This window comes from Simochromis diagramma, unplaced genomic scaffold (genome assembly GCF_900408965.1).
Source record: "Simochromis diagramma unplaced genomic scaffold, fSimDia1.1 OVJJ01000553.1, whole genome shotgun sequence".
Classification (NCBI taxonomy): domain Eukaryota; kingdom Metazoa; phylum Chordata; class Actinopteri; order Cichliformes; family Cichlidae; genus Simochromis; species Simochromis diagramma.
In genome coordinates, this window is record NW_024387095.1 from 1861559 (window position 1) to 1931550 (window position 69992).

Consider the following 69992-nt stretch of genomic DNA (forward strand, 5'->3'; position numbering starts at 1 on the left):
TGAATAGAGTTGGACGGACATTCCTGCTCAATTGCAGCTGCCTGGACGTTTCTGAACACAGAATGCCAAGTTTCTCCTTGGTGAGCATTCTCAAGTTCTCAGATTACCGACTCCCCACTTCCAGGTTCTTACAGTTCCAGAAACAAGAACACCACGTGTTGTGTATGGACGCACAGTGTGAGCACTGAGATCACATCAGAGTATAGTGTGAGAACATGCAACGTGAGCTACAAACTTCTAACCCCTGCAATTCAGTCGTACAGTTTAAGCAGGAGCTGAATAACGCAACTGAAGAAATCCCAGCTTTATGCCCAGCTTTACACAACTAGTGGGATCCTTAAGCGTGGAATATTATTGTATTACAGGGCAGAATAATGGCATGTATTGGAGGTATTATGTGCTCATGTAAAGTTTAGTGTGGAGCTCATTGTTGAGGTAGGGACTGAAGAATTGCTTCAGATTCTTCTATGGGAGGCAGAGAATCCAGCATTTCTGGTACATGATCCATAGCTTCTAAAGACAGAATAGCATCTGCAACTATTTTTGCAACTCTGTCGTAACACAGAATAAAATTTATGGAGTTCCCCTCATGCATAAAAATGCAATCAAACAGATGGATCACAGACTCAAAGGAACAGTATCAAAGGTGTAGCCCTCTGGCCCTAGACAGTCATTACTGTAATGATGGTTATTGCACCAACATGAAGCTGTGGCTGGCTGGGTGAAACTCATTACTACTTTTCTTACTATTTTATTTAGCTGTACTTCATTGTAATATTGATCAGTATGCCTTAAACTCTAATTGGATGGTGAAGTTCCATTGACTGTGTGCATACTTTAGATATCAGAACAATTTTTCCTGAAGAATTAATCTTTTCCAGCCTGTTTCCAGCACATTGTGCAACACATGTGATTTGGGGTTTTAACAGTAATGAGGTGTCTGCAGCTGACTATTATTTTCCCCCTACCATTGATTACCGAATTCAGCAGCCATCTACTTGCTTTAACACTAATGAGAACTACATGAGTTATCAGTTCCTAAGCTCACTTATTAATGTGACATACAGTGAATCTGAAACAGAGAACAAAATGGCGACCAGAATTTTACTTTCCATCCATTCATCCATTATTTACAGTGCACCCCTTTTACTCAGCCTCTGCACAGCAAAATCTCCAGTGTTAAATTAACACTGGAGAGTGTTTATATGGGTCCACACCTCTGAGTGTTAAATACAACACTGTTGAGTGTTAAATTAACACTTTTGACAGTGTTATATGTTTAAAAGTAACTTAGTCAGTTTTGAAGATTAACAAAGACTAACACTGAGCAGTGCTGATTTTCTAACACTGGAATATTTCTAACATTTTGAGTTATTTTCCAAATAACGAATCTGGGGCATTCATAAAAAGAAGGAACGCATGGGGCTGCTCAGCAACACCAAAAGTAAAGATCAAAGAAGACAACAAAACTGGAAAAACCACATCCCAACAACTAGTCAAGAACTTTCTCCAGGAGTTAGGAGTCTTATTGACAAAGTCTATGAATAAAAGACACCTTCATGAATGTAAATACAGAGTGATTGTGCACTACTAATTACACACAAGAATAAAAAAGAATAAAAAGGACTGCACAGTTCTGGGGGGAAAAACAGAGGACACCAAGATGAACTCGTACCAGAATCATGGCAAGAGAAAAGTATGGAGAAGGAAAGGCTAATGAAACAGCTAATGAGCTGAAGCAAACAATAATACTATCTGTCAAATATAGTGGAAGCAGTGTTAATGCGTGGGCCTGTAATGCTGCCATGTGGAACCAGGTTACTATTTGGGATCAACTCCAGATCTTTTATCTTTTATCTATTTTCTTATTTCTTCATGAAATGATGCGGAAACCAGCCTCTATTGATCTATCGATTAGTTCATTTAAAATCCACTGTGGTGATGGTGTAGAAAGGCACATGTGTGAAAGACGTGATATTCCAAAAACCCTAAGGACCTGACTGTAACACTGACCTTTATTGGTTAACTACTTGGCATTTAGATTTGATGATTTTTGAATGAAAACGCGAGCAGCTCTGGTGCCGTCTAAAAACAGTCATATCAGGTAGACTCACAAACAAAAGATGATTTTTTTTTTTTTTTTTTTTTTGAAAAAGTTTCTCTTGATGGTCCAATTGAATGGTTGACTGATTATTTCAACAGAAAAATGCTAGCTCACCCAGAGTCGTATTCTGTGACAGACTCTGCGTGCCCTCACAGCCCTGCAACAACAGATATGTCCCCCCTGAGAAGTTAAAAAAAAATCACACACACACTTTAATGCAGTATGGATACTGTGACTGAAATAGCAGGAGAGAACAACAAAAAAAACATAGCCTGCAGATAAGAGACGTATCAGCCACAGAGAAGAAAGCGATAGTGGATTTGTTTTTCCTGTAGGGACCAGGAGAGAGGACAGAACATCTCAATATCAAGGAATGCAAAATCTGTCACACATCAGTTTGTGTAGCGATATCCAATCACTCTGATGATGTAGACAGTCAGCTTCATATGAAAAATAACACTGAGGCAACATCAAAGAATTTTCCTGTCAAGTCACGCTTTCTCTTTTGAGAAGGAATAAATAATGTGTAGAATCAGAACTGAACCCTTTATTATCTACTACCTGAATTCTCGCACTTTAATTATTAATGTTTTTTCCCCCTTTCTAACCAGTTAAGCTGGCTGCTGCAGTCAGTACGTTTTCAGCTTTCTTATGTCGAGGACAATGAGTCTCAGCATGTAAGAAGCCTTGCTGTCTCCGACTTCAAGCCAGCCTTTGGGTTTTGGCTCTGTGAGCAACCCCCTCCCACGGAGAGCCAAAACCCAAAGACTGGCTGTAGCCCCGCAACCCGCTTATTTTTCTTCTGCCGATGCGCCTTCCCACGAAGAAGATTATTGCGTTTCTGATAAAGTGTTTTAGTTGCCGCAAGGTCAACGCTATTCCTGCTCCAGATAAAGCAACACATAGAAACCTGGAGCTCCGCTTGGGGGCTCTGAAACCAGCTGATAAAACTGCACTGGGTGTGGAAGGGGAGGGTGTGTGTGTTTGTGTGGGTGTGTGTGGTGGTGGGGGGTCCTGAAAAAAGATAAGCGTGAAAGGAGAAAGAAGGGGAAAAAGAAGAGGAAGAAGAAGATGGGAAAGGTTGGTGGGAGATGGATCGCCAGCTTCCATAGCCAACAGGATGTCATCTGTGAATGCTGCAGGCCACCCACACAGGAACAGCAGCAGCGACAGGCCGTTTACTTATCTACCTTGGCCTACTGAGCCTCGGGGGTCGGGGATTATTAGAGATAAATGCTGCATTTTCCCCTCTGATGTGCGGTAACGCTGCACACTCTGAAGCTTTGTTAGTAATCATCCCTTTTATGCTTGCTTGCTTCGTACAAAGTCTGCTCTTAAACAGGTGATATTAAACCAAAGGAGACTGTTCTTGGCCGAGCACGCTGCACCAGCAGCAGGCAAATTCAATAACAGCGCGAGAGGTGGTTGGCTGTCTCTTCTGCAAATAAAGTTTTTCACCTCTCTTGATTAGACTGTTGGAAAGGTAAATATTCAGCTCGAGTTTCGGTGCCTGTCAGACAACAAAGCAACTCTGCCCTCCGCAGGATGACATCGAAACTGCGTGAAACACACCTCGTCTGGCACTGATGAGGCAAAATGGTCACACCTTGTGAAATGAAATGTCAGCTCTATCCTGTTTTCCCCCCTGAAGTGAACTTAAAAGAACAAATTAATCTGTCAAGCATTCATCAAGAGTATTTGCATTTTTATTATTCATTTATATCTTTTAATAATCGGTATCATCAGTCAAGAGATTTTAAAAAAAGAAAAACATATATTATTCTTATACATTTTAATGGTTTGACTCACTTTAAATTTATTATATATGGCTTTGAAATAAAGACCATTAGTGCAGTGCAATGGTGCAAATTTTGGTATACCCTACAATAATATATACAGAGAAAACCCCAACAATCATATGGCTCCCTTTGAGCAAGCACTTTGGCCACAGTGGGAAGAAAAAACTCCCCTTTAACAGGAAGAAACCTCTGGCAGAACCAGGCTCAGTGTGATTCAATGCAGAGAGGTCTATTAACACATGTTGAGTGAGAAAGGTGACGGAAAAGGAAATACTTAGTGCCTCATAGGAATCCCCCAGCAGCCACGCCTATTGCAGCATAACTAAGGGAGGATTCAGGGTCACCTGGTCCAGCCCTAACTATATGCTTTAGCAAAAAGGAAAGTTTGAAGCCTAATCTTAAAAGTAGAGATAGTGTCTGTCTCCTGAATCCAAACTGGAAGCTGGTTCCACAGAAGAGGGGCCTGAAAACTGAAGGCTCTCCCTCCCATTCTACTTTTAAATACTCTAGGAACAACAAGTAGGCCTGCAGTGCAAGAGCGAAGTGCTCTAATGGGGTGATATGGTACTACAAAGTCATTAAGATAAAATGGGGCCTGATTATTTAAGACCTTGTATGTGAGGAGCAGGAATTTGAACTCAATTCTGGATTTAACAGGAAGCCAATGAAGGGAAGCCAAAACAGGAGAAATATGCTCTCTCTTTCAGTATCAATCAGATCCTACTGCGCTTGTGTCAATCCGATACCAATACTAGTGTTGGTGTTGAAACTATCGATATTTGGATCCATCTGTACAGCTCATGAGAGTTCCACTTTCGACATTCCGCTCTGCCCTGGCTTTAAACTCAAACATAAAGGTAACAAAATGACGAAGAGCATCAACATCTCGTGCTCTTAACTGATGCGTGAAGGCGTTGCTGTATCACCGTGGAGCTGCCGTGACTGTCCGGTAAAAGTGTTTAATCAATTCAGAGAAAATAACACACTACAGCAAGGTGCTGCTGACCTTATTTGTGGGGGACAAGAGCACTTCACAGTGTGGTGCGATACAGATCAGGGGAAGCAGGGTTCAGTAAGTGTTTCAGCATCTTCCAAGGGGGTCGTTTTATTTGCCATCTTGTATCAAGAGCTCCAGGATTACTGTGCTCAAGGAGCTGTGAAATCTCTTCCGACACCTCAAGCCACTGAAACAACTGGTGTCCGCCTCCCCTATCACAGAAACACACACTGGTCAGCATCTAACCTGAATAACAAGGAACAAAAAATATAAATAAATAACCCATACACACACGCACACACACACACACACACACACACACACACACACACACACACACACACACACACACCAACAGTCAAAAGAATTGGGACCTGTCTTTTTTAGACTTTTAAACACTAACCTGACATGCCACCAATCCAATTTGTGTCAACTGCGGTCCCTCCACCGAGCCCCCCCTTGACAACAACAACAAAGACAGCAATTGGTGCTGACAGCAGTCAGGAGAATACTTACTTGACACATTGTCGTAACCTTCCCTAAAACAAATGTCACCGTCGATGGCGGGGCTCATCTCGGCTGACACAAGCCATGTCCGGTCTTTCAGCAGAGGCATTTAAAAAGCAAAGATGACACACAAGCAGGAAACAGGGCAGCAGAATTCATTTAAAGCCTGCAAATAGAATTGTGAAATTGTGTTTCTGATTTCCTTCAGCTTGATCTTTCATGCCGTGATTTCCTTTTTTTACTTTTTTTTTGGGGGGGGGGGGAGTGTGCGCTCCTGCTGAAACATGTTTGTCCAAAATAAGGCCTAACAAGAAAAAAGGCATATATTTGGGAGAGACTTTTGATAATGTATAATTGAGAAAATGATATATTTGGACAAACCTTTGAAAATGTTTCTCATAAATAAAGGAAAACATTATGCTATTAAGTGCAGCATCAGTGAGAGGCCAAAAATAAAATAAATATATTTTCAACTGTATGCGATGGACATGTATGTGCTTTAACTGGAAAATAATATAGTACAGTCTGACATACAATGCTGCACAAAACTCCTGAGCCATGCTTCATTTCTTTAAAATTATCTTTAAAAATTTACTAGAGAGTCTGGATTCGTAGAAGAAAAACAAAAAGTGGTCGTGAGCAATAGTTCTCCAGGTTTTTCTGAACATCTTTCAAAGTGTTCTCTCATTTTTAGTCCAGTCCTTGAACCTGAGTATTTTCAGATCAGTGTTTTTTGGATGTCATGTCATTTAACACTAACCTATAAATCATTCAAGCATAAAAAAAGGCATAATTCGAGGGATGAACAAGTATTGTCCATCCATCCATCTGTTTCCGCTTATCTTCCAGATAAGCCAGATCGCAGGGGCAGCAGCCTGAGCAGGGAAGCCCAGACTGTCTCTCCCCATCCACCTCCTCCAACTTGTCCAGTGCAGGCATTCCCAGGGCAGCCGAGAGATATAATCTCTCCTGCGTGTCCTGGGTCTGCCCCGGGGCCTCCTCCCGGTGGGACATGCCCGGAAAGCCTCACCCAGGAGGCACCCAGGAGGCATCCTTGTCAGATGTCCGAACCACCTCAACCGGCTCCTTTCGATGTGGAGGAGCAGCAGCTCTGAGCCACTCCCGAATGGGCAAACCTCTCACCCTATCTCTAAGGGAGAGGCCAGCCACCCTTCAGAGGAAGCCCATTTCTGCCGCTTGTATTCACAATCTCGTTCTTTTGATCACTACCCTCAGCTTGTGACCATAGGTGAGGGTAGGGACGTAGATCGACCAATAAATTGAGAGCTTTACTTTTACACTAAGCTCTCTTTCACCCCAAAAGACTGGTCAGTGCAGCCGCAGCACGAATCCGTCTGTCGATCTCCTGCTCTCACATCACTCATGAACAAGACCATGAAATCTTCCACTGGGGGCAGGAACTCGTCCCTGGCCCAGAGTGGGCACTCCACCCTTTCCGGCTGAGAACCATGGCCTCAGATTTGGAGGCGCTGATTCTAGCTTTTGTTTTTGGCTCAGTCCAGTGTTTGAAAGGTTTATGGTCACAGCTTTCAAAAAAGGGCTTTCTCAGAAGCAGCATTAGATTTCTTGCACATGCCAAACCGAAACAGACAGAATAGAAGAGGGACAGATGAGAACAGGTGTAGTTGACATGTAAATGAAATCAAACCACAACAATATAGATGCATATTTGTACACATATCTTTAACTATATGTAGTGGCAATACCTGGACCCTACAGAGGTTGCACAGTTCAACTCCTCCACATTAATAATGTAGAGGAGCTAAACAGGGCTGTAGAAGATCCTTAACCCATCATATGCTCCTGTGTGCAAGGAGGAACAGGATGATCACTGCCAGAGATACCTCAAGCAGGTCACTGATGTGAGTGTCTCTGACCAAACAATCAGAAACAGACTTCATGAGGGTGACCTGAAGGCCCGACATTCTCTAGTAGACCCAGTGCTCACAGCCCAGCACAATGGAGTCCAACAGGCATTTCCCACAGAATACCAGAATTGGCAGGTGACCCACTGGTGCCCTTGCTTTTCATAGATGGGAGCAGGTTCACCCTGAGCACATGTGACAGATGTGAAAGGGTCTGGAAAAGCTGCGGAAAATGTTATGCTGACTGTAACTTTGTTCAGCGTTACCAGTTTGGTGGTGGGTCAGTGATGGTCTGGAGAGGCATTTCCTTGGAGGGATATGCAGATGTCTCCAGGCTAGGCCACTGCACCCTGACTGCCATTAGGAATCAGGATGAAGTCCTTGGGCCCGCTGTCAGACCCAACACTGGTGCAGTAGGTCCTGGGTTCCTTTTTGTGTATGATAATGCCCAGCCTCATGTGACAAGAGTATGCAAGCAGTTCTTAGAGAAGGGAGGAAATGATACCATTTCCCCACTCAACCCTGATCTAAATCCATTAGAACACCTCTGGTCCATATGATGCATCTACATATATATATATATATATATATATATATATATATATATATATATATATATATATCTACAAATATATAGATAAATATCTGCACATGGATCAAGGTAATTTTGGACCCTCCTCAGCAATTTAGTGCTGCATCTTGAAACAGTGTAAAGTACAGTAATTTAGGAGAAGATATGTAGGCCAAATTACACAAAGAGATGATAGTATTGCTGGTTGGAGGTTCTAATCCTCATTGTAAAGGAAACTATTTGGTTAAAAACAAAGACTCTAAAAAGTTCACAAAAAGCCAAAGATGTGCATAAAATTCTAACCGATGCAGCAGCTGCCCAGATGTTTTTGTCTGAACCACATAGACTATCCTGCTGGTAGCACTAGAGGCAAGACCAGAGATTCATGAAAGTTATTGGCTGGAAACAGTGAAAGAGTCTGTTCCAGTACTTTATCTACATCTCTCAGTGAGTATAGCAATGGTTACACCAACAAAAGTTCTATGTTAAAAAGAAAAAAGAATGATGTGGAAACACTTAAACTAAAATGAAAAATATTAGCAAGTATTATATTCAGCCTTTGGAGTCTTTACTGTCAGCAGGATCTCACAATTTGTTTGGCTTCCACCAACTAAACACAAAAGCGCTTCATTATTCCATTATTCAGTGTCAAACCCCCGCCTGCCTTCCTTCCTTCCTTCCTTTTAATAATTTTTTTTCTTGTGAGGTAATTTGCATTTCAAAACAGTCTCACTAAATTTCCAGAGACAAAGCTGCGCCAAAGAAAACCAAAAAAAGAAAGAAGGCAAGAAAGAAAGAAAAGACGACGCTGTGCGTGATTGCACCCTGACAGCCAATCAGCAACCTGACTCATGAGTGTAATCAGGAAGGGCTGCTGGATCTGCTGCGTCCTGCTGGCGAGCCAGTGATTGTCCACTGTAGGCGAGGTGGGAGGAAGTTTGGGATGGTGGGGGTGACTTTGTGGCTGGCGAGATTCATGTCAGCCTCCTGCAGAACCTTGTGGACTGATTACACGTCCAGGAAAATGCATGCGGCAAATGGATATTAAATCAGCACAGCTTATTGCCATGCCAGTATAGGACCGACCCTGAGCATGGGCAAAATGCATCTGCAGCCAGCCCCTATAAACAGGCAGTGGGAAGAATTACATTACTATGGGGGCTCCAGATGAGTTAGACGATCTTTCTTTCAAAGGCAATGATTAATAGTGATGGTACCATAAATTGCTTCGTATGAGAATCGGTTGTTTTGCACTTGGAAGCCATTCTGTTCTGTTTGAGGTCAGCAGTTTGATAAGCCTTCCACAGTAATAGCACAGATCCAGTGAAATCCACTCATCCTTCAGGAGAGCTGGTGCCTGATCCATCGAAACTTATTGCCACATGCCGTGCACTGATTTTTAAGCCCTTTGGTATAAAATTAAGCTCCCAGAGACCAAACAATACAAAGAGAAATCTGGCAGAAATATCTCATTTTATCTCTAACCCAGCATGCTCTTACAGACTATCTGCTGTCATCTGTACAGAGAAGTTTATTTTTGGACGTGTGCAGGGCTATAGTTGAGTCTGGTCCCCAGACCATTTTCTGACGTCTTTCACTTCTTACAGTGTTTATTTAAGAAGTGCATGTGCCAGTCTGAATTATTAGAGTCATATAAAGCACTCCATTGTATTAAGAAATCTACTATCACAAAAGAAAATCTAACAGCATTAACTGAGAAGAAAGCCAGTCTTCCCTTGAAATCTAGCCAATTTCCTTATTAGGGCCTTTTGTCAAAAGTTGTGTTTTATGTTTAGTATTTCAAAAATTCATGAAGTCATGGAGATGTCTGTTTCTACTCTATTTGTTAACAAATGGCCATCTACTTCAAAGTTGTTGTTTTGTGCTTTTTTAAAGTAACGGATAAATTAGCTGATTTTTTAATTAGGCCTTTTTTACTTAAGGGTTTTTTCTAACTACAAACATTTTGTGTTATTCAAGTTTTAAAAAAAAGTTTATAAATTTCTGCAAATCTGAATGACCGTGGCCGTGTTGGTGTAGGAAGTCAGTGAGGGAACTGTTCTCTGTGTAATTAGGAACCTTTCTGCATCAGGAAGGTTCCTGGTTTAGACTCCAGCCCATGCCTTTCTGTGTGACTTTACATGTTCTCCCTGGACCAATGTGCATTTCCTCAGGCATTACTCCAACTTCCAGGCACAGTCCAAAGACATGCAAGTTCCAAAAAAAAAAAAAATGCAGATGCATCATCACTGAACAAAAATACAAACGCAAACTTCTGTTTTTGCTCCCATTTTTCATGAGCTGAACTTAAAGTTCTGAAACATTTTCTACATACACAAAGGACCCATTACTATCAAATATTGTTCACAAATCTGTCTAAATCTGTGTAAGTGAGAACTTCTCGTTTGCCGAAATAATCCATCCCACCTCACAGGTGTGGCATGTCAAGGTGCTGTTTAGAAAGCATGAATATTACACAGGTTTGCCTTAGACTGCCCACAATAAAAGGCCACTCTGAAATATGCAGTTTGATCGCACAGCACAATGCTACAGATGTCGCAGCTTTTGAGGGAGTGTGCAATTGGCATGCTGACTGCAGGAATGTCTACCAGAACTGTTGTTTGTGAAATGAATGTTCATTTCTCTGCCATAAGCCATCTTCAAAGGTGTTTCAGAGAATTTGGCAGTATATCCAACCGGCCTCACAATCGCAGACCACATGTAACCACACCAGTCCAGGACCTCCACATCCAGCATGCTCACCTCCAGGATGGTCGACCAGGTGAAGACCAGCCACCCAGACAGCTGCAGCAACAATCAACCAAACCACCAAAGAATTTCTGCAAAAATTGTCAGAAACCGTCTCAGGAAAGTTCATCTGCATGATCGTGCGCCTCATTGGGGTCTGGACCTGACTGCAGTTCGTCACTTTAACAAACTTGAGTGTGCAAATGCTCACATTCGATGGCGTCAGGTCAAGATAGCTTGTGTTGCGTCGTGTGGATGAGCAGTTTGTTGACGTCAACGTTGTGGATTGAGTGACCCATGGTGGCAGTGGGGTTATGGACAGTGAACACGAGTGCATTTTATTGTTGGCATTTTGAATGCACAGAGATACCGTGTTGAGATCCTGAGGACCATTGTTGTGCCATTTATCCATGACCATTACCTTATGTTGCAGCATATTGCAAGGATCTGTACACAATTCCTTGAAAGGTTTGGGACGCTCGGCTCGGCGTATATGACAGCGTGTTCCAGTTCCTGCCAATATTCAGCAACTTTGCACAAGTATTGAAGAGGAGTGGCCAACATTCCACAGCCCACAATCAACAACCTGATCAACTCTATGCCCATTGCACACCATTTGCCTCACACAGTGCAACACATCTGTGTTGCACTGTGTGATCTGGCCACACCAGATACTGACTGTTTTGCGACATCTGTAGCATTGTGCTGTGTGATCAAACTGCATATTTCAGAGTGACCTTTTATTGTGGGCAGTCTAAGGCACACCTGTGCAATATTCATGCTACCTAATCAGCACCTTGACATGCCACACATGTAAGGTGGGATGGATTATCTCGGCAAACGAGAAGTTCTCACTAACACAGATTTAGACAGATTTGTGAACAATATTTGATAGTAATGGGTCCTTTGTATATGTAGAAAATGTTTCAGAACTTTAAGTTCAGCTCATGAAAAATGGGAGCAAAAACAAAAGTGTTGCATTTATATTTTTCTTCAGTGTAGTGCAGTTCGTTGATTTAGTCATTTTGTGTCTACGTAGATGAGAACAGATACAGGAACTGTTTCCTCCCACAACACCTGTGTTTATTTTGTTTAGATTTATTTTATCTATTTTTTTTATCTATTCTACCCCTTTACTTTCTACTTGTGTTTTTTTAACCTTATTCTGCTAGTTTGTTTTGTCACTGTAACTCTACGTAATTTAAGTGTATGTCCTGCATTGCCTTTTGTTTTGACTGCTGTAACTCATTCATTTCATTCCCCAGTTGTGGGAATAAATAAAATATTTATAATCTTAAAACCATTCTAACCTCTTTCAGTTGCATAACGTGCTTTTTTGCCACTATGGGGCCGAAAAACATCAAGCTGGAAGGAGAGACGACATATACAGTATATCCACCCATCCATCCATCCTGAAGTTTAAATGACTTGTAAAGTCCATTCTTCTACAGAAGACAGTTGGAACTCAGCTGAAGTCAGGCCAACAGAAAAGTGTTCATTTGTCAGATTTTTCTGGTCTCCATTCATTTCAACCTAAATCTTGCTTTTCAGCTTTTAGATATTCACTTAATGTTGTTTACTCCCAATGCCATCACGTGCTTGGTAAGCATCTAACTGTTAATTGCAAGAAAAAGCCCCGGTTTTCCATGCAGCTGAACAAAATCTCAGATGCTCCACAGATTCATGTAATTTGACCTTTCTAACAAAAATACTGACTGATGCAAAAAGGTTGATAGGATTTTCATATTTGGAAAACCTCATTACTGCAGATTTTGGAACAAGTATTGGCTCATAAAAGTCTCGGAGCTTTTCTGGCTGTAGCTTCGGCTCAGCTTTGAGTCTTTTGGACATGATCTGGCAGACTTGGACTGAACCCAGGCCTTCCGCACTGTAGCCAGTCTTGACTGACAGTTTTATCAACACATAAAAATTGAGAATCTGACTGCAGCCAAGCTCCAATCCTGACTGAAGCCCACATAGAGTGAAAAAACCCCACAGTGACACACTCTTTACTTATCTGTATGATAGGTGTTATAGATTTTAGTGTTAGCTCATTGATTAACTGACTGAAAATTAGTTATTATACACTATGGCAATTGTCAGTTAGGCAGAAACTATACAGCACTCAATCAAACTATAGCCAAGAGCCACACTTTGATCAATGAAGACTGCAATTGAGATTTTTCTCTACTATTGGGTTATTTGGCCTGAAGCAACTGCTAACTGTAAAGAAAATATAATCGTGTGCCGAATGTGCAGAGAAACTCACAAAGCAAACAAGTAAAAGCTCTCCCCCAAAGCAGCTATTAATTCACAAGTCATTTTTCAAAGCTGGCAAAGATAAAAGTATTTTACAAACATTCAGGAGTGTGATTTCAGCTGGGCTTAATGGTGGTCTGTTTGATTATATAACTCCAGTTCCAAAAATCTGGGATGCTGTGGAAAATATAAATACTATCTGAATGCTATAATTAGCAATAATTTAATTAATACAACATGGAAAATATTCAAATGTTTATAAAATCAGACATTAAATGAAAATATAAGCTCAGTTTGAATTTGATGCCATCAAAACATCTAAGAAAAAGAAAAAGTTAGGCCGAGGCCACCAAAAGGCTGAAAAAGTACGCGATACTAGAAGGAAACTGCTGGAGGAACATTTTGCAGCTAGTTAGGTTAATTAGCAACCTGGAATAAACTGTGTTTATCAGTGTGTGCTCTTCAACATAAAATTGCAAAGGTTTTGAATATCTGATCATCTACGGTTCATAATATCATCAAAAGATTTGGAGAATCTGTAGACAGCCTAGAATCAATATTAGATATCTGTGATCTTCCTTCCCACAGGCAGCACTACATTAAAAGCAGGCATGATTCTGAAATGGAAATCACTGCATGCGCTCAGGAACACTTCCAGAAATCACTGTCTGTGAACATAGTTCACTGTGCCATCAGCAAATGTAGATTGAAGGTCTATGTGAATGTGATCCAGAGAAACAGCCATGTTTTCTGGGCCAAAGCTCATTACAAGTCAACTGAGGCAAAGTGCAAAAATGTTCTGTAGACAGACAAATCGAAATTTTAAATTCTTTCTGAAAAACGCGGACTCCTCTCTGGTCTATAGGAGAGGAACCATCCAGCTTGTTATCAGAACTCAGGAAAGGTACATACAGAGCAGCCCATACAGACGATGTCTTTTCATTGTCTTCTGTATCAGCATGACAATGCTAAACCACATACTGCAGCTATTACAGCAGCATGGCTTCAAAGTAAAGGAGTCCAGATGCTAAACTAGCCCATAGCAAAATTGGTATGGATCGAATCTGGCCCATACAATGTGCTTACACATGGCCCACATACCGCAAAGAATGATGGCCCTTTGGTGGCCCAGATCTGGTTTGCCAGATGTGGCCCACACATGGGCCAGTACAAGACCAGTTGCAGACAAACTGGTGGTCCTGTGCTGGCCCAGAACAGTTTCAGCTCTGGCCCCAAATGTCAGCCTAATGTGTACCTTAATCAAGCCATGTAATAACAACATGTGCACAATAGTGCAAAAGTAACACGACAAGCCTCTGTTCATACAGTGAATGGACTGATTCTTATGTAGCACTTTTCATTATCCCGGATTACTCAAAGTGCTCTATACAACATGCCACAGGGGAGGCCGCGGGTCTGATTCAAACCCTGGCTGCTACTCTTCAACCCGCTCAGTGGGTGGGCATGTGGTTGCCTGCCCACCCACTGAGCGAAACTGGGACCCTGAAATGCACATTTCTTATAGTTGTGGATATACTTCCTCAGAAGCGTTTGATGCTTTATTGATTAGCTTCCGAACATCTACCAGGAGACACTGTCTGGGAATGGTTAGGATTGTTGTTATCCCCATATTTAAATGACAATGTGTCACCTCTATTTGGATCATGTCTGGTTTTCCATGATCCAAATAGGAAATGCTTGTTGGCATGGTCCTACAACATAAACTAAAAATAAGTATAGCTCAACCTCAAGTCACACAGTTTTTACAGGCTGAGATCATGACTTAAACTGAGATGGCATAGATGTCCTGTTTTAACTATTTTTTCTGCATGGCAAATCACTCCTATTTCATGCTTATGCAGTACTGACTGCCATGTAGTAGTACACCAGAAGGACTCATGTGTAATGAGATTTTTATGTAGCCCTCCACTAATTAAAAAGTCTGGAACAATTACATAAGTTGTTCTTTTGTAACTGCTGATAAGATCATTACAATTCACTTCGCTGGTTCTGGTGTTGCAGTGCTCTTTTGGGAACAAATGCCTTAACAAAATAGTTCCCCTAGAATTGTTATGCTCAACAAAAATATAAAAATATAAGAAAACAAGACATGTTAAATCAAACACAATAATGACAAAGTGTAATGTCTCATGTGTTGTATTTCATCTGAGCTTATATTTGACCTGATTCAGACTAGATTTTTATTATGATCTATAAAACCTTAAAAATGATAATGGGTGTACTTGTTTTATACTATGGCTGTATGTCCTCCTGTTGGATTGTAAATACATGGCGTTTGTCCAACATTGCAAGCAGAATCAGGTGTATATGGAATAGTCTCCAACCCCACGTGACCCTGACAAGAAACAAATGACACAGATAAATGAAGTCCATTGAAACAGATTTGTATCTCAAATAATGTTAAACAAGAAGAAGCAGAGTTAAAAATGTACCCCATGCTGACTCTAATTCGTCAGAGTGAAGCATCAGCGGACTAATGACAATGAGATGTGTGATATAGATCACACTAATGGCTCCTCATTCTTTTCTAAAAAGACAAATTATCCACAGCGGACAAAGTCTATTCTTTGGCTTCTACTGTCAGATTTTAAAGCTCCTCTTAAAGTGTCCAGAAATAGTCGAAACTATGAAATGTCCATGTAAGGCTTTTCTGCAGTTCATTGTCTTGTGTTGTGTCACCAGCATCCTGCAGTAAAAGTTTACAATGACAAGGATATTTATGGTGCTTATGTAAACTTGTATAAATCACACTATGCCAAGGGACTGTTTATATGTGTTGGTGGCCATTCCATCATATATGTCTCATGGATTTGATTGGTCTATAGCATTCAGTGGCGCAAATCCATGTACCGACAATTCGTCATATCATGGCAGCATATCACTGCAGCTTGAAATGGTTGCGGATGCCTCATTTGCCAGCCTGTTTTACATGTGGGGGGAGAGCACATTTTCCTGTATGTGTCTTAAATGTTAAATGAATTAAGCTTTTTTAAATTCATGTCACTTTTAAGTGTTCAAGCTGATTATCATATCCTCTGGCCAACAGCTTTTTAGACAATTCCACCATGCTTTCTACAGCTGTACTTGGAAAATATTACAAGACTGCTGCATCTAAACCAGTGTGAGATAACATGCTTTTATGATGCTTAAGAAGTCCGGTAATAAAAATGTGCTTTCTATGTACATGACATTAATGCATTTAAGGTGTATGTGCCTGTTACTGGTAACTATTAGCCAGTGAGAAACTTCTTTTCTTGCATTTTGGCCAACCTTTGGACAATGTACAGTATGGACACCCCAGGTTATGTTGACTGAATGTTTCAAAGATGATTTTTGGGAAGGATGATAATCTATGCATTGGCACACTACTGACTGAAGATGATAGACAATAGAGGCACCTTCCCAGTAAGTAAATCCTCAAAATGACTGTCATACACCAGTCAGCCACAAAATTAAAACCATGGATGGGTGAAGTGAGTAAGTTCCTCTTGTTTAAAGGCACCTGTCAAAAGGGTGGGGTATATTAGGTAGGGAGCAAACAGGAAAGATAGCAGTGTAAGGATGTGAGTAACTTTGACAAGGGCAAACGTGTGACATGATGAATGGCACAGTGTTCCTACAAAAGTGGTTTAAGAAAGGACAACATAGTGGTAGTACAATCATGGGTGTGCAAGGCACAATGAAACATGGTTTCACTCAAATAGAAGAGTTTTTGTAACACAAATAGATGGAAACTTTACCTTTCAGAGTACTGACATTTGTCATATTTGTTGAACGTCTAAGTGCAGAACATAGTAACTCAGAACGAGTCTTTAATGGTGATTGTTCGCTACTCAGGATCAAACAGGGAATGAAACAAGGCAATCAAAATACTAGACATTGCCAGAAAATACAGAATCACTTTTAGATACAAGTACACCAAGAAACTTTGTGGTAAGTTATACAGAACTGGGGTGTACACAGTCATGACAGATGAGGGCAACAACGAACAAGGCTATAAGGTAAACTCAGGGAAACTCAGCTGAAACCAGTCATGGAAGATGAGACACAGGAAACAAAACTAAAGACTAACAAAATGAATTCAGAAAGTAACTGAACACGGGTACATCTAACACCGAAACATTGACTTGCTGCGCAGAATACAGGAGGTCAGGAAAATAAACTCAGGGAATCAACTAAAAGGATAACTATAATTGCAAAAGAAAACACAATCTAACTGAGAATGGGAATAACATCAAGGAAATAAGGTTAGAATATGAAACTCCAAATGACAGGAACAAGTAAGAAACTAAGCAGATTCCTTGATGGCGGGGGCCTCAAAAAAAGTTTGAAGAACATGATAAGAAGTTCTCATTTGATAAGGTCTCAGTTCCACACATCTGCAGGATGTAAAAACAAGTAATCCATGACAACTTGACCCCACAGTTTCCAGGACTTAAAGGATGTGCTGTTTAAGTGCTGGTGTCTAATACCACAAGAAACTTTCAGAGGTCTTGGGGAATCCATGCCTGAATGGGTCAGGACTATTTTGGCGACTTTGAGGAGGACCAGCACCACATTAAAGTTTGTGGTGGTAATGTTGCGGCTGATTGACTGGTGTGGTTAGACAGCTCTCTCATCTATCAATGCTGTGAGCAAGTGTTTGAACCGTAATGCAATTCTCCACTTTCTTTCATAACCTTTTGGTTCTGTCTCTGGATGTTACCCACTCCAGGGCAAAGCTGTTGATGTCTTTGATGCTGTGAATCCGTGATGCATTTCTTCCTCGGTTTTGAAGGAATGAAGGCATTTGAAGTGAAGAACTCCTGTGCTGCCTCGTCACGTATCTTTAGATTTGTTTTTTTATTCAGCCTAGCACAGACTAACACAGCAAATGTTTCCCATTTTGCTGTTACAGTTAATCCTGAATTAACTCCTCCTCCCTCTCCTGTGTTTGAAGAGGGAGGGGGAACAGAAATCTTTGAGGATATAAAAGAAGCCATGCATCCACGCCAGGTTTCATGGCTGTGCTCTACAAACAGAGTGTGAGACAGGAAGAATATTATACTGTCTTTCCGCTGATTTCTTTGCAAACATCCCAGGTTGCATCTTTTTTGGCTTCAGATTTATTGGTAATCTCAAGGCATTTGCAGTATTTTAGAGAGAAGGTCAATAATTCATCTACATGCAAGCACCTTGTGACAGTGGGGAGGAAACCCAGTGATGATGGCTCTCTGCCTCAGCAGGTTAAGGTAGTGAGGAGTAGAAATGGGTAGAGAGGAGAGCAAAGGGAAAGCTGTGTATTTAAGGTAGCCAAACTATTGGATGAGCATCTCTGACAGTGCCGTGTTGCTGTTGTTCCGACATCATAAATGATGTCGTTCTAGAAACAAGGTTATTAGAGTTCACTTAAACTAAATGAAAAACAAATGCAACATTGTTCAAAGCTTCTTCAGACTGACATATACCACCCTGGTCATTCTACCTATAACAAAACCTATAGCAAGTAAAAATCAAATGCAATTAAAAAAGAAAAAGAAAAAGCAAACCAACACTAAATGACACTAAAGTAAAATGAAAACAGCAGTTTTCCAGGAAGAGCACAGCAACTGACCAATCATGCTTTCATGATGTAATCACTTTGAGACTAAGTTTTCCTACATGGCCCTGGAGAAAGATCAGACTGCAACACACAGTTAATGACTATATTTCTGTCATGGTTGTTATTAACAATATTACATTTTACCACTTCTGTCAGAATATGCTGCTGTTCTTTTAAGCTGAATACAAACGCCTGTGCTTTTGAGCACTATCATCTTCAGTGGGGAGGATGCTTTTCAGTTTGAAAGCATGCAACCAGCATGGCACTAAAGCTACACTACAATTATCAGGAGACAAGGGAGCAAAAACTAACATAACAAATACAAAGCAAAACTTTTTGCTACAAAAATAGTATGTTACGCCTTCCCAACTGATTCAACTAAAGACATTGAAACAAATGTGTTTTTGCAACAGGATGTTAGTAACAAAGTGCCTAAAGATTAAATTTAAAATTAGTTCTTCGCTAAGTTGTGTGTTCTGTCAAGAAAACATTGGTTCATCTCTTGATGCTAGAACGAGTCATAGGTCAGTCATAGGTTAAATCAGTGTGTTTTTCTGAAACAACAGAGCATAGTAAAGCATCCCAAAAAATACATGTTGCAAAATGTAATAAATTCCTTCTTCAGAAAGCTAAAGTTATAAATGTAAATGGTATTGTAATTTAAAAAACATATTTATATTAAGCAGGGCTGTCAAACTCATTTAAAATTGTGGTTCAGGCACAGCCCACTTTCATCATGGACCTGACCAGTGAAACTTCATGACAAATGTGTAAAATTACAAAAAATTGTTCTAACAGTTCATTATACAGACTGTCCTATAATAAACTTAAAGTTTTTGTTTATTTACCATGGACTCACTAGTAGGGGTGGGTTTTTATAATCGATTTATCGATTAAAATCGATTCTGGCTTGGATAACGTAAAATCGATTCATTAAAATCCTGAATCGATTTTTTAATATTAATTTATTTTGCCCGAAATGCCAGAATCTCAGGTGAAAGATCACAAAATTTCAACAACCACCAAACAGCTAAGACAGTAAATGAGAGCAGGTACACGGCTTCTGCACAAAGACGTAAACACACAGCGCGGACCCGCGGATCAGAATCAGTGAGATGTCGCCTTTCTCAGCTGACGGTCGGGGCTGAAAGCCGACAGCTCGCTGATTCTGATCCGCGGGTCCGCGCTGTGTGTTTACGCCCTTTTTGAGCTGATCATATGGCTGTTAGTTTTATCTCTCTCCAAACAATATTGACCGAACCAGCAGCAAAAGAAGATCCAAACTACGCTTCACATAAACATCGTCATGAATTCCCTCTGACTTTTGCTGACTTTTCAGGATAAAAATCACACTTCATGCACAGCTCTCTCTCTCTCTCTCTCTCTCTTTTCTGCATTATTCGCTTGCTTGTTACGCACAAGTCTACCGTTGTTTACAGCACTGTCGGCCGACGTTTTTTTTTCCCTTTTACTTACTTCCGAAAAGTAAACCTAATTTCTGCCGTTCAATATTGAACAAATTTAAACTTTTTAAAATTAAGCAAAATGCAAAACGCTTAGCCGTGTCTCTAATAAAACCGCTGTAACTTCAGAGGTAATGTTCATATGTTGATTAATGGTTTTCTTTCGTTTTTGATGTACTGCAGATTATTTTTATAAAATCCCAGGCCAGGAAAATCACCTTCATGTTTTTCTGTGTTTTATCTTCAGCTACTTTGACACAAAGGCCTCTGCTGTGATGCTCACACCTTTGATAAAGTCTTGCGTGTGTCAGCTTCCTTTTAATAGATACAAAAATATGTAAATGTACTGATCTGAATTATAATATTTCTGACTGTCAAAATTTCCCAGATTCAAATTGAATCGAATCGAATTAAATCGAATCGTGGATCAAATCGATTCGGGACCTTGTGAATCGGAATTGAATCGATTCTAGAAATCAGTGACGATACCCAGCCCTACTCACTAGTAATGGAAAAACGGGGAACTTTCCTGTAATTTAATTGTTTATCTGTTAGTTGCTGTGGCATGAACAGCAGTGGGGCAGGCAGTTAAAAATTAAAAATCTATGCGCTCCTCCACATTTTTTTAAAGCTGTTCATTGGTCCAGATTTGGAGCCTTTTCCCGATCAATTCTGGCCCCCGAGCCTTACATTTGCCCTAAAGCTCAAATGACATATAATGTAATTTAATTTGTCAAATGATGTATTCTTTATGAAAAAATGATACCGCCACTAAAGGATTACACTGCTATTTTAACTGTACTTAAAGACTGCTTTATAGTTTGTTTGTGTTTTTTTTTTTATTCGAGCGTTACATTCATGCTGCGACTTGCGTCAGAAACTACTTCCGGTGTCCACGTAAGGTAGGCATCAGGCGTAAACAGTGTAAGTATCGTGCTATAGTAAGTGTATAGCATCTGGCAGGGCTAGTGTAGCCTCAGAACGGCTCCTACACTAATCTTATGTTTTATCCAGGGCAAAGACGTAGTTGTTTTGTTGCGGTGTGCTCTGTCTTCGCCATGTTTTTTCACGCAGGATGTCTTCGTAGTTTGCTATGGACCGGCTGTCGAAGGTCATTCTCACTTGTTTGACTATAGCAACTAGCTGTCGATCTGAAAAATCACCCCCACACCAAATTTATAAAGAAATATTCCTCTGCTTGGTAACGTAAGCAAATAATACTACATGGGTGGACAACATTGCCCGCTCCCAGGAGCTCATAATTCTTGTTAATTCACTCCCGCATGCTGCATGCTTTACCGTCTGTCATCATAACCTCCCGTGCTTTAACGTGAAATTAATTTTAAATGACTTTCTCATTAACAAATACACCTATTCGCGGCCTCTTAATCAAAAGGATCCTTCTGAAAAATTCGGCATACGTAATATAAATTAACTTTACATTATTGCTTTAAATATCAGTCTTTATCCCCGGCGTGCCGGCTGTTATCAGCGTTAGCAAACGCTACCTATGCAGTCTTAACTCGATTAAGCGGTGGTAGCTAAGCATAAGAAACGATAAAAATGGCACTAAAAGATATGCCGATTATAAAAGAAGGCGGTCACTTTTCATTTAACATACAGAGCCACGTTTTATGGAGCGTTGTTAGTTTGTTATTGCCGTGCCGCCGGCTCAGTGTTGCCAGATCCTGATGGTGTTTGGCGTGTCTTGCCCAGTGCCAATGAGAAGCGAGTGCAGTGCTAATCCTGGATTACCAAGCGCACGAACCTTACTGCAGTTTAAGACCAGCGGCACAAGTGAATATTAAAATTGACCTACAGTAAACATGGTTATAATCAGAGCAGCAGTTATCCTTCAGTTAGATCTTATTTTGATGGCTCTGATATGTCCTCTCTTCGTCTCTTCCTTTCACATCTTCAGCTTCGTCTATGGACCTCTGCCTGCTTCTTGTGTGTCAGTTAATTCCACTTGATTCATAAGATCAGCACTGGACCAGTTGCCTCAAACACTGCATTTTATAATCATGTGAGTGTGATTTTTCTTTTCCAGAATGGGGAATTTAACCTCCTCCCATCCAAGGGGTCTGTCCAGCACTGCCTGTTTACAGTATGTTCAGGTAAGACCTGCTACATACAAGCAGCTTGTTACTTTGCTGGGTATGGTAGCGTGCAGTGGGTCTTTGTGTAACTTGTTTTCAGTTGTGCAGGTCTCACAGGCTTATGTATTTTTTTTTATGGATACACAACCATGACATATTCTGTCTGTCTGATCCAATACATGTTTTACCTGAAGACTTTTGAATTAAACATATGTCATGCAGCACACCTACAAGTGACATGTGTGAATACACGTGTTCACAAACAAATAGAAATAAATCTGTGACAAGGCCCTGTAATGTTTCAGGGGTATGTCCATCTTCTGTAGACTGCATGAAAATGTGTGTAACGTCTGGGTCTGAAAAGAGAAGCCTTAAATCTGCATTCTTTTTAAGTGCCACCAGGGGGCGGTATGCGTGGCTGCAGAAACTGAAGGTACTGCAGAAATTTATGAGGAAAACTGGCTCTAATTTAGTAAATTATGGTCATTCATCTTGTGCGGCTGCATTTTACATACTTGCCTCTAGTATAGGTGTTATATCGGTCCATTACACAGTAGTCAGTCAACAAATCTTTCCATTAAATGACCTGAGTGTGATTACAAAGTGCACAACTGCATGCATCAAGATGCCTTGAGTTTTTCTTGTGCACATCAGTTTTACACTTCTCCAGATCAGTCGCTCTGTGGTATCAGAGCATGTCATCGTGTCAGTGGCATGTTTAACTTTGAAGGCGGTCTGCTTATGAGTGGAGGTGACATCCTAAAATCCATTAAGACACCGCCGACTCATCGATAATTAGAAATGTGTTTTAACCACATGAAGAATGAGCAATCTTTTAGAAACTTCTTAACCTTAAAACAAAGTCTTGTGCATTCAAATTGACTGCATCCTTAAACTTAAAGGCCTTTGCATTCAGGTGTTCCAAACAGGCAAAAATTTGAATAAAACTGGTGGTTAATCAGAATTCTTTCTACATCTGTTGACTATATTCCAGCTAAAGCTATAGATCTGTGGTTACTGACGTTACCTCCTTTACCAGCTTACCCTAAAGTGAGTAGAGCAGACAACACTCTGGTGATGAATCATCAATCTGCTAGAAAGAATGCAAAGAGGAGGAGCCGTCCTCATGCTGGTGTAGAAATGTGCTTGTTGCCCTCAAAAAGGAAGCCGTGAAACTTCCACCATAATTCTGCAATATGGTCTCTGCCCGAAGTGGAGATAAAATTCTTCTCGCCCTTCACCAACTTGATTCCTGCTATGCTGAAGCTGTTTCTGGACTCCACACTCATAACTAAGTATTCTAATTGTGTCTGCCCTTTCAGGATGTGGTGTCACAGAACTGTGTTGTGATATTTTCCAAGACCACCTGCCCATATTGTAAAATGGCCAAAAACGTCTTCAACGAAATTGGCGCAACCTACAAAGTGATCGAACTGGATGAGCACAATGACGGACGGAGTCTGCAAGAGGCCCTAGCTCAGATGACCGGTGCCAGGACGGTAAGAAGGACCTCACCTTCGTGTGCTTTTTTTCTTTTAAGTAGAAGAAGAATCAAAACACACATCTCTGACAGCTTGTTTGTTCTGGCAGCTCTGCCTTCAAGTTAAATTTAGGTGGAGTTAACAAGCATCTTTGTTGGGGTTGCAGCCAAGATTGAGGACTTTATAGGCGCTCAGAATAGCTGACTCTGAGTCAGAATGAATCCCCATAGCAAGTCCCATCTTTTTACATCATAGCCTTTGCTCTGTTGCTCTTTAGTCACTTTCCAATATGCGAGAGTTCTGAAAACATGGAAACGAGGAAGGCTGTCCGCACATGAACACTGTGCATTAAAACAATGAAGCTGAAAAACACATACATAGGCCGTCTGCTTTACCTTCAGGTGTATGCCACTGCAGCCTTGCTCATGTTCCCTGGCCTCAGCTTGAAAGCTGTGAAAGTTGATAATGAATTTCATAATTCAAAATAGGAGCATCTCGACTCAGGGTCGCTGTTAGGGTATGTATTTGTTTTGTTTTTTATCAGAGAAGCCACGCGTGTCCTTGTGCTCGTACACGTTATCTGTGAAGTGTTATCGAACCAGATGTTTCAAAGCCCATGTAACTAATAAAGAACAGCACGTAATTTAAATCACCTTGATACTTTTATAGTCTAAATATTTAATCATTACATTTTCATGGCAAATTGAACAACATCTTGCTGCCCACCATCCACAAGGGGGCAGCAGCCCACATTTTGGGGCTCATCGATTTCAACAACTATGTCAAACTTGCAGCCCTTTGGCGTGAACTAGCACCTCCAAAAAGGCCAGTCTGGACCACTGGATCCAGTATTGCTGAGCATGAGGATGTATGCTGTCTTTTTCCTTTTAATTACAAAGTATCTACTCTTTCTGTAATTCCATCCATTTTCTGCTACTTATCCAGGTCTGGGTTGTGGGGGCAGCAGTCTAAGCACAGATGCCCAGGCCACCGTCTCCCCAGCCATCTCCTTCAGCTCTTGCAGCTGAGGCATTCCCAAGCCAGCCTAGAGAGATCTAATTTCTCAAGCATTGCCCAGGTCTGCCCCAGGGCCTCCTCCCGCTTGAAAAATGCCAAACAAACTCACTTAGAAGGCATCATAGTCAGGTGTCTGAACCACCTCAGGAGTAGTGGCTGTACTGTTAGTCCTTCCTGAATAACCAGGCTCCTCACCAGGGTCAGCGAGCCCTTGGAGGTGGCCCATTTCCTCTACTTGTATTCTTTAGATCACTAGCTGCTCCTACTTTAAGTTGTAAAAATTCATTAACAGCTCACACAGCTGTCAAGTTGGGGCCAAGAAAGAACACAAACAAACCTGGAGCTACAAATAGACTGTGTGTGGGTCTTGAATGCAAAGACAGATTGGAGATATGAGATGGCACATGAAACTTGGGGGAAAAAACCTAACCTAATCTGAAATCGTTGATCATTAGCAACTCATTCATAGCATGCTAAAGTCTGTATCCCCCTGACACCCTCCCCCCTCTTTTTTTCTCTGTTTAGGTCCCAAGAGTCTTTGTCAATGGCCACTGCATTGGGGGCGGGTCTGATACCAAACAGCTCCATCAGCAAGGAAAGCTGGTGCCTCTGATCGAGCAGTGTGCTTCCTGCTGTGCTGCCACGGGCTCTGAAGGCTCAGGCGCCAGACAGTTTGAGGCGGCCAAATGACTAACCGTTCTTACGGTTTTTATCAATGCACCACTTATCACATGTTTGCTTGAGCTCATGCTACAAGGTGTACATTGCTTGAGCATGACTATAGTATTTATGCATCAAAGTGCGGTGGATACTTGATGTAAAAATACATTTTCATCCAGGGATGTACATTATTATGATAATGATGATGATATTGTTTTTAATATTATTGTTATGGCCTCTGTGTAAAGCGTGGGATTGCTGTATTACTCGTACAGCACTTGTACATGTTTGTTTTATTGAACAATATTACACTTCACTGAACTGTGAACATCTTGATGTATTGATTCTACCTTAGCCGTTGGTTTTTATTTCAGGTAACTTTTCATATTTTGCAAGAGCAAAAGAGGTACACTTTGTAAAAATATGCAGAGTATTGTGCTGTTATTTGCATAAAATGTGAATAAATTTAGTAATTTGTGTATTTTTTTTTTACAGTTGTCCTATTGCTTTCTACCACCCCTAAGCAGTCGCGGGGGATTGCTGCCCGTTCCTGGTTCTGCCAGGGGTTTCTTCCTGTTAAAAGGGTTTTTTTTCCTTCCTACTGTCCCCAAGTACTTGCTCAAAGAGGGGTAATTGATTTTTGAGGTTTTCGCTGTATTATTGTAGGGTATTTTCCTTATAGTAGAAAGTGCCTTGAGGCGACTGCTCTTATGATTTTTGCTATATAAATAAAACACAATTGAACTGAAGTAGACTGATAAGAAATCCTGTTACAAATATACGCATTATGGACAATCTTTAGGTCACGCCAACATTAAGAAGTTCCTGAATCTTTGACTTTAGAGCTAGACATTGAATTCATTAAATTAGTAAATAATAATTACTACAAAAAATAGAGTGAATAATGATTTTCACATATTAAATATGAAGGAAATTCCGTTATAAAGTCGCAATGTGTCCCTTCTACAAAGGGCGCTCCATATGTCAATGCTTCACCTCCCATGAGGGCGGGTACTGGTTGCCGTGCCAGGAGAAAGAGATTGTTTTTATTATTTCTATATTTGTTTTTGTACATTTATTTTTTTTAACAATGTAGTCACGGATGTTGTTAATAGGATGTTAGTAATCGAATTTTTTTTTCCTTTGCCAATTACACCATTCCCGTGCGTTGTACGCTGTGAAACAAAACGCGCGCAACCATCGCGTCCACATTGCGCCGCATCACTGTGAGGTCATTGTCGTGCTGCGGTTAAATTAGCCTGGCTAACGGGAGCAGTGCACTGCTAAGCTATTAGCATTTCGTTTATGTGTGCTGTAGGCTGAATAAGTAACAGTGTGAAGGATGTCTGGAAGTGCAGGAGAGTGGTGTCTCATGGAGAGCGACCCCGGGGTTTTCACGGAGCTCATAAAAGGTTTCGGTGAGTGACTCGTAGGGTGACGCTAGCGGCTCATTGAATGTAACGTGGCTGTCTCGACAAGCTAGCTAGGTGGTTAACTGGAAACAATAAAGCTAACAATAGCTTCCAAATTGCTACTTCTTACTTTTGTATTGCAACAGGAAAAAATTTTTTACATACTGTGCATCTTTATTACACCTTAATGTTGAATGATTTGCTTGTAATAATTGGGTCGCTACTTTAATTAGGCGAGCTAAATAGCTAGCATTACTCAGCGTTCAAAACAACGCGCGTGAAAGCAACCCCTTTGACATGTGTCGTGCATTCTCAGCTGTCAGACTACAAATGCTTTCTCTCCGTTAGTTAATGGTTACTTGAACGGTAATTAGCAATGTAAATAAATGTTCGCTGCTTCACTTGTCATTGTCAGGCTGCAGAGGAGCCCAGGTTGAAGAGATATGGAGTATGGAGCCAGAGAACTTTGAAAACTTGAAGTATGTTCATCTACACCTCTTGTCTTGCATGCCTCTGCTAAAGACAGGTCTTTTTAATGTATGTGTTTTGTTACAGACCCGTTCACGGGTTGATTTTCCTGTTTAAGTGGCAGCCTGGTGAAGAGCCAGCAGGATCAATTGTCCAGGATTCAAGACTTGATCACATCTTCTTTGCCAAGCAGGTACTCTTAGCATTACAATTAATGTCCCTGTGTTCATTTAGATGCATTTGACTCACTATCTTCACTGCAGAAGCAATGCATTTTCCAGTTAGTTAGTGTTGGTGGCGCTTACCAGACGAGAAATGAAGTGGCTCTGCAAAAGGCTCTAGTTCATGCACATTGGAAAATGAATGAGATAATAAATTGCAGCACATCTTACTTGGCTGGATAAATCTCACTAAGCCCACACCAAAGGATGCTTCTCCTCAGTGTAAAAAAAAAAAAAAAAAATATAGATAGATAGATAGATAGATAGATCCTTGATCTGCAGAAAATGTTTAAAGTTATATTTTTTTGTTAAATGTTTATGTTCATTATGTTTATGATCAACATGCAGATCCCACTTCCAGTCTCGTGTCATAGTTTGTTTTTAATTGGTCTATTTATTTTGTGCCTCTCTGATCTGTGTGTTTTCAGGTCATTAACAACGCTTGTGCCACCCAGGCCATCATCAGCGTTTTGCTCAACTGCTCTCATCCTGACATGTTGCTCGGCGATACGCTGACGGAGTTCAGAGAGTTTTCACAGAGTTTTGATGCAGCTGTACGTCAGTGGTATTTTTGTCTCAAATCCAAATTTAAAAAATAAATAAATAAATAAAAAAGGAAGGGGAAAAATCTAACCGAAAAATAAATTTCAAGACATTTTTATTATTTTATACATTTTATGAGATGACTCAGCCATCTGTCCTTCAGATTGTCATGAGAATCATACTGACTCAGTATAGGTTTTTTTTTTTTTTTTTTTTTTTTTTTTTTTTTTTTTGTTGTTTTAGGGTTGTTGTTTTTTTTTTTTATCGCATAAAGAGGAAAAAAGAAAATATTTTCAGCAGCATTGTAGTGTAGCGGTTAGCACTGTTGCCTCACAGCAAGCTAGTCCTAGGTTTGAACAGCCATCGCGCACCCAGGGCTTTTTGGTGTGGAGCTCTTTTTTTCTGTGCAAGTTCTCCCCTGGCGCCCTGGTTTCCTCCCACAGTTCAAAGGCATGTGTGGGTTTGGGTCATGTGTGATTCTAAATTGGCAGTAAGTGTGAATGTGAGCGTAAATGATTGTCAGTCTTGTGACAGTCTGGTGACCTGTCCTGGGCATAGATAGCTTTTTAGCTAGCCTTTCACACTATGAGAGCCGGGATAAGCAAATATTTTTGTTGGGAAGCCTTAGCTACTCGAAGCACTTAAGACTACAAGCCACATTTTACCCATGTATACATCGGTTTGCACTCTAGACTCTGAGCGCTCACACCCATGCATGTCTGTGGATTGTGGGGGGAAAATGAATACCCAACCACACTGAGAAGATGCAGACTCCACAAAGAGAAATCCCAGCTAATCCACAGACTAGATTAGGAGTTATTCATGGACCACAGCAGTATTCTTGGGGAAGATTCATTTATTAGAGTCTTAGTGTTGGATAGAAAGCACATACAGTGGGGCAAAAAAGTATTTAGTCAGCCACCGATTGTGCAAGTTCCCCCACCTAAAATGATGACAGAGGTCAGTAATTTGCACCAGAGGTACACTTCAACTGTGAGAGACAGAATGTGAAAAAAAAATCTATGAATTCACATGGTAGGATTTGTAAAGAATTTATTCGTAAATCAGGGTGGAAAATAAGTATTTGGTCAATAACAAAAATACAACTCAATACTTTGTAACATAACCTTTGTTGGCAATAACAGAGGTCAAACGTTTACTATAGGTCTTTACCAGGTTTGCACACACAGTAGCTGGTATTTTGGCCCATTCCTCCATGCAGATCTTCTCGAGAGCAGTGATGTTTTGGGGCTGTCGTCGAGCAACACGGACTTTCAACTCCCGCCACAGATTTTCTATGGGGTTGAGGTCTGGAGACGGGCTAGGCCACTCCAGGACTTTCAAATGCTTCTTACGGAGCCACTCCTTTGTTGCCTGGGCGGTGTGTTTTGGATCATTGTCATGTTGGAAGACCCAGCCTCGTTTCATCTTCAAAGTTCTCACTGATGGAAGGAGGTTTTGGCTCAAAATCTCACGATACATGGCCCCATTCATTCTGTCCTTAACACGGATCAGTCGTCCTGTCCCCTTGGCAGAAAAACAGCCCCATAGCATGATGTTTCCACCCCCATGCTTCACAGTAGGTATGGTGTTCTTGGGATGCAACTCAGTATTCTTCTTCCTCCAAACACGACGAGTTGAGTTTAGACCAAAAAGTTCTACTTTGGTTTCATCTGACCACATGACATTCTCCCAATCCTCTGCTGTATCATCCATGTGCTCTCTGGCAAACTTCAGACGGGCCTGGACATGCACTGGCTTCAGCAGCGGAACACGTCTGGCACTGCGGGATTTGATTCCCTGCCGTTGTAGTGTGTTACTGATGGTGACCTTTGTTACTTTGGTCCCAGCTCTCTGCAGGTCATTCACCAGGTCCCCCCGTGTGGTTCTGGGATCTTTGCTCACAGTTCTCATGATCATTTTGACCCCACGGGATGAGATCTTGCGTGGAGCCCCAGATCGAGGGAGATTATCAGTGGTCTTGTATGTCTTCCATTTTCTGATGATTGCTCCCACAGTTGATTTTTTCACACCAAGCTGCTTGCCTATTGTAGATTCACTCTTCCCAGTCTGGTGCAGGTCTACAATACTTTTCCTGGTGTCCTTCGAAAGCTCTTTGGTCTTGGCCATGGCGGAGTTTGGAGTCTGACTGTTTGCGGCTGTGGACAGGTGTCTTTTATACAGATGATGAGTCCAAACAGGTGCCATTCATACAGGTAACAAGTGGGGGACAGAAAAGCTTCTTACAGAAGACGTTACAGGTCTGTGAGAGCCAGAGATTTTCCTTGTTTGAGGTGACCAAATACTTCTTTTCCACCCTAATTTACGAATAAATTCTTTACAAATCCTACCATGTGAATTCATGGATTTTTTTTTTTCACATTCTGTCTCTCACAGTTGAAGTGTACCTCTGGTGCAAATTACTGACCTCTGTCATCATTTTAGGTGGGGGAACTTGCACAATCGGTGGCTGACTAAATACTTTTTTGCCCCACTGTAGACAAGGGAAAGAAACACTTGTAGAATCAGACATGTTGTATAAAACACTCAAGTTGAGTATAAAAGTGCTACATAAGAACCAGTCCATTTACCATTTTAAAGATGTTAACTCATTAGCCTGTATCCTTGTCAAAGTTCATGCATTTATAACAAAGATCAGTTCAAAATTCAACGAGATCTGAGGATTATGTTTTTAATTGTATACGGACCTCGGCCTCTATAGACAGACGTGGGAAGGCTCGGCGGCTCCGCAATCATGTTGACACATTGTTCTAATGAACAGTAGCATCAGTCGGTTTATTATATGTACTATACGTTGGTAGCAGTCAGTAATATAATAATTTACTGTAATGACTTGTTAACAAGCTATTTAAACACATGATGAGAAAAGAATTAAGTGGTGTCTTGTGACGACCCGTAAAATCAGCATCTTCTCCTCTCCTCAGATGAAAGGTTTGGCTCTCAGCAACTCAGAAGTGATCCGACAAGTTCACAACAGCTTTGCCAGGTGAGGCTCTGCTCCTGTCATATCCAGCTGGGGAAGATGAAAAATAAAAGAGATTGGTCGATTTGTTTGTCAGTGGACGAGTGTGCCTTTTTTGTAAGACGGGCAAATGTGAGAGTCACTTCTGTTCTGTCCTGCATCTTCGCACGATCTGATATCCTCGTGTTGGTGTTGTTCCCAGATCATCATACTAAATGTTGTTCCAGGATCAACATTGCAAGTGACCAATCAGAATGTTGTGACGTCATACTTTTGCGACTTTGGGAAAAACCGGCGTAAAACAAAAAACTGTACTTAAGCTGCGAAAAACCGCCTCTGTCCGCCGATCCACGGACCCTGACCCTAACCCTAACCGTAACCCTTTAATAAACAGTAAGCAGAATTGATATTGTCCTTGCAACATTGGAATTTCATAAATGCACGAATGGCTTGGCGCGCAAAAGAATAACGTCACACAACAATGTGATTGGTCACTTGCAATGTTGAACCTGGAACAACATTTTCATGATGGTCTGGGAATAACACCAACACGAGGATATCAGATCATCCTGCATCCTCGCTTGCTCGATAATTTGTGTATGAGGTTTTTTGTAATTGTGTTTTTTGCGTTTGCAGACAGCAAATGTTTGAATTTGATGCAAAGTCTTCAGCGAAGGACGAGGACGCATTCCACTTTGTGAGCTACGTTCCTGTAAATGGCAGGCTATATGAGCTGGACGGGCTTCGAGAGGGGCCGATCGACCTGGGTAAGCAGAAAAATGTCCTTTGTTATTTTCATTATGGTTTTAACAGCTTAGTACAAACTGACAGTTTAATGTTTTAAGTCCCTCGGTGTGCAGCCCTGCTGTGCACAGCTGATTTTTGTCTTCTTGGCTGTGCTCCATTCCTCATAAAGCTGCCTGTTTTTTATGATGATGTAGCGTGCGTGCTTGGGGTTAGTGCAGGTGTCAGTGTATGCGCTATTATTTATTTTTTATTTTTTTCCTGTTTTTTTGTCACCAGGTGCATGCAACCAGGATGACTGGATCAGCGCAGTCCGCCCTGTGATTGAGAAAAGAATACAGAAGTAAACATTGTGTGTTGTACATGTATTTCACGAACGGCTTGCGTTAACCAGATACTTTGTAATTACACGTCATTGTTTCCTTCTTCAGGTACAGTGAGGGAGAGATCCGGTTCAACCTAATGGCCATCGTGTCTGACAGAAAAATGATATATGAGAGGAAAATTGCGGAGCTCCAGGCCCAGCTTACTGAGGTGAGAGGCAGTGAAAGGGGTTGAATCCAGTGAAGACGTGACAGAGAATCATTTTTTATTCTGTTGCTTTCTGCCTCTGAGGCAACTTGTATAATGCGTCAGCAGCTTTCAAAAGTTGGAGATCATAAAGCTCTGTTACACTGGAAGTGAAGAGAAAGAAAGAAATGAGGCAAGAAATGTTTTGTGGACTTCATCTATTCCCTTTTTTTTTTTTTTCCCCCATAAGTAATATGATGGGTCAGAGAGGGACTCTGTTGTCTGTCATGTTGATGGACAGGGTTGTAAAAATTCTGTCATCTCATTTAACTTAATAACAATGCAATTTCAAACCCAGCTGAACCAAAATAACATGCAGAACAGAGTCCGTTTATGGGGATATGCAACCGAAACAGACTGCACATGTGTCATGTTGTTATTACAACAGGCAAAAATGGACTGAAGCACGGTGCTTGCTTGAATATAAACAAATATAGCAGGGATGTTGCTGCAGAGGAAATTAGGGGTGGGCGGTATAAACGGTATACGGTAGAAACGATATAAATTTGGCCAACGGTAGAGATTTTTACTATACCACTCTACCGCGATAGCGCATGTTGATGGTGTCATCAAGCTGCGCCTGTTTTGGTCGAAAGCATCGCAGCGGCTGCAAACAATATCACCTGCAAATTATGCCGGGCAACCGTCATAGCAAAGACACGAAGCACTTTTGGAATATGAGGAAAGCCAAAAACTGCGCTTCCTCCACTTCCCTACCATTGATTCATTAATGCTGAATTCTCTTGCAGCCGCTCTATTCCCGTGTTGTTGCAGTATATTAATGACTAACCTCGTTTTTTTTTTGGATGGATTATCTCAGTTGTTCTCCTGACTGAAGTTTGGTCCGTATATAGCCCCTAACCACCAGAAACCCTCACGTTAACTTATCGAGTGGAAAAAACTTAGCGTTCATCCTTCAGCTTCACTGTGCTAATGTTATGCTAACATAGCTGTGTCGCTAGCGATCACGTAGGACATCATTATATACCATCTAGCCCAACTTCAGTAACCCTACAAACGTCACTGCTTAGTTTTCTGTCTTCATTTATGTTGGAAGTGATAGCAGAGCTGTACGTTTTAATTTTTTCAAATATCTCTCAGTCAGAACATGGCATATCATGTTTAGGTGGAAACTAGCGAGCTAACTTCTAACTCCGTTGAATTGAATAAATTCTGTTTTCATGGATGCCTGGATGTTAAACTTAATTGTTACACCTGATAATTTTATTAAAGATGAAATAATTTAGACAGTTTTTAACTCTCAGTGATGCCCCAGTGTTCGTTTTACTGTGGGACCTGAAGCAGATGGAGTTTTGGACCCAGATTACTCCACGAGGCTCCTGACAACGGCAGCCATAATGCTCCGACAATCCATCAGGCGGTGCGGGTTCGTAGCTTACCAAAGTCGTACTAAAACATTTTTGACAGATTTTTGAGTGCCGTGTACTACATAAAATCAGTTTGAGGTCAGTAAGCACAACCAGAATTCATACATAAGGCACACTGTCGATTTTTGAGAAAATTAAAGGATTTTAAATGTGCCTTATAGTGTGTAAAATACATTATACAGAAGAAAATAATATATCGCGATATATATATCGTTACCGCACATGCTTCAAATTATACCTTGATAGGGATTTTAGGCCATATCCCCCAGCCCTAGAGGAAATTCATTTGTCCCGCTTGTTTCAAAACAGCTGCTAAATGACCTCGAGAGAGGTTCCGAGCTCCATCTGAACCAACTTTCAAATGTACACTTCAAGTTTGAACTACAAAACATTCATAGCAGGGTATACTTTATTATTATTATTATTATTATTATTATTAGTCCTTTATTTATTCAGGTAAAAAATGTCATTGAGATTAAAAATCTCATTTTCAAGAGAGACCTGGCTTCATGGCAACGAAAGTCAAAATACACATACCACATAAGTATATAACATTTAAAACAAATACAATATCCCATACCCATTTATATTCTTAATGCGGGAACGTTCTATAGATGTCCAAACGTTTGTATGGGCTAGCAACTACCTGTGAAACAAACGTAAATTCTCAGTCTTCTCAAACAGGAAACAGACTTTTGTTGCTCCTCCTCGGTGGAAAAGCTACATGTTTAAAAGCTTTTTAAAAAACTCACTTTTTATATAAACAAATAAATTGCGATAAATGTGTAACTGTACATACTTGTGATTAATTTCAAACTGAATTTCTGTTATTACTGTGGCCGACCTGCAGTACCATCATGTCCCACCAGGGGGCCCCAACGGACACCTTAAATCAGTGCTGAAATGATGGGACTGAAGTACTGAAAACGTTTTACCTTTTGAATGAATATACAAGCAGAACGGCTGTAGAGGGGGAGAAACAACCCTGTTAGGCTTACTGTGAAACAGAACTCCTGCGGGCCACTTTGAGGCCCATTATTAATTCAAAACCACAGTGAGCCACTGAAGATGAGCAGAGAGCATCATGTGGCTCTGGCTGTGGTTCAAGACTCCTTTTAGCTGTCAGTATTTATGCTCATTGGTTCAGGATCAGAGATTGCATCAAAAAGACATCGGCTGCTGGCTTACACGAGTAAAAACTAAAAGTTAACCCAACTTTTCAAACAACACAAGAACTGCATATCATCTTACAGTAATGGATACTCTGCTGAACATAACTGGCCTTTTCTCATTCCTTCTGTTTAATAGTGAGACAGTTCTTTTTTTTTTTAGTCTCTCTGCACAGAAATTTAGTTTCTTAAAGCTTTTGAAGGCAAACATTTGTAGGAACTTGTTTCAGAAAAGGAGTTTAAGACTGTCTACGGCTGATCTTTACGCTCTGACACTGGTTGAAATGTCAAACCTTATTCCACTGCTTGATAACGTATATTAGATAAAATATTGAGTTTACATGACCTGACATGAGTGAAAGATTTCATATTTATGAAATCAATGGGATTTCATGTATATGAAAGGGGCTGCACAGATACATGAGCCAAACATGGATATCAGCTTATCAGCAAATTGCCTGACATTTCTTTATCTGTTCACATTCAGTTAATGATTGGAAGTTTCGCAAAATCTGTGATTTGTAAAGGGTTATGGATTTTAAGTCCCCGCTCCCCCCTTTTTAAGAGAGAGAATCTTTGAACTTCAAATTAAAATGAAAGAGTTGGAACAAATACAACTTGGCACCTTTTGTGCTGTTAGAGAGCGGCCTGTTTGTTGCTGTTGTGCTGACCTTTATTTAAATACAGTTCAGGCTAGGGCTGTGGGATATGACCAAAATCTCACATCCCGATATAAGACATCTATCGTCCCGATAACGATATAAATCACAAAAATTTAACATTTTCTGTAAATTCTGTGAATCTCGGGCAGCTCGACATGTGTGAAGTGTTTCCAGCTGGGCGTCGTGTACCTGGAGTTGAGTGTTTTAACCGATGCATGAAACGATACATTTTTAGACATAAGTTGTAAAGGCCGCCGTTTTCTTCGAGTATTTATTACACAGCGTGCTACGGGGGAAAGCCTGTTCTAACGTTTGAGTCTAAGGTTTATTTTTTTAGCACCCGACGGCTATTTTATGCTTCTCATCCGTAAACATTCTGCAAACTCTTTCACGTGATTCAGTTTATTTTGAAAAGTCTCAACAGGATCTTGAGCTTTATTGTGAAAGGTTTATGTGGAAAACAAACAAGCGGACACGCGATGATGGTTTTACCATTGTTGTTGCTAACGACAACGCATAAAAACAGGCGCTTGTCTCTCTGTAGTGTGGTTATATTAAATATAAGAGAAAGAGAGAACTTTAAGAAATTAATATAGCCACTACAGTGACCATCAAAACAATGAAAAAATATTGCTGTAAACAGTTTATTTTGCGACACCACGAAACAAACGATAGCGTAAAATGAAACGATAGACGTTTTTATATCGTCATCCGATATATATCGTTATATCGAACAGCCCTAGTTCAGGCTGGTCCTGCTGACTGATCAGAATAGCAGGGCGTAGGTTTGAGCTGTTTTTATTTGGGGTTTCAAAGTGGGGCCTGCCAGAGAAGAGCAGGTGTCTTAAGAGAGTGATGAAAGAAAGCTGGCCTCTCTCTGATTGAAAGCTTTAGTCCGTTGCCATGGTCCTGTGCACTGTTATGGGATGTTGCTGTAACTAACCACACCTAACATTCACAAAAGTTTTCTGAATGATGGGTGGAAGAATGTAAAAATGACTAAACATATTGTTCACTGCAGCTCATTATCTAGTGTCTTGCTTCTGTTAAGACTAATAAAATCGTTGCCTGTGTTATTTTTCCATATTTTAGTGATTAAAGCCGTTTGCAGAGGTTTAGCTGCTGCGTGCGTTTCATCTACTTATCATCACCGTTTGTTCTGAGTGCAAGTATTCAGTGAGTGGACGGAAACCTTCTCCCGCCTTATGTTTCCAGGATGAACCAATGGACACAGACCAGAGCAGCACGTTCCTCAGCTCCATCCAGTCAGAGATTGCCAAGTACCAGCTCCTTATTGAAGAAGAAAATCAGAAACTAAAAAGATATAAGGTGGGTCTCTTCTTCAGTAATAATTTCATAATGTTGCATGTGACGGGTCTTACAGAAAGCCGGTCCATGAAGAAGTAATTCTCCTTCCAGAAAGATTGGTGGATGCGGATTTTTTTTTTTTTTTCTTTCTTTCTTACAGATTGAAAATATTCGACGAAAGCACAACTACCTTCCTTTCATCATGGAGCTGTTGAAGACGCTGGCAGAGTACCAGCAGTTAATACCTTTGGTGGAGAAGGTAATTCCCCCCCCCCCCACTTTCTCCAGCTTTCCACAGCCCTGTTTACGTTGAGCAGGCGAGTGTTCTCAGAAGACTCGAGTACTTTGACATTTTAAAACATTGTTCTTTTAACAAGCACATTATTTTAATTAATAAGCCGAGTGCTGCCAGCAGGTAGCTTTTATGAGCATTGGAGGAGTGATAATGAAATACCTTTTCTTAATGTGAAGGGTGTCTGTGAATTAAGAATTCCCTTTTGAGATTTTGGTGAGGGCATTTCTTTAAGAACACGCTGATTAGTGAAACTGTGTAGAAAGCCAGACTGTAATTGGCTTTTGTGTCCACTAGGGGGCAAACTTGATTTGAAAAGTAGGCGCTGTCTTTCAGTGAAGTAATTTCTGTTTATTAATACAGGACCTTTTCATGGGAAATAACTTTTCATTTCATTAATTGATTCCAACTGGACAACAAAAACAGAAAATAAATGTGTTTATTAATCTATTTGTAACTAGAGCATATGAGTTTAATTGTTGTGACTATGATAGTTTAATGGGAAATAACCAGAGGAATTATACAAAGAAATTACATGTGAAATGAGAAGGTCCTCCGTTGCTATTAATAAAAATGTCTCTGGGTTTGTTTCCCCAGGCGAAAGAGAAACAGAGTGCCAAAAAAGCCCAGGAGGCCAAGTGAACAAGAGCACACTATGATTTATACACACACACACGTCCATCCTGAACCCTACAGTCACCCCCCCCCCCCCTCACACACACACACACACACACACACACACACACACTGTACCTGTCACATATGTATTAATGACCGAAGATGGTCTGCAGCACACTCTCACCATGGCAACCCATTAAACCATCCAGAGACTGAGAACTGCCCTTCGGGTGTAGCCGAAAGACTGTCTGGCAAGGAAAAAAAGAAAAATCATGTGTCCATCAGCTCTAATGCATGCTCGAAGGAAAGCTGTTATCAAATGATGTTCTGTCTTATTTTCATAATAAAAACGTCTAGATGTTTACGGACTGCTTGCTTTTATGGACCTGTATTATCCGTTCCCCTGATGTTTAGATGTGTCTGCAGATAGTTTACCCATCAGTGCTGTGTAGCTAAATTTCTACTGGTGGATCTTTGGCTCCATCTGGTGGTGTAGCAGTGAAATAGTAGGGCATGTATTTACTGTACTTCTTGAAGGCCATGTATCAAGACTATTTTTTTTCCAGGCTTTGTCATTTAATTAACATAGTGGCACACTCGTACTACAGCTGTTTTTCTAAAAGAGCTCCTGCTTAAGCAATCAGACATTCAGATCTTTGTTTTAGAGCTGGACCTGATGGGAGGACACAATCAAGCCGCCAGGTCCTTATAAGTGCATCATCAACAATGGACTGGAAATTTAATGACGTCTGTGTGGCTTTTGGATACATTCCCATTGCAGTGTTTTGATGTTTTTTAACACTGAAGGCAAAGTATCTCCTCTTAATTTGTCAAGTAAATCAAATTCGAGACGGCGGTGTACAGAAATTGGCTGCGCTCGAACAGTGTGTGCGTCTAAAGGCCTGTGCAGACTGACGTATATGCAGAGTGCTGACCAAAGTAGGACGTGGCCCGTTTCTAAATTTGGATCCAGTATTTACACACCTTTTGAGTACTCCTTGGATCTGATCCCAGTAGTCTGTTGCCATGACCGTCCATGGCAACAAATGAGAACCCACAGGTTTTACTACCAGTTTAGAGAGAGAGAGGCAAAGACAGTTTTATTTTCTTGCATCAAGCCATGTGGATCAGCAAAGGTGTTCACTATGATGACATACCAGTTTTGCGTTTGTGAATACCAACACCCTGTGCTTTTTTTGGACTATCTGCTGTTGTGTACACCAATTGCCATTGTTTTTTCACGCCTATTGTATCCTTTATTTAGCTGTTGTCACAAAAATGAGTGTGATGATGTGGTAGATGGAAGTAGATGTTAGATAAAAGAATTAAGATTCTAAAAATAGCCAGGCATCTGCGTAATGGAATGTGTGCTGGGTAAGTCTACTTTAAAGGTCAAGGCAAGTTTATTTGCACAGCTCATTATCACATATGATTCCTCAAAGGTCTTCAGAGGCCTGAAGCGATGACGGTTCCATAATCAGACATGGAGAAAATGTGTGGCAGAATAACATCAGCACTAGGACACAATTCACTTTTTTGTATTCCCTTACTGTTAAATTTCTCGGTTGCTTTCTTTTTGTTCAGCCAGCATTTCAAAACCCAAAAGAACTCGATTTCACAGTGACGCATAAGTATTGAGAAACAGGAACCATCGAATGTTTGGCATTGTTTGTTGACTAAGATTAGGAAGATTCATAGGTTTTCATGATAAATCTTTGGGGGGCAAATAGACACTCTGGAAGAAATACTTCTTCCAGAGTTCTTTTCTCCTTTGACAACTAGATGTGCAAACTGTATAAAAAGTCTAGCAGTGCTTTGGAGATGTATCTATGGGCTAAACACAAAGCATTAGTTTACTTTGTTTTGGGGGGTTTATTTGTTTTCAATGACCTTCAGCTCACTCTTCAAACCAAGTGCAAGAAAGCAGCTTTCATCTGTTGTGGTGAAGAGAGCTAAAAATGAAAGCCAAGCATTGAAATTAAAGCTATTTACTGTAAATTTGTGTTTCTACCCACATGTATGTGGGCAAGAACTGTAGAAAGTCACCAACAGAAAACAGTCACAGATGCCAGAGGCGGAAATGGGCTTCTTCCGGAGGGTGTCAGGACATGCCCTTAGAAATAAGATAAGTCATTTGGGACGGACTTGGGGTAGAGTTGCTGCTCCACGTTGAAAGGAACCAGGGGATTTGTGTAGACACACCTTAGGCAAGGTGTTTCAGACATGTCCAGTCACTATGACATACTGGCTGGTTTCAAAGTACCTCAGTATCCCCCCCCCCCCCCCCCAAGGGAAGGGGGTCTCCAAGGCATTGGAGGTCAGATAAATATGACGTGACTAGAAGAAATTTTCACCTAAATTACTGGTGTATCAAACATCTTTGGAGACTCCATATCCTAAACATCCCTCACCCCATAGATGTCCTGCAGTTTTATGGGAACATGAATCCAGCACAAAAACAAAGAAAGAGCACAGTTAAACGCACTGGTATAAAATCGCTGGCTGATGGTGCTCACATCACAGAGAACAGCAAAACATATGGTTCTGGAGAGCAGCCGCTTTAAAAGATGATTCCGTCTCGTCACGACAGCAGGGCAGACGTCTGACAGAGAGAGCAGAAGCGAAGGTCTGGGTGTCTGGCCACTGTCAGCCACCACTGTGAGTTCACAGAAGGGGACTCTCCCTGTCAGTCAGGCGGCCCTCTTCTCCTACACTTATAAATTTAAACATTAAGGGTTACTGTTACAGTGTGCGAACTCAACTGTACAAAAAGGAATGCAATGTTCCAGGAAAGACGAGGAATGTTGTTGTTGGGCAACTGAACATGCTGTACGTTATCTAATAAGTCTGACTGCTCTGTTAAACATTGCGAGGCATTTATCTCAGTAATCATTTGTTATTGCTATTTTAAACAAAGAATTTGGGATTTTAAAGGTCCTCTAAAACTTTGTATTTGTACGTATTTCTTCAGCATTTCCACATACATTCATTTGTATTTTGAATGTAACACTTTCCTCGAGCTCCCATTACTGTGCACAACCTCGACATGCTGCAGGAACTGGGAAACATAACTCGTATGTAGAAAATGTATAGAAAGAAAATATAGAACAGCTAAGGACGTATTTCCCTTGAGGCCTGGTGGAGACCAAAATTTGAGTTTAAAGACTAGAAACTAACTTATTGTATTAGTATATTAGGTAACATGGCAGAAAGTAAAAAACCACCAGCAAATGTGATTTCAATACTGCTGGTGTTAGCTAGCTAGCTAACAACAGTATTTTTAGGCACAGGTGTTCAAGTATGTGAAAATATCACCTTAGAGTACAATAATTTAGTATTATATGTGTTATATGTATATGATAATGTGTTCTGTCATGAACTCTGCAAATGCTGCATAAAAAGAGCTGGCGTGACAAAGGCAGTCATTATTTCCGTCAAGTCTTTCCTGTTTCAAACATTTGACGTTTGGTGTTGGGTCTGAGCCAAAAGTACTCTGTCAACACTTTGCAAAACGAGTACCTATGCTTTAATGTACATAGCGTGGTTTAAAGCAACGGTATACTAAACACTTCGCACATATTAGCTTTGTACCTTGAAAAGATGTCGACTATGTTTGAGTTTTTCTTACAGGCCCTCAGTTACCCCAAAAAGTTAGCTTGGGCACAAGCTAGCCTCAGCTAGTTTATTTATGTCAGCTAGCTTTTTTTTTTTAATTCATTATTTTAAAATTTACTGTTGAAGTGAGTTAAGAAAAACTCACTCTAGCAGTAATGTAGATTTTACATTTCCGAGTAGTCTGCTAAAAGAGGATCCAGCTAGAGAGCTACCTTAAATCCCTTTTGCTGACGTACTACTTTTTCAGACAACTCGTGCATTCTTCAGTGCTACATATTTTGTGCATTAAACTGGTAAACAAACACATCCAGAACATTTCAGTGTTGAAGAAAACATTTTAATAACCAAACAGTCCAGCTGCTCAATGCTTAAATTCACATTAAACACATAGTGCAACATCACATATTTACAGTATCACAGTAATTTCAGGCCAAACATAGGCATTAGATGAAACTGTGTCATATAAATTACAATTGTAATTTTGTTTTAATGTAAACTGCTGCAACCAGCAGAGAAATGCAAACTAGAGTTACACGCGAGGTGTGTTTGACCGTACAAAGCCTTCAAATGGATACTGTGACAGAAAACACTTCCTGTCACTGTGTTTGGTTTGATGTAAGGCAAGAGATGCAGGCAAGTGTTTTGACTTTGAATGCAGTGGAACTAGATCTGCATCATTGATCAAAATGTCTATTGGTATTGAAAAGAAGGTTCAGGTAATGGCTCAGTGATAAAAGCTTAGCATTAGTCCCATCTGCTTGAGACAGTCTGTGCACTGTCTGCAGCGACATACAGGATCCGGCCCAATCATTCCCGCTTCCTCGTTGAGAGCTCTTGACAGCACTTTGCATTTTCCACACTCGCCCGTTAATGTTTATGCTACGAATTTGCATTCAGCTGTATTATACCGAGGTAGCGCCTGGAATGAACACGGTGGACAGTCTATTTACAGTCACAGGGGTAAGCAAATGACTCCACAAGTGGGTGTCTAGTTATGCTAGGACTTAACGTCCATGTCCTCTCTTGCTGCAGCTGCATACAGTTCTTTGTAGAGGTCAGAGCTGATAAACCTGGGGTAAGAGTTGTTTTCCATCAGGTTGTAGATTTTCCTCTGAGCTACCAGGAAGCTAGTTGCAGTGGGCTTGTGGAGACTCTGTGCGATGGCATTTTTGGTGTGGAAATCCAAGTTGACCTGTGACCAAAGACAAAACATCCAGAATGAGCCTTTGACCCCCATTTTAACAAAGAATATCTTTATCATTAAAAGTGCGTGAATTCTGATTAAAATCAGCTTAAAAAGAACAAACAAATCCGAAGCCATCTGTTAGCCGTTACCTCCTTTGGCGCTTCACTTTTAATGAACTCCTCGTAAATGCGGTTTGCCTTGGACACCATTTCCTTCCGTGACTTGATCTTTTTGAACTCCTCGCAGGCCGACCAAAACTCAATGTTCTCATCGCAAAATTCAGACCTCAGAAAGATACAAAATGTAATTTTCCCATCTGCGTGAGAGATACAGAGAGGGAGAAGAGAACGATTAGCAAACTACTTCCGTCACACCTACTGGCTCTTTGCCCATTCATGTAGGTGAAAGGAGTGGCAGCTTTGTTTTACCGATGACTATAAAAAGATTTCATTTGGCTCACAGTAACCGTGTAACCTTAGTGACTCAATGTGCCAATAGAAGCGTGAATGATACTTACATTTATGACTGAGCAGCTTGTCAAGCGACTGCGCCCATTGGTTCACGTCATCGATGCTTGGCCTGAGGGTAAAGAACGCAGCTCACGTAAGAGATAATTATAGTAGCGCAAACTACTACGTTAGTGAAGTGTCACTGTAAAGAATTGCTTATCAAAGTTGAGTCATATTGCATGATCATATTGCATGATCGTGTTGCATGATTGCTTTGCATACTGTTTGATGAATTATTTTACAGCCATTTGATGCTCTCATATCTTTTCCATTAAGAATTTAAGGACTTGTATGAGCCGTGTACAGTTCTCACTTATATGCACAAGTGAAAAATATGTCAAATCTTAATTTACATAAAATGCAAATTAACTGAACACCTGAAATTTGATACATTAAATCCACAGAAATCATTTTAAAACAACTTGTAAAACAAACAGGGCTTACCGGCAGAGTCTGTTTTTCACACGCTGTGTAGAATTTGTCTTCAGGAGAAGTCGTATTCTGTTCCTCCAGTTTTTCCTCCTTTAAAAAAGAAAATTAAAAAAAGAGTTCACTCATCTGCTTTTAAAGATGTGCAATTCTTTTACAAGGACATAGTGACCAGGAACGTGCTCATTGAACACTGCATCAACTTACTTGATCTCCTTGTCTGCGGCCAGCTCTGTTGGTTTCATGCAGTCAGTAAATGCCATGTTTGGGGATGACACAGTAGCAAGGTTCTCTCTCATTGTTCAGTCCTCCTCTCTTTCTCCCTTTTGACTTGTCTGGCAACTTTATAGCTCAGAATCATGCATCGCAGCAAGGCGGAACTAGAACGGCGGGTCTGTAATGTGATTGGCTCTCCCTGAGTAAACAGCAGCTCGCCCCGCCGTGACTCTCAGCCCGAAGCAACGATAGGCTGTCGCTGCATAAATATTCCCTCCCTGAGTTGCCTGCGGGCTTCCATTTTTAAGAGTAAGGTCAAGACGTGACGTATATAGCACACGCAGTGCCCCTGTTCTTAAAATAAAGTTGTGTTGGGAGAGTAATGGAACTTTTCTCTTCTTTTTCTTCTTCCCCCCTGTGTTTATAGCCAGACACAATCACAATATCTTTAAGACTGTAATTGGTGAGTTGAAAACAAAATATATTTGAAATGAATAGATGAAACAGGTGATTCGTTGCTACCTTCTGTGTTGATGTTTAATTAATTACTCATACAGGGTGTGGATCAGTCACTTCGCATCCTGACTCCTGTCTTGATGGCATGTTAGATATGGGCAAGTTGGAACAAACACGATGATGCAATATCCTCTTACCTCTCTAGGTAGAAATGTAGGAACAATGTTTTCATTCCTCACTTTTTATCCTAATAAAAAAAGCTTTAATTGAGTCCACCAGTAAACTTTAGGTGGTTACCTCCAGGATTGTTATAAAGCTCAAAAAAGGTTTACTTGTTTTTAAAGCATAACCTTATCTAGAGGGGAGTACTACCTGCTTTACTTGAAGTGTGTTTTAGTCAGTTAGAAACACAGTAGTAAAGGAACTGACCATTTATAGCAGAAGGTTACGGAGGCGAGATTTAGTGGATAAGGCCGTGCCTTTTGAGGGAGCTCTCAGAGGGATCTGAGCTGCAGTAAGCTGCTGCTAAAGAACTGATCCGCCTTCACCAAACACATGCTCAAACATGAGATTTTATTAAAGCGAAGACAGCCAAAAACTTTCAACACCAGAGGCAGAGATCTGAGTAGCACTCCAGCCCAATTATGTTAGCACGAAGGTATCAGCAGTCACATGTGAGAGATTCAACTTATCAAAGCTTTCTCAGGCACCACTTTGAATACCAAAGAGTAACGCTGGTGACTGATCAGACACGAGATTACAAAGTATGACTGAGGTATCTGATACTGATCACGCTGAGTTTCCTGTCTGGAGTCTTCCACTGATACTCGATTAGATTTTATATAAAACATGGATACAGCCACCATGAGCCCACACACACGAATGGCATGCTGATTTGACTAGCAAGACACAGGCTTGTTTACTGGAAAAACTAAACAGACTCTTTAGAACTGTTGCTCAGTAAGAAAAAAATGACATCCATGTCACCCAGAGCCTCAAGGCCTTAATTATTCATAACTTTAATGTGTAAAACAATTTAAATGTGTAATTTACATAAAAATACATTCTCTTACAAATGTCAGGAAAGGAAAATGAGGGGCAAAGACCACTGTTTTTACCAGGCTACAAGATGTTTCTTTCTGATATAAATGTGAGCATTTGAACATGAAAGTCTGTGAAGATTGAATTGAATTTGAATCAAACCAATAGTGGTCGAACGTTTCAAGCCCTACTGTGTTCACTTTGTTTTGAACCATTGAGTGTGCTACTTGACTAAAATCTACACAATTACAACATCTTAAAATATTATCAAGCAATTAATACCTTTAGTAAGCAAATATATATATATATATATATATATATATATATATATATATATAAAAAAACACCCAGCACGCCCCTGCGGGCGGTTTATCCTTCAAGCTCGGGTCCTCTACCAGAGGCCTGGGAGCTTGAGGGTCCTGCGCAGTATCTTAGCTGTTCCCAGGACTGCGCTCTTCTGGACAGAGATCTCCGATGTTATTCCCGGGATCTGCTGGAGCCACTCGCCTAGCTTGGGAGTCACCGCACCTAGTGCTCCAATTACCACGGGACCACTGTTACCTTCACCCTCCACATCCTCTCGAGCTCTTCTCTGAGCCCTTGGTATTTCTCCAGCTTCTCGTGTTCCTTCTTCCTGATATTGCTGTCATTCGGAACCGCTACATCGATCACTACGGCCGTCTTCTTCTGTTTGTCTACCACCACTATGTCCGGTTGGTTAGCCACCACCATTTTGTCCGTCTGTATCTGGAAGTCCCACAGGATCTTAGCTCGGTCATTCTCCACCACCCTTGGGGGCATCTCCCATTTTGACCTCGGGACTTCCAGGTTATACTCGGCACAGATGTTCCTGTACACTATGCCGGCCACTTGGTTATGGCGTTCCATGTATGCCTTGCCTGCTAGCATCTTGCACCCTGCTGTTATGTGCTGGATTGTCTCTGGGGCATCTTTACACAGCCTGCACCTGGGGTCTTGCCTGGTGTGATAGACCCCAGCCTCTATGGATCTTGTGCTCAGAGCTTGTTCTTGTGCTGCCATGATTAGTGCCTCTGTGCTGTCTTTCAGTCCAGCTTTGTCCAGCCACTGGTAGGATTTCTGGATATCAGCCACCTCCTCTATCTGCCGGTGGTACATACCGTGCAGGGGCCTGTCCTTCCATGATGGTTCCTCGTCTCCCTCCTCTTTCTTGGGTTTCTGCTGCCTGAGGTATTCACTGAGCACTCGGTCAGTTGGGGCCATCTTCCCAATGTATTCTTGGATGTTCGCTGTCTCATCCTGGACTGTGGTGCTGACACTCACCAGTCCCCGGCCCCCTTCCTTCCGCTTAGCGTACAGCCTCAGGGTGCTGGACTTGGGGTGAAACCCTCCATGCATGGTAAGGAGCTTTCTTGTCTTTATGTCAGTGGCTTCTATCTCTTCTATATATATATATATATATATATATATATATATATATAACCAATACTTGTAAATGTTAATGTTATCAGCATTAATTTGCGCTTGTAGGCTGTCTGTGAGATGTATGCATGTAACTCAAGCATATAGCTCTTAGCCACTAACGTTTTATTTTCTACCTAGTATTTATATGTTTTCTCTTAGGGTAAAGCCTATTCTTTTTCTTTGGTGTTTTTTACACTTTGCTTTCTGTCTTTTAATCATTTTCTTCAAGCAGCCACGAGCTAGCACTAGAAACTGAATTGATATGAGCTCACTTTTGAGCCAGAAAAAAATTCAATGTTGCTAGCAACATAGGGCTAGGTTTTGACTACGTTACTGATATTATTGAAAGGACATTGTGTTCTTGTTACCAAATGTGCCAGTCACGTTTAAACCTGCGTATCCTTGCACGCGCATTCTATTGATTTCCATATTTTGGCACAAGTAGCCAGGTGTCATATAAAGAAGATGAGTAACTGTTTTGCTAAACCTGCAGGCCCGGTTTTTATATACAGTCAAAGAGTAACCCATACCACCTTCACGTGGCACTAACCCTGCCATCTTTCCACTCGCTTGTTGTTTTTACCTAAAATAGCATGACAACATTTTCATGAACGCAGTTTTGAATGCAGAGTCTGCACGGCTTTGTGGAGAAGCAAAGGAAGACTAAAAATATTACTGCAGAGCTTCCATTCATAAAAATACTACTCTATGTAATGACATATACCTGAGCAGCGATCAAGTAGGAGAAGTGCAAAAATAATGTGATGGTCCACTTGGTTCAACCATCTGGACAACATCTATCACGTTTTAAAAACGACTGCTCGTAAAGGTCACCTGTTCAGCTTAGTGAACCCTTTGTTCTGGGAACTTGAGTTGAAAGTGACGTCACATCCCAGAAAGATTAAAAGAACGTTTCTGCCATTGAACGGGATGCCCGTATGTAAAAATCCTCACATTTTGTCCCCCAGTATTGGCAGCATTTGCAACTGCGTCACCTGCTGTGTACTGTTGTGATAGTCGCTGGCCTCCCTCCTTCTCTCTCAGCTCGGAGCTCTGCAGGGTGAAAACACTGGTGTTCGCCTCACATGTTTATTATGATGTGCAGACAGTGTATAAGCAGCTGTCTGTCTAGAAGTGGATGAAGCGCAGGGCCAAGTTTCCATTAAGGCGCGAGTTGTGTCCAAAGGGGGCTTACGCAGAAGAAGGTGATTCCCAGCACCGGTTTGCAGAGTTTGTCCTCTTTGTGTTTGGACTTTACAGCTGCACTCATTAACCCTTCCAGGTGATTTTCTTTCGTGCTTTATGGCTGTCGGCACCGAGCCAAGTGCCGACAGCCATCCTAAAGTTAGCATGGAGCTCCAAACCCTTAACGAAAGATTTGCTCCAGACCATAGGGGGGGAAAAAAATCCCTAAGAGCCATTCTGACTGCTTCACACGCACTCGTTCCAAAACAAATAGGTGCTAAAAATAAATTAAAGAAAAGCTTTGGATAGTGTTTGCTTAGAAATTGACTTTCTATATTTTAGCACCAATGTGTGCTACTTGTCTAAAGTTCATCTCATAAACACAAGACAAAATCCCAAGTGGGCAGCTGCAGACACATTCTGCAAACTAACACAAGCTACTATCACCTTTATTTCAAAGCTAGTTTGTCTGCTCTGAAGCACCTGATACTGGTTAATCCTACGTGCTAGGAGAAGCTGATTAATTATTGAAATGAATCGTCAAAAAAAATTATATCATTAGTAAATTGCAGGCTATTTATCATGAATCAGCACACAAAGAAAACACAGATAGAAATATATATATGTATTTGTACGAGAGACTCTCCTTTATTCTTCACTGGACATGAGGATACATACATTGTTGAGCACTATTCACAAGTAAGTGCCATTTCTCCTAGTTACGTAATCTAAAGAGGCGGCTTTAGTATCTCAGATGAGGAATTGATAAATCTTTTTTTTTTTCTTCAGGCTGATGCCTCCGCAGAGCCAGTTCCGCTTTACTGACTTTTAACAGTCAGCCCATATAACAGAGAACCAATCATTCAAGCGTTGGAGTTACGTAGCACAAGTGTTGTAATTTCCACAGGACACAAGGCATTTGCTTTGGGATTATGGGTGTAGCTAACACCAGTATCAGCAAATATTAGCCTTCTAAACCATCGGGCTATTTTCGTGATGTAAAATGGACAAGAAATAAACAAAAGGTCTTGGACTTGCTTTGGTATTGAGTTTACCATCCTTGTGTCAAAGACTACATGAAAATGTCTGGTGGCACGAACTTTCTATCATTTTCTGCACGTACCAAGAAATGCCAGTGTGCTTACCCATGGGGGTATGTACTGTGGAAATGGTGTACTGTGACACAAGAGATCACAAGGTAAAAAAAAAAGTGCCCCCTATAGCGTGACTGGTGGAGTGTGTTATCTGCGGAGCATCCTGTGAGTGTCTGTCTATGCCCTTGTTTAGACATTGGATGTGGCTTAAATCCCACTGATGTCATCCTGCCTTTTAAACAGGTACATTTTATGTTAATGTTCCTCGTGGATTCCGAGAGACAGATGCATGAAAATTTCGGAGTCCAAGAATGGAAAGTACATAAAATGGCACATGAGGTCATCATAGTGTATGCTCACTGAGTGCTCATTGAACACATAATGTAGCAATGTGTCCTATCCTTTGTGCAGCCAGACCTGAGCTGGGTGATTTGAATACTTTATTGGCATTTGGTGTGACAAAGTAAGACTATTGCCGCAACTTTTTATTAAGACGGGTTAAGATGCCATCAGATTAACAGAAAGGAGAGGTAATGGCCATGTGAAGTCCCCAACTTTAGGCCTCATCTTGAGTATACTTGAGTATACAAGTGAAAGCGAAAGGTTCTGCATTGTCACTTATCTCTGACCCCTATTTCCTGTATTTTTCTGTATCAGCAAAGCTAAGACGAGAATAGTATATACTGTCTATTTATGCTTAGTCTGCTGGGCCCTGGGATAGCAAAAACCTCTCCATGGCAACTGATTCTGCTATGTTGTTGTTTTGGCATATTAACAGGAAGTACAGGTTGCTGGCTTACTCATAACAGTGATCCTGTCCAAGTGAAAAAAATAAACAGTGGTGCATACTGGCAGCCTGTTTCATTAGCTCAAGCATTTTGCTCTAAATTTGCCTCCATAATTGCTAACTCGGTGGCTTGAGACTCAGGTCCTGGCACATCTTACACAAAGGCTCGAAAGGTTTTGTGTCAGGTGGGCTGACAGAGGATGCCATTTTCAGCACATTCTACTATGGAAAGCTGCTCATTGTATTTTTATCGTCATTATTTATTCATTTGTTTATCATGTGGCCATATTTAATTCTCGGAGTCATAAAAGTCGTAGCTGGTCATTGGCAGCAGAGGATGATAAATTTCATGGGTCCACAGGGGCAGTACGGGCAGTCAACAACATAGAGGACAGCACTAACCCATAAAAACTCTGAAAGAAATACAAGAGGACATGATATTGCTCAAGAGGCAGACAGAGCCAGCAACAATTCATTGTGGCACCAATAAAATAAACACAAAAGCCGTTTGTTTATATAGTGGAGGCCAGTACAGAGTCAGGGCAAATGAGTAAAAACTACACCTAATCTAATCTGCATCTACAACAAATACCCACATATGCAGATGATGTCACCTACATAGTAACAACTTTTATTTTGCATCTTCAATTGTTCAGTCAATCACTTTTCTCTCAACACCACAGTAATAACCATAAAGTATGAAGCTGAAACATGAAAACCACCAGTTTGTTGTCTTCAACTTTTAGCTGTTAGTTACAGCGTGTAACTCTGGAGCTTTCTTCGATTTCATGTTGGTTATGATTATAGGCACTATAAAAGGCACAATAAGTCACAGATGTCAAAAGACCTCTAAAAAGATGCCGTACTATAATGTGGATTGCCCTTTACACTAAATTTTAGTGTCTTTACACAAGAAACGCTTTAGTCAGTTTGTCAGAAATGGCATCTTTCTTCTAGTCATGTATAAAATCCTTAGAGGCTTAAGTCAAAGGCGTCACTGCCAACTTAAAGCTCTTACATTTATTTCTGACTTAATGCAAAACACACAAATTAGTTTTTATTAAGTTGGATTTAGTTTTGGTTCTAAATATCAAAAATTGTTGGTATGAACTCTAAGCTGTCTCACATCTGCAATCCTTAGCAGTGGTACTGTACAGATTGCACTCTAAGCAAATGCATATTGGGACATGCAGTAGCAAAAATATAAGTGACTCTTAATTTAAGTGAAAACAGTCCTGATGCTTCCAAGTAAATATTGGCAGGGTTTCTCTCAGAGGTTTTACAGTACTATGTTCTTTGTCCACTTAAGACTAATGAAGAAATGACTGATGTATTATTTTCTTCGGTCCTCAAACAGCCAGCATTCACAAGCATTTGTAGATATGGCCAATTTTTATTTTTATTTTTTTTTACTTTGTTTGTAATAGGTTTCCCAGTAAATTCTAAACCTTTTCAAATTTCATGCCAAGGTTTTGCATATTGGAAAATATGTCATGTCAAGGGGAAGCTCAAAAGCAACCAATATCTAACACAATAAAAGCCATAATATATGCACATGTGACTGTGACTGCAATATGCCTTATTTCACTGTTATTGACCAACCATTCTTGACCTGAGTGGCACTCTTTTATTCAGGGAAACTCAATATTTGCAGTGTGAACTGTGTGACTAGCTGTTGTCAATGAGAAAACATTAAATAGTTACATTACCCATTTGACAATTTCTTTAAAATCTTTTTTTTTTTTTATTGTGTGCTGTATTTAGCTGAAATCCTAGCTACAGCAACGCTCGTCAATACTTACAACGTTTTCAAAATTAAATTTTCACTGTGGGCTAATTTAGCTGGTTTTCAATCATTTTATTGGAAACTACAAACAACATTGATCGGTAGTGTTTTGGATGTGAAATGTAAGATGTGGCCAAAGTTGTGTAATGAATTCATACTCTGCAATGGCAGACATGTACTGTATTGGGAAGTCAGACAGAGAGTGCATGCAAAATGCACTGTGTGTAGAAATGAAGGCTGCACCCTTAGCATTGATGTTAGTCAAAAGTTACAAGAAATTATTAACACATGCTGCACAGTACCGATATTTTTGGACCACGTTACCGAAAAAAAAATTCCCCACATTGTGAGGCACTGTCCTTATAGTGTTGACATGCCCACATGAAGGTGCACTTTGCCAGCTGAGCCCAGTCCAACAGTGTATTTGTGAAACAAGCACATAATTAAGTTGACAACAGTGTTGATGGGGGTGCATTTTAATCAAAGACTGTACCACAGCAAATCACCTGCTGCTGTGTTGACAAGCGTCCTGTCCTCAACCACGCAAACCCTGTTGCTGCTTGTGTTTAAGCATGCAGATGATCTTCAAAGGAGACCAAAACAGTTAGCATTGCTTTGGTGGCCTTCTCTGCTTTAGTGTACAACTGCTCTCCAAAAGGTGTTTTAATTGTTACTTTGTAAACTTTGTAGAGCAGGTAATAATTTAAATTCCATTGGCTAATGTGGTAACATGCCACATGTGAGCTTTATAATGCATTACTGCCTGTTCATTAGACCTTGGCGGAATGAAACACAGAGAGAAACTTGACCTAAGGCACTGCCAACATTAGATTTTGCACCTTTAAGTAGTGCAAACATACCACATAATAATCCAGGACTGAAAAAATCAAGCGCTGCAAGTCCTTGAATGGCCACTTGATGTTGGCCTATAAGGCTGTATAGAAAAGACTGACATAGATTCCAGTTCTGAAAAGTGAACCCAGTGTGGAAATACTTGAAACTGTGATGGTTTCAAATAGCCAGCAGAGAGCAAATCCTCTGTATAGAATTTTCTTTTTCTTTTTTTTAATCAAAGTTCATTTGTGTAGAAATCTATAATATGATATCTTGCTCTGCAGTAACTAAAAACTATCAAGAAACCTGATGAGATTGCGGTCTTTTTGGATTGTCTCAAGTCATAATCAATAAAACATGAGGTTAATTTTGTATATTATAATCAGAAAATCATAAAAGGGCTAATTAGACCATTAAATCATCAGAAAAGTAGCTACAGTGGTCACAGGGAGCTGGTTTTTAAGGGCTTCCTCAGGGCCAATAAAAACCACTTGTCATCTAGTTTCACTTATCATGCCTGCACGCTACATCAGTCATTTTATTTACAGTCTATGGGCTGCCTCCAAACAATCCACATAGACTTGCATGGAAACTTTTTACAGCTCAGCTCTTTACATTTTATTACTTAAAACCTAAAACTTAAAGTTTGCATTATTATGGGTTCAGTTTCTCACCCTATTATGGTCTCTTTTTGCTGTAAAAAAAAAAATCAAGATAGCGATGGCCATAAAGCTAAAATTGAGTATATTAAATGCCTGTGTTACTTGAAGGTGGCTCACACTATCATTTTATCGAGTCTGTGCATCAAGCCCAGTGTGAAGATACTGAAAAATTATAATTTTGGCACAGAATTCTTTAAAATTACCACAAAAAAAAGTTTGTAATGATTGTGTATTTTATTGTGTATTGTGTGAATATCATGTCACATCTTCAGCCTTTGTGAGCCTTGTTAATCTGCTCCAGTGACGCCTGTTCAGCTGCACTACATTCCAGGAAGGAACAGAGAAGGTACAAAGTCAGGCAGAGAAAATCTCATTTCTCACAATGTCTGATTTCACAAGAAACTGGAAGTTCGTGCCTTCCTTTTTCTGAAACAGCACGTATCTGTTACGAGCTTAATTTTCAAGACACCAGATGCCTTTCAGTGATTGAAAAAAGAGGATAGCAGGAAACTGCGAGAAATCAATATATTGGTCCGATATCTTAAGAGTATTTTTTTTCTAATGTCATTTCATAAACTGAAATTAAAACTGGAAGTTAACACTCTTTGTGATCTTTGAAAGGATTTTGTTAAGTGAATGAGCTTAATCTGTACTTAGGTACATACATTCCCATGCATACATGTTTGCATGCAAATGTTTGCATATGTCTGTTATAACATAAAACCCACAACCACGTGCAAACATCCCATTTCTTTTTGAATGAAATGCGTTAAGAACTGTTTCACTCTAAGCGTCTTGAAGCCTTCTATAAATAGACCACAAAACTGTAATCAGAATTCGAAAAGTGACATTGTGAGTGAGAAGAACCTACACCGCAGGGTGGTGCACAACACTGAAAAGTTCACTTAGTTGCAGGTAGGCAAATAAAATAATGTAAATGTGGTTCAATGTAATAATTTAATGTAATTCAAATCACTAACAAGTTTAACAAGTACTTAAACACTGCAGCAAACGTTGTACTCAAATGGTGACAATGAAAAATAAATAACACAACATTGAACTTTTTAAGTTAACTTAACTATCAGCTCCCTAAGAGTACATTCACACAGTGCGCTTTGGACATCAGCAATCAGGCCTATTCTCATGGTATAAAAGGAGTTTTGACATCCCGGCATGCAATGTGAGACATCCTATTTCTATAATCATTCCACGCCAGAAAACTTAAATAAACAAAATCACAACTCATGACATTTCAGCGTTGTAAGGACTCTGCTTAGATTTTAGTCTTTACGCGCTGCGCCACTAGGCTAGACGTCAGCGGCTAGAAACGGCAAGTTCAGATCCCACACAAAAAATATACATGATTAGGCTTCTCGCAATCACAAAACTATACCATTAATAGTTATTTTTATTGAAACAAACTATTTTTACTTTTTGTAGTTTCAAAACAACCCTAAAGGATATTAAATACCGGCACAAAATAACCCCTATAGACAGCTTAAACTAAAAAAAACCTAAATCATCAGTTTTTCAAACCCCATATCGGTGCAATCTACATTATTTAAAAAAAAAAAACTTTTACTTTTACTGATGATGGCTTATCAGTGTTAAATCTATAGATTTGTTGTCTTCCTTGGTGCTGCCATCCCGTAACTGGGCGGCTCTTTTCATGACAGCTTATTCTGAATCAGTGACGGTTAAAAACACTACATCTAAAATGCTCGCTCTCTTTCCCTCTTTACACACGCATACACACAGTTTCTCAAGTGTGACCGTGACATGTTACATCCTCTATCCTTATCTGCATAGGAAACACGTCTCCAAAAAAGGCCAAAGGGCGTCTACTGAATGGTTTGCTTACGCAGCTCTACAGTCATACCGAGAGGCAACCAGCCCGCTGATTCATTCACTGTCAAAAGTGCGCACACAAACTCATGATCCAGTGCGAAAATGCACACTACGTGCTTGATATTGAGAAATCTGCCTGTGCTTCTCATTCTTATATAGTCCTCATGTGTGTGATGCTAAGTGTGAGGTGGCAGGGAGTCGGGGGGAGATACTTCCGTGACGGGGCTTGAGGGCTGATTCTGGACACTGAGGAACAAGTCCTCTGCACGCGTGTGCTGCGCCGGTTGGCCCTTCTTCCATCTTTGTTGTCAGTCCTTCCACCTGAAGGAGCTCAAACATTCCAGTTATGGGTTTTATGTCCTTTCTCTCCCCTCCTCTGGCCGTGCTTTCATCCCTTCATGGCGTCGGCGGCGAGGCTCTCCAGAAGAGTTCTATAAATGTCCGAGCGGAGGAACCGCGGGTACGAGTCTCTTTCCATCAACCCGTAAACGATCTTCTGAGCGTCGTCAAAGCAGTGCATGGTGGGAGTCTTGACGTTCCTTTTGATCTGCTCTCGGGTGTGATAGTCGATGTTGATCTGGAATGAAGCACAAAGATAGGAATGAGGGGATTTGAGCCAAGAGCAAAAGATGTGAGATTCAACATTTCAGCTGGCACTTCTCTCCTCTTTCAGAGGACTGCTTGCACTGACATATAAAGACAATATGTAAGGGAAACGGTGTCTGTGTGTGACTCTGAAGTTACCTCTTTAGGCGATTCTGCTTTAATGAACTGCTCATAAATCTTCTTGGCTCTTGAGGACATTCGGAATGAAGACTTGATCTTTTTGTAGTCCTCACACGTGAGCCAGAACTCAATGTTCTCGTCGCTGTATTCGGACTTGAGAAAGTTGCGAAAAGTAGCCAGTCCATCTGAGGTGAAGCAAATAAAACAAGCCCATTTTCAGCTTTTATTTAAAACAAAAAAAGAAGAAAAAACCCAAATCAGTCTGCCCAAACTGTCATTCTTACAAACACAATATTGTTTTAGCAGCATTCTCACTCTCAGGGGGAAAAGGAACCTACATTTAGACTCGAGAAGCTTTTCCAGTGACTGTGACCATTGTTGGGTATCTTCTAAACTTAGCCTGCTGGGAGAGAATGCAAGTTGGATTACTTAACAGAATCAAATTTGAGCAAAGCGAAGCTGTAAAAGGTGCGAGTCACACAGAAGCACACTCATTAAGAAAGCATAGCAGATGGGCTTATCGAATTCAGACAAAAATGCCGAACCCTGGGATATGCCGGGTTGGTGTGCGTGCTGTGCCAAAGCAAACATGGTGTCTCAGGATCATTTGAATCCTTTCAATGATGCCATAGATGGAAATCATAGGCGCAGGCTGGCTATTTTAAAACTGAAATGTATGCAAAACACTCCATAAGTCTCCTTACCTCTCAGAGCTGGAGGAGTGAGAGAACATGCACTGGAGTCGGCACATAAAGTTCTTTCCACTGTGTAGGGAATAAAAAATATATGAATATATCCCTGTTACGTTTATTGCTGTTCGATTAGCTTCCAATGAATGTGTCAAAGAATGTTAGGAGGGCTGGTGTTTAGAAAAGACAGTGACTCGTGCCGTTATATAAGATGAATGGCTATTTTCAGAGATAGTATGAAGTATTTTTAACATATTTTTTATGTCACCACACTATTTGCTATTAAACAGCTCGAGATTTTCTCGTCAAGCTCCAAGTCAGCACATTTACTGGAAACTCCAGCTCAGCGTTAAAGTCAAAAGTTTCACTCACATGTTTTTGTTTCTCTTCCTGTCATCTCTGTCCATGATGAAGCGCTGTGTGTTGGGTGGTTCGACGATTAAGCTTGGCATTGTTTTATTAAGTCCACTCTCTCTGGCTCTCGGTCCTGGTCATGCTGTGGCTGAGAGACACTTAGGAGGATTCCCCCTGCAATGCAGCTTTTTATACCAAGGTTTCCTGTTGACGGTCTGGGGTTGATGGGATACATCAGAAGCTCAAACTAAAGAGGAAGCACCCCTTCCTTCCCTCCCTCTCCTCCTCCTCCTACCTCACAGTTAGAAACAACACATACTCACTCGGTGCTTTGCATGCATGTCTCCCTCCCTCGCCTTGATGCCTTACTCCCTATTATGTCTCTGCTTCTTTTCCTTCCCTTCTGCTGTTGCTGCTCCTTCCCGCCTCCTAACCGGACTAGCCAAACAAACAGCACTCTCTGTGGCTGAAAGCTTGCTGTGTTCCCATTATTTTTAGTCTGCCAGCACAGATGCAAATGACAGCAACAGTGACTTTGATAGGCAAATCGTGACCTTCGCACGCTGTTTGTGTAGTGAGTCCATTAAATGGGATGTAAAAGACAACGCGGTTGAAACCAAATATCGGGATTGTCCTTCTGTCTTTCATATTTAACATTTTTTGATCCCAAAAAAGGGAAATTCGTCAAGATGTGGTAGAAATGTGCACAACACAAGGCTACAGTCATGAGTGAGAAAGAGGAAACAGCAAATTGATTGCAACAGAGAGGCTCCGCAAGGCTACAGGAAGCCAGAAAGACTGTCAGAACATCATATCCTGACCACTCTCATCTTTCAGCTGCAGAGTTATTACTTTATTATTGAAGCCTTCCACCATCGTCAAACTGCAGGCGGAAATCCTTATATGGTGGCTAAAACTAGTGTAAAAGGCGGGGGAAAAAAAAAGTTGCAGCTTTAATCCAATGCCAAATATCTCCAGAAAATATAGAAGGGTTTGGAAGCGCCTCAAAAAACAGAGGGTATTCTGTCAGCCCTCACATCAAGCACGATTTGTAGACTACAGAAAGAATTAAAAAAGAAAAAAAAGAAAGAAAAGAAACGTACAGTTAAATTTTAGGCAGATTTTACCGTTAAAATGAAGAAAGTGTAACATCAACCCACACAAAACGTAGACATCCAGCAAAGTCAAGTACTATGATAATGAGCATGATGTCATTGCCAGTGTCAGAGACCCATACATATTTGAAGGGCCCCAATGTTTTACATTTGAGCCTGTTATTTGTTTAAGGGACAGGGGAACAGACGAGGAGTGAGGAGAACCAACCGAGGTCAGCCAGAACTTGTGGCTGTGGCCAAAGAACCTTTAGTGACTTGGATGGGGTCTTGGCAAGAACTAGCAGTAGCTGAAATTAGCATTAGTTGTGGTGACCCTTCACATTTCACGTTCCTTTCAGTTCTGCGGTGATCTACAACAGATATTTTCTCTGGCATTTAAGTAGACGTTTCTGCTGATAATTGTAGCACAGAAAAGAACTGTGGGAATTCAAATCCCAAACTCTTATCTTAAAGATAAACTAATTTATGTGTTTGTCTTTCAGCTACATCTGAAGGTTTCAAGTAAACTGTTTGGAGCAAATGGTTGGATGAGAACAGTGTGCTCTTTAGTAGAGTAAATGCCAGAAGGCATTCTTGGTCTCATGCTCATAAACTTTGAAACTTCTAAATGTGCTAACGATATTGCCAGAGAAAGCCCCTGGTTTAAGGTGTTGTCAGTCAAGGTTTCAAATGATGATTGTTGAGCGAAGGTCCTTGTTTGAAACCCACCTTAAGATGGAAGCGATTTGTCTATTTGGATAGACAAATGGATGCTGGGCTTATACAGGTGTGGTCAGAAGTTTACATACATTTATTGGAATGGATATAATTGGAATTTGGGGCTTTTCTGGATTTTTCTTAGCTGTTATTTTTCTGGTGTGAAATAACTGTACAGCATACTTTTAAATACTTACATAGTCATTAATCACTTTAAAAAACAAGAATTGGGTATACAACTTTGAATTTATTATGGATATTTTCCTAATCCACACAGGGTGAAAAGTATATACACAGGCTCAAACAGCCTGTGTATATACAGTCCAAGCAGGTTAGCGAATACCTAAGAGGGAAAATGATAGATGTACACAAATTGAGAAGTCTTCTTTGGAGCCATTTCTAAACAATTGCAGATCCCAAGATCAAGATCAAGATCATCATAACATAAGTAGAATTTTTATAGATGTGACACAACTTTGTCAAGCTATAGAAGAAGACCCAGGACATCATTCTTAGAAAAGCAGAAACTGGTTAGGATGTTTGGGAACAAACAGGGACTGCCATTTATTGGAAAAAGCAGGAACACCAGTGTCACTGTCTATTATGAAGCAAGTTTTACATCACTACAAACTGAAAGAGCGCCAACCATGAAACAAGCCCCTGTTTCAAAACCAACCATGCCTTACTGAAACATGCAGTCAATCTTGACAAGCCAAATGCCTCACGAAGAAATTCTTATGTTCATGCAAGATAAAGATTGACCTATTTGGCCACAATGACGCTATGTTTGGAAGAGTAAAGGTGAGGGATTCAAACCTAAGAACACTGTACCAGCTGTCGAGCATGGTGGTGGTAGCTTCATGGGTGGGTCTGTTTTGATGCCAGGAAAGTGGATGCAGTAATGAAGGAAGAATACTTCCAAACTCTTCCAACTTCCGCTCAGATGAACAGCTAGATTGTTGAAACTTGAGCACAAGTTGGAACTGCCTTCTTAAATGGCCTTGTCAAACCCCTGACTTCAACCCTGTTTAAAATTTGTGTACTACACTTAAAAGCCAGGTCCAGTCCAGGGAACCAACCAATTTATGAGGAAATGTGCCAAGAAAAGTGGTTAAACATACAGCCAAAATTACACCAGAACCTTTTTGATTGCTACAAAAAGTGTCAGGTCAAGAGCAACTTGTTAAGAGACATTTAACCAAGTAATAATATTTGAGCCTGTGTGGATTTGAGAAAATCCAAAAATAAATTCAGTTGTGCACCGAATTCTTGTTTTGTTTTGGGTTTTTTTTTTTAGAATGATTAAAGATGGATGCTGCACAATTGTTACACAATGGAAAAAAAAAATCATAGAAATTGTTAGAAGCCCAAAATTACCATGATATTTATCACCATGAAGAGTTTAAGTAAACTTTTCACCACAGCTTCATTATTATTGTTTTTGGAGTCCACCTATAACAAAATTTGAAAAGAAAAAAAAACATCCCTGATTTGAATTTTATCATTTGTACAGCACAGGAACTCTTCCAGGAAGTTCCTATTTGACTAGAGCGCTTATAGGTCTAGTTTGCATATGCGACCTCCTCCTGTCTGTCAAGATGAAGGGGCTACAACTGTGTTAGCTGGGCTAAAACACATTGTAGTGGCATATGCTCGCAATTCGGGTAGTTTGCAGCAAATCATCTTCATGTATGCCTCAGTTTGTATATAGTAGCCTGTTTGATTTTGATACCCTTTGGGCTTCAACACTCTGGTGGTCAGTTTGGCACAAGTTGAAGTTTGCATGTAATTTGCAATGGCTTTTGATCTGCAGAGTTGCAGAACTTTTCAACAGCATTGCTTTCACTGCAATGTATCGCCCAGTATAGGAAAACACAATCATGGGACATTAAACAAGCAAGGCCGCTCTGGGTTATCACTCATTGGTTACAACTCTAATCAATGTACTGACAATAGTCACTGTGGTCAGTTTACATTTAAAGCAAAAATAGATCAGGTTATTAGCAAATGTAGCCCATAGCCTTGCACTGCCATGTAGACCCTAGCTGGGAGTGTGACAGTACTGAGTCACACCATCTGCCTCTGCCTTCACATGTTGCAGAAGATTTCTACTCATTTTGTATAGAGAGAGGATGTTGGTGGTTTATTCATTCTCATCCTTGACCACATAGCACAGAAATGTATGTTCATCCCCCCCCCCAAAATCAATAGAAACAGCTTTGCATTGACATTGTAGCAAATACACAAAACCAGACAAAAATAGCAACTCTGCAATCTTATTAATATTTGGTAGTGTGAATAGATTTACTGTTAGAGGTGTGAAAGCCCAAAGCAAGTGCATTTCACAGATCTAAGATGTGAACTTCCTAACTGGGGAATTTGAAGTCTTTAAAGCTTTTTGAAAGCTTCCACTCGAAACCTGATGCCATAGGCTACCCTGTTATAATCTACCCTTAGGCTTTGCCTCACTGACGCTTCCCGTTTTTGCCCAAACACGGTTATAAGTACTGAGGCGTTGCGATAGAGTCACCAAACACTGAGAGGTGAAAGCTGCATTCCCTGTCTGAAGTTAAAATGTGGACAAGCACATCAGTGTATAAGATTTAACATTCAGCATCCAGCTCTTATAGTAAAGTTCCTCCCGACCGTAACCGTCTTGACTAACACTGTGCCAGCAGCAGTACTCACTTCCTTTTCGCTACCATGGTAACGGTTGTGGGCTATGAGAAAACAGTGACAGATTGTGTGCCATGTGATGGAGGAGATGTGAGACCTCTGTCGTTTATCAGGAACAACCCGTGACACTCTGTGTACTGAGAGTTTTCTGACGTACGACTGTACACCTGCAAATAGTTTCAGCCCAAAATTACAATCAAAACCAAGTCAACCATAACATTTCCTACAGTATCCACATAAAATTAGAGTGAGCACTTTCAACCTTTTCATAGCACACATGGATTTTGTCCTGCTTTAAAACTAATTTTAACCTTTTAACTTAATTGTAATGCTTTCAGAGTTTACATTCAAAAAATTATTCCACAAAATACTGACTTTATTAAGCAATTTGCTTAGATGTAAATTTTCCATGTAATTTGCTACATATGTAATAATAATGTAAAACATTAAATTTAATGGAATCTGTTGATTGGTGTACATTCGGTTTACACCAAGAATATTCTTTTTAATGCTTAATTATTTGATTAATTATACCTTTAAATTGAACATTTCAGTTGCATTTTACACAAAATTATTGCTTTATGTTCATGAGGGAAAAGTATTTTTTCTTTTTTTGTGTGTAATTATGAGATTAAGGATCCAAAATAAACTTTCCAATAGCTATATCTCTGAAACACAAGTGGCCCTGGATATAATAAATAAAAATAATAATATTGTTATTAAAAGAAAGAGTTGTGGTTACTAGTCCATAGAAAAATAGTATGAGTGGGTGTGTCTCTATAAAGATATTTCTCCCTGCAGTAGGTTGGTGTCTGAAGCTTTCTGGTTTCTCTCTGCGACTATGAAACATGGATTTTGGGACATGACTAATTGTAGGTTCAGTTGCAAAGTTTTAAAGTTTGCATTTTCGCTGTAGCCAGCTCGGCAACTTAAAACTGGAAGAGCGAGCGGCTAATTTGACTGAGACTTTATCATCCTTTTTTCAATCTAATGGCAACCATAATTTACAAAATGAACATGATATAGAAAACACTTCAGTCTAGAGACCGATACCATAGAAAGTCTTTATTGAGGTCATACATCGAGGAAGCCAAGGGGTCATGTTCCCACAGAACCATAAAGGATGTTCTGCTGTTATACTGAGTGTATGATTTCTGTTTCTATTTCCCTCAATGTCCAAATAGCATTAGAGCAACCTTTATCACATCAAAGTAAATAGTTTGCATGGAAAGCAATAGCCAAAACCTTTGGCTTTTGTCTGAAAACGTAACTCTACCATCGCTTTTTAAAATCCATATGCATTTCTATCTAATGACTAGTAACTAGAACAGGCAAACTCAAACTGAATATACACCTAAAGGCCCAATCTGTTGTCCCTATAATGGCAGCTGACTAACAGACTGGGATGTGTTTAGACTCAACTGCCATGACACAAATATTTGTGTCATGTTGAAGTGGATGTTGATTGTAAACTAGCTAACACGGGGAAACAATATAGCAACATAGGTTCAAAGCCTTCTTCACTTGTGTTGGAACTACAAAAAAAGTGAGCTTCATAGTTTGTTTTCATACCTTTCATTGGTGTTCTCTTTCATATGGTAGTACATGAACTCTGGGCTTTCACCTTTATGTTAAAAACAGAGCAAATGCCTCAATATAGTATTTTTAAAAAAAAAAATAGGATTTCCAGTCATAAAGCTATTAGTCTTTGACCAGATAGGGTTCAAATATCCTTTTGAGTAATGGTATGAGGCGCTTACTGTTGTAAAAAATATAAGCTGTCCTTTTATTATCAAGTCTGATAAGTGATGAAGCAGATTCTCTATGACCACGTCCTCTTTTTTTGCCCCACAGTACTCATCATGGTTGGAAAAACTGCTTAAATTTGTTAACAACATCAGGCCATGAGTACAAACCGATGTGACAAAAACCTTTATTAACGTGGAACTGTTTAACATACACAGTCTCTCTATTTTCATCTGAAAAAACCTTTCCCAGACTCCTCTTTTTGTAGTATTTTCCCCAGTCATTGTCTGTGGGTGATGAGATTATTCCCCTAACAAGGCAGCACATTGAGGGCTGATCTGTTACGCATCAGGTTGTCTGATGACTCCTGTGTTGTCATTTAAGCCCTTGAGTTATTATTAGCTGCCTCAGTACTCCTTTTTAAGGCACAATCTTTAGGAATAAGGCCGTTTACAGAACAGAGCGGGATCGAGGGTTAGAGTGGGGGGTTACTTTTTTCCAGTTTAGTAAACCCTGATGTTGGTGTACAGAGTCAGGCCCACACCTAATTAAAGGATATAGTAGACATGTGACTGAAAACAGAATCCCTTTGCTGGGTAAGCTGTGGAAACTGTTATCCTTTATTTTGACTCATGCCCTTCCTCATGTCTCAGTTAGTCAGTCAGATAAATATAATTCTGACTATATTGGAATAAAAAGAATACTTATAGATTATGAATGACTACAGTTACTGACTGAATTAGCCAAATTTGGGCAAGAAGTCCTAACATTTCACATCAGAAACAAGCTTAACTTACCTAGACTTTCAGTTAACACTTACAGTATTTCAAAGAACCTTGAACTCCTCTAAAGTACTAACACGTACCAACATTCTTTATACGTACATATCTCCACACTCACATTACTTTTCTGTCGTTGTGTTTGCCTTGCTGTACTAAAGTCCACGGCATTTTATCAGTACAAAAAGAAAAAATGATATTGCACACTGTTAAAAAATATTTTTTTATGTTTGGGTTTAGAGTGAAACAGTAAATTAGTTGATCCAGTGTGAAATAAAGTTTCGGAGCAGTTGAATGGAAAACAGGTATGGTAGCTCTCTTTAAAGGTACCACAGAGTCCTGGATTTGCGCTTTAGACTCAGGTAGGCATCTGAGTGCAGGAATCTTGGGCAAGAGTCTCTTTCCATCAGCAGGTAAACATGTTTCTGGGCCTCGTCAAAGCAGGAAAGGCTCGGTTTCTCAAGTGCCTGCTTGATCTTCTCTCTAACATGCTGGTCTACATTGATCTGAGAAGGAAACAAATGTGACAAGTCAACATATCATCATGTAATGTGTTCCCAAATTGGCTGTGTTTGTTTTCAATTTGTAAAAAGGTGCTTGAAAAACGTTAAATCCAAAATAATTAAAATGCCACCACCAAGATGTGCAAAATACACCCCTGGAAGGAGGTAAGAAAATAGCTCTGAATCCTAGGGTTACATTTTTAAGAAAAAAAAAAAAAGTCTATTTTGTGGTCAATTTTATTACTGGTACAATAAAAAAAAACAAACACAAAAAAAAAACATTAAATCAAACATTAACTTGCTAGCTCTCTTATATGCTTTTCAACTCAGATGACACACACACACACACACACACACACACACACACACACACACACACACACACACAACTTGTCCCTAAAGAGTTTCCTGTCCTGTTTTGTTTTTTTAAACTATGTTATTTCTTGCTCCATTTGTATTTGGATTCTGCTTTTTCTTTGTAATTGAAATACTTCATTCTTTCAAAGAAACATTGAAGAATATATAAAACATTTGGCTTGCCATTTAGCTGAATGATTACTATTGTATTGGTCTTGCTTCACTTCAAGTTGCAACTAATTAAATAAGAAACCATTGTGGAAGTTCCTTGAATGGCTACATAAGTCAGTTCCCCATAGACTTCTATATTTCCAAGAAATACAGCATTAAAAACATTTTAACAGCCTGCTTCGAAAAAAAAAACAAAAACCCTAACATTATTCTCTGTGGGTAAAATCCCTCTTTAAGACAATGTTTTTTTTAAAATACCTTATTCATGTGGATGTTGGAGGTAGGAGTGTGACTGCTTATCTTGTCACAGGCAGCTGGTGGCCTTAGTTCTCTAACTCCAGGTATTAAAGTGGACTTCTTCCTCTTCCCTTTGTCTATTGTGTTATTGCCTTTTAGAGGACTTTAATTAAATTACCTAACAAATAATATAGCATGCTGTGAGGTACAACCTGTATTAGAAGTTTGTGTTTCAATTTACGATTGCAGGTTGCTAACCTAGCACGCTAGCTATAGCTCATAACTTAAGACTCCAAACTCCAAATATGGCCACATCTGACTCCAAAAAACTAACATAAATATCTAATCCTGTAATAATGTGTAGTAGAATTAGTATCCAAGTGTACGTTGCTTGACAACCCCACATGATACATGTGCTGCTTACTTGCCACCACTAAGTGATTTCTTACTAGGAATGTATATATTTTGTGTGCAGTCTGTGGTTCACAATGGGAAAATTCTGTGCCATATTTGAAATGAATAAAACACTACATAACCTCCCTCCATACTCTTCTACTTTAACTTGTTTGTTGGTATTTTTACGTGTTCGGTATTGTTCTTACTGTCTTGTACGGAAGAGGATTAGGGCCACGGGGGGTGGGGGAAGTGGGCACGTCTTTTTTCTTTTGTCTTCTTTTCCTAAATTCTGAGAATAAAGTCAGAATTCTGAGAATAAAGTCAGAATTCTGACTTTATCCTCAGATTTAATTTCCATTGGCCCTAATCCTCTTCCGTAGTCTTGGAGCAACTGTGACAACATAATTATCTCTGGGATTTCTTAAAGTATTCTGATTCTGATTCAGTGCATCTTCCCTGACAATATGGCACAGCAAATACTGTACTAAAAGCACCAGAAGCACTAGAAGTTATGAAATTTGGTAATCATCTGCATTGCTTCACTGAATTTGTAAAAGTTTTGTACAGTTTTTTCTCTGATGCAATCATACTTTCCTCTTTTCTGTAATGCCAGTTTGATAAAATGCAGTTTATATTTGGGCCTACTTTTAGTTTACAAAGTTACTCAGAAAGTCCAAGAAAGTAATTTCTTCTTTTAAGCATGAAATATGATTCAGCTCTGGTATAACAGACAAACTGACCTCTCTGCAGGCTGTAGGCTGGATGAACTCCCGGTAGATCTCCTCTGCTCTCCATTGAAGGTCTTCTGGTGAGGTAGTCAACCTGAACTCTTCACATGCGAGCCAGAACTCAATGTTTTCCTCACTGAACTCAGACTGCAGAAAAGACTGGAATGCTGCTAAATACTCTGCAAAGAGGGAAAGGGTTAAACATACAGAATTATTCATTACGTGAAATTCATTTGTAGAATCACATGGCTCAGTTTTGTGAAGAGTAACACTTCTTACTTTTGTCCTTTAGCAGTTTTTCCAGGTGAAGTTCATGGTCAGTCTGACAACTATAAGGAAATGATATATGGCTATTATTTTCTTTCTAATATACACCATGGAGATGAAAATAACTAACAGTTCCAATCATATGATACCTTAGCTTTGAAGAGTACATCTCATCATTACATTTCTGTACACTGACACACTGGATATCCTTCTTACGCCTCCTGCAGTTCAGTACAATGTCAATCCTTAAAAACAAACTCAAGTTCAATATGTTTGCTAATGTAAAGTTTATAAATGTAAACTTAATATCATTAGTGTGCTTGGCTTACCTTCGTGGCCGCTTCATGTTGGGCATTAAATCCTTAAATTCGTAAAGTCGAATCCTTGAAAATAAGAGTTTGGGCATTTTAATATCCCTGTAATTCCCTGTTGGGAGATACAATAGCCTGCTGTGATATGTGTAAAAGCACTGTTCCCTCCTGGGCTTGTCCTTAAACTGCCAGGAAAGGTATCCCTATGACGCTGTGGGCCTGCTGGTACCTGTATCTAAACGCCAGTTGGATACGAATACAAATGTCTGTTGTTAGACTCATCTACCCTTGTTACTGACTCACAGCTGTAAAATTCCTATGGGAGAAATTTTTTTCCGTTACTCAGATTTCTGGAAAAAGGTATTTAGGTGACTGATTGACTGCGTGATGTATGTGTAGTCCATATAGGGCGATATGAGCGTTTGCCTTTTACTTGTCTGTATGGAGATTCTAGATGCACTACCTATGCCATATTTTAAATTAGTACTTCACAAATGGTGTGCCGAGACATGGGTGTGCCGTAAGGGAAGTCCAGGTGTGCTGTGGGATCTTGTGAGAATCATAATTCATTGTTACAATGAATGGCAGGACAAAGTCACGAATTAGCAGTTAATTTACTGATCAGTTGTTTGCATGCATTCATGTCCCTGAAAAAAAAGGCATAACATTTGTTAAAGGCAACCGACTGACCGTGATTGACAAGATTTTCTTGTGTGAAAGAGGCTATGATTAATTAACCACCAGCAGAGATGACCCACGATCTTAAAAACCCAGGAAAAAACAGCTGTATTGGGATGTAAACATGCAGTAAAACAGGGATTGGATATTGTATGTCCATTTTTTGTTGCTATGTGATGACATGAAGAGAAAAATTATGGGAATTCAACCAATTGGTGAAGATGTGATAACACATACAGTGAGCCCAGAGGTACTGGTACAACAGGTCAAATAATCTTGAAAAGGAAGGGCGCCAAGGAGATGATGCCATCAGATAAAAACATAGCTGACAATGGCTGCAGTGAACAATGTCAATTGTTTTTAACACTGTTTCACTCAAACATTTTTGACACTGTTGTAGCAGTGATATGGTATAGAGCTGTTATATGTCGACAAAGCATCTACGGATTACCAAGAGAATCCCATGCATCCACATATTTTTTTTTTCCCCATCAAAAATACCTATGACCTCATCTTCTGATGCTTCTTGCACACACTTGTTGCCAGGTTACAAATAAACATTTTCCTTCCTAGTTCAATCCCCACTTTATTTTGATTAGTTGGCGAGAGACATTAAACATGGATGAGCGCAGAGAAGATTCAAAAGTTGAATCGTTTTGAGCTGAGTGCAGAAGCAAAAATGAACTTGGGGTTTTTCTTTTTGCCGAGGACTCTGTGAACACGGAATTTCATTTGTCTAGAACATTAGGCACTACAGGTCAGTTTGTATTTGTAGGCACAGGCCCTAAGCCACCCATTGGCAAACATTAGCTAATGCTATCACTGTGCACAGAAAATAAAGAGGAACCAACCATCCCTTCAGAGACAAACCTCACCTATTTCTGAATCAGAGTGCTGGATCTGAATCAGAGGGAGCAAAACTGTGAAACTGTCTACATGACAGTCTTGATTTTCAAAATATTAAAGGTATTTGATGAATTGGACAAACAGACTTGTACATTTACTTGTGTAAAACAATAAAAGTAGAAACAAAGACAAGGCATAAAAAGACTGGAATGTGCTTGAAAACTGCTAAAGTACCACACCCTTGAATCACTCTTTTTGCTAATTTGATTAAATGATAAGTTAAATATATTCTGCATACCAACAATAAATTGAACGTCATGGTAACAAGTGGCTTTCAAGTGAGAGCGGCATAACTCTAAAACCCTAAATATTGGGTTGCAAGGCAATACATTGTAGAGCTAATGCCCTCTGATTTTAAGCAGGCTCCTGGACAACTGACCACCAAGTTGGGCCTTTGAAGGTACTGTTGAGGAATAGGGCCCAATAAGTAATTTGCAGGAAGCTCTTTAGATCAAAGACAGCATTATTTTTGTGCTGGCTATAAGAAGGACAACCAAAAAATGAAAAAGAATAACTCAAAAAAAGCTGTTTTGAAAACTGTGATGGTCCGAAAAACATGCGCACAGAAACCGAAACATGCACTGAGTCATACAAGGACAGAGTAGCAGCATTTTAAGGCACAGGAAATTAGTAGGGAAGTTTCTATAAGTACTGAAACTCCTGAAGCGAGTGACCCAGACAGTTCTGAGAACAACTCCTAAAACGCAAATGTCCCCTCTTTACTGTCCCCATCAGCCTTAACATGCAAGCCTTAAACTATATGTGTAAACCAGCAAGACAAAGTTCCTCTTCTCTGATGACCCATATTGATATACTAATGGAAATTTTACAACACACAAAGTCGGTGCTTGTGTGCATTTTTGGGTGGGTGTGTTAAATCAGGTGTATCCATTTGGTGCTTTTCAAGATTCCCTCAGGGGTCTCGTTGTTGGGTATACTGCTGTGTTTGTGGCTAGAAGAATGTTGAAGTGGGTTTATTTCAAACTTTCCCCTCTAACACTACAGGAGCCGTAGTAGATGCACGTGTGAAGCTGGAGATTTAAATTTTCAGTAGCCAACACCCTTAATATTGCATGCTTGATTGAACTGCACTTTCACACCAGGGCATGAGAAAATCCACAGAATACAGAACAGCTCTTTCTTAATCAATGTCTTCATCATGGGTCCATTGAGTTTGTGAAATTGCAACGTTGTGTCGCAAGTTCATTAAGTTGTAACAAATGGAAATGGCATTTTAATAGTCTATATAAAGTATTAGCATTATACAATACTGTACAATCTGGATTATCATTGTTACATTTATTAGCTTTGATATATTGCCCACTTCCAGGTTAATGTCTCTTGTACACCCAAATAGGTTGTTAATCTGCTACCTGTGCACAAGCTATAGATAATAGCATGGCTAGCTAACTAGATTCAACAATAATCTTGTAACATTCAAAAGAAATAAGAGCTTTTGATAATGTAGAGAAACATTCAGCGAGGCTATCAATCACATTTAAAAATCTATCAAAATTGTAAGCCAACGATTATTAGTTTTTTTTTCTATTGCTGTCCTAACTCCAGAAGCAGTGTATATTACCACGCCTAGCTTCTGCAGTGAACTTGTAACCAGGTGTTTTTCAAAAGGACAAGATTTACATATAGTTATTTTGTGAGTCAATAAATTGAATATGTATGTAGAGATAATACTTAAATAATGAACCAAGATGAAAATATAGAGTTGTCTAGAAAGAAAATATTATAGGGTCATTTAGACTAATTGCAATGGCATTTACTGAACAACTGGTTATACAAAGTATTTTTTTCATCTGCGTTCTATTGACAATAATTTAAATCAAACTTCATATTTTGAACAATCTCTTTCTATGTTAAAGTGTAGCTCTTGCCAGAAACAGAATGTGTTTCAGGTGTGATGCACGTAAAAGTTCTGTATTTGCAGCTGTTCAACATAAGTAGCAAACATGACTTTTAAAGTTTCTTTTAAGTTTAAAG

General features: G+C 40.1%; 5 protein-coding genes and 3 long non-coding RNA genes across 14 annotated transcripts in view; 2 read left to right on the plus strand and 6 right to left on the minus strand.

The window, feature by feature from the left end:
* Positions 1-10507: 10507 nt before the first annotated feature.
* LOC120742930 lies at positions 10508-11673 on the minus strand. Its single transcript, XR_005697992.1, has 2 exons — positions 10885-11673; positions 10508-10627 (listed from the first exon to the last, which is right to left on the minus strand). It is a non-coding gene; the product is annotated as an uncharacterized LOC120742930 (long non-coding RNA).
* Positions 11674-20779: 9106 nt separating this feature from the next.
* Positions 20780-25674, plus strand: glrx2 (glutaredoxin 2). Of its 5 annotated transcripts, XM_040046429.1 has the most exons (5): positions 20867-21047; positions 21858-21890; positions 21987-22053; positions 23358-23534; positions 25059-25674. In XM_040046429.1, exons 1-5 carry the CDS (start codon positions 20938-20940, stop codon positions 25221-25223), a joined length of 552 nt encoding a protein of 183 aa, XP_039902363.1. In that variant the 5' UTR covers positions 20867-20937; the 3' UTR covers positions 25224-25674. The 5 variants fall into 5 exon arrangements, with proteins under 5 accessions (XP_039902364.1, XP_039902367.1, XP_039902363.1 ...); XM_040046430.1 differs by lacking the exons at positions 20867-21047; positions 21858-21890 and adding an exon at positions 20780-20838; XM_040046433.1 differs by lacking the exons at positions 20867-21047; positions 21858-21890 and adding an exon at positions 20802-20860.
* A 474-nt stretch (positions 25675-26148) lies between these two features.
* uchl5 (ubiquitin carboxyl-terminal hydrolase L5) lies at positions 26149-37939 on the plus strand. The gene is made up of 11 exons (XM_040046426.1): positions 26149-26611; positions 27021-27084; positions 27161-27266; positions 27723-27848; positions 30783-30844; positions 31457-31587; positions 31844-31907; positions 31996-32098; positions 36569-36682; positions 36822-36920; positions 37551-37939. The coding sequence occupies exons 1-11, from the start codon at positions 26536-26538 to the stop codon at positions 37593-37595; spliced, it is 990 nt and encodes a 329-aa protein (XP_039902360.1). The 5' UTR covers positions 26149-26535; the 3' UTR covers positions 37596-37939.
* A 3562-nt stretch (positions 37940-41501) lies between these two features.
* On the minus strand, positions 41502-43659 carry rgs2 (regulator of G protein signaling 2). The gene is made up of 5 exons (XM_040046427.1): positions 43518-43659; positions 43326-43403; positions 42890-42951; positions 42522-42688; positions 41502-42378 (listed from the first exon to the last, which is right to left on the minus strand). The coding sequence occupies exons 1-5, from the start codon at positions 43607-43609 to the stop codon at positions 42184-42186; spliced, it is 594 nt and encodes a 197-aa protein (XP_039902361.1). The 5' UTR covers positions 43610-43659; the 3' UTR covers positions 41502-42183.
* Positions 43660-51241: 7582 nt separating this feature from the next.
* The window catches only part of LOC120742902, a 20468-nt gene continuing 1717 nt past the window's right edge, over positions 51242-69992 (minus strand). The window contains exons 2-3 of the long non-coding RNA XR_005697985.1: positions 57140-57148; positions 51242-54389 (exon numbers count right to left, since the gene is read on the minus strand). This is a non-coding gene — a long non-coding RNA (uncharacterized LOC120742902). The remainder of the gene's footprint in view (positions 54390-57139; positions 57149-69992) is intronic.
* LOC120742901 (regulator of G-protein signaling 21-like) lies at positions 53753-57047 on the minus strand. 2 transcript variants are annotated; one of them, XM_040046413.1, is made up of 5 exons: positions 56450-56634; positions 56093-56152; positions 55727-55791; positions 55407-55573; positions 53753-55239 (listed from the first exon to the last, which is right to left on the minus strand). In XM_040046413.1, the coding sequence occupies exons 1-5, from the start codon at positions 56527-56529 to the stop codon at positions 55051-55053; spliced, it is 561 nt and encodes a 186-aa protein (XP_039902347.1). In that variant the 5' UTR covers positions 56530-56634; the 3' UTR covers positions 53753-55050. The 2 variants fall into 2 exon arrangements, with proteins under 2 accessions (XP_039902347.1, XP_039902348.1); XM_040046414.1 differs by having other exon boundaries at positions 54484-55239; positions 55727-55788; positions 56450-57047.
* si:ch211-117l17.6 (regulator of G-protein signaling 21) lies at positions 61969-66607 on the minus strand. Of its 2 annotated transcripts, none has more exons than XM_040046412.1 (5): positions 66432-66607; positions 66252-66323; positions 66115-66164; positions 65848-66014; positions 61969-63949 (listed from the first exon to the last, which is right to left on the minus strand). In XM_040046412.1, the coding sequence occupies exons 1-5, from the start codon at positions 66506-66508 to the stop codon at positions 63764-63766; spliced, it is 552 nt and encodes a 183-aa protein (XP_039902346.1). In that variant the 5' UTR covers positions 66509-66607; the 3' UTR covers positions 61969-63763. The 2 variants fall into 2 exon arrangements, with proteins under 2 accessions (XP_039902346.1, XP_039902345.1); XM_040046411.1 differs by having other exon boundaries at positions 66252-66347; positions 66432-66606.
* On the minus strand, positions 64024-65841 carry LOC120742903. The gene is made up of 2 exons (XR_005697986.1): positions 65025-65841; positions 64024-64969 (listed from the first exon to the last, which is right to left on the minus strand). It is a non-coding gene; the product is annotated as an uncharacterized LOC120742903 (long non-coding RNA).

Coding starts and splice junctions, on each gene's coding strand:
- si:ch211-117l17.6 (XM_040046411.1), bottom strand. CDS start 66,508: ATGCCCAAACTCTTATTTTCAAGGATTCGACTTTACGAATTTAAGGAT. Junction 66,348..66,431: donor AACATGAAGCGGCCACGAAG/GTAAGCCAAGCA, acceptor TTTGTTTTTAAG/GATTGACATTGTACTGAACT. Junction 66,165..66,251: donor ATGTACTCTTCAAAGCTAAG/GTATCATATGAT, acceptor ATTTCCTTATAG/TTGTCAGACTGACCATGAAC.
- glrx2 (XM_040046429.1), top strand. CDS start 20,938: ATGTTTTATCCAGGGCAAAGACGTAGTTGTTTTGTTGCGGTGTGCTCT. Junction 21,048..21,857: donor CTATGGACCGGCTGTCGAAG/GTCATTCTCACT, acceptor TCACATCTTCAG/CTTCGTCTATGGACCTCTGC. Junction 22,054..23,357: donor CCTGTTTACAGTATGTTCAG/GTAAGACCTGCT, acceptor CTGCCCTTTCAG/GATGTGGTGTCACAGAACTG.
- LOC120742901 (XM_040046413.1), bottom strand. CDS start 56,529: ATGCCAAGCTTAATCGTCGAACCACCCAACACACAGCGCTTCATCATG. Junction 56,153..56,449: donor AGGAAGAGAAACAAAAACAT/GTGAGTGAAACT, acceptor TTCCCTACACAG/TGGAAAGAACTTTATGTGCC. Junction 55,240..55,406: donor AAGCAGAATCGCCTAAAGAG/GTAACTTCAGAG, acceptor GCTTCATTCCAG/ATCAACATCGACTATCACAC.
- rgs2 (XM_040046427.1), bottom strand. CDS start 43,609: ATGAGAGAGAACCTTGCTACTGTGTCATCCCCAAACATGGCATTTACT. Junction 43,404..43,517: donor GCCGCAGACAAGGAGATCAA/GTAAGTTGATGC, acceptor TCTTTTTTAAAG/GAGGAAAAACTGGAGGAACA. Junction 42,689..42,889: donor CAAGCTGCTCAGTCATAAAT/GTAAGTATCATT, acceptor TCTCTCACGCAG/ATGGGAAAATTACATTTTGT.
- uchl5 (XM_040046426.1), top strand. CDS start 26,536: ATGTCTGGAAGTGCAGGAGAGTGGTGTCTCATGGAGAGCGACCCCGGG. Junction 27,267..27,722: donor ACATCTTCTTTGCCAAGCAG/GTACTCTTAGCA, acceptor GTGTGTTTTCAG/GTCATTAACAACGCTTGTGC. Junction 36,921..37,550: donor TAATACCTTTGGTGGAGAAG/GTAATTCCCCCC, acceptor TTGTTTCCCCAG/GCGAAAGAGAAACAGAGTGC.